The 62,809-nt window shown below is 52.8% G+C and overlaps 3 protein-coding genes across 10 annotated transcripts in view; 2 read left to right on the forward strand and 1 right to left on the reverse strand.

The window, feature by feature from the left end:
* Positions 1-20,524, forward strand: part of Col16a1 (collagen type XVI alpha 1 chain) — a 49,745-nt gene extending 29,221 nt beyond the window's left edge. For 4 of the 5 annotated variants that reach the window (XM_055611352.1, XM_055611354.1, XM_055611353.1 and 1 more), the window contains 27 exons: positions 1,089-1,205; positions 1,397-1,438; positions 1,535-1,612; positions 2,354-2,398; positions 3,238-3,282; positions 4,979-5,032; positions 5,543-5,596; positions 6,122-6,175; positions 7,026-7,070; positions 7,192-7,245; positions 7,437-7,472; positions 7,720-7,782; positions 9,939-10,010; positions 10,171-10,224; positions 10,594-10,638; positions 10,799-10,843; positions 11,141-11,194; positions 11,583-11,636; positions 13,928-13,978; positions 14,302-14,391; positions 15,775-15,810; positions 16,978-17,022; positions 17,762-17,950; positions 18,295-18,361; positions 19,013-19,189; positions 19,349-19,426; positions 20,138-20,524. In XM_055611352.1, the coding sequence (XP_055467327.1) occupies positions 1,089-1,205; positions 1,397-1,438; positions 1,535-1,612; positions 2,354-2,398; positions 3,238-3,282; positions 4,979-5,032; positions 5,543-5,596; positions 6,122-6,175; positions 7,026-7,070; positions 7,192-7,245; positions 7,437-7,472; positions 7,720-7,782; positions 9,939-10,010; positions 10,171-10,224; positions 10,594-10,638; positions 10,799-10,843; positions 11,141-11,194; positions 11,583-11,636; positions 13,928-13,978; positions 14,302-14,391; positions 15,775-15,810; positions 16,978-17,022; positions 17,762-17,950; positions 18,295-18,361; positions 19,013-19,189; positions 19,349-19,426; positions 20,138-20,340 (1,947 nt within the window). In that variant the 3' untranslated portion in view covers positions 20,341-20,524. The remainder of the gene's footprint in view (positions 1-1,088; positions 1,206-1,396; positions 1,439-1,534; positions 1,613-2,353; positions 2,399-3,237; positions 3,283-4,978; positions 5,033-5,542; positions 5,597-6,121; positions 6,176-7,025; positions 7,071-7,191; positions 7,246-7,436; positions 7,473-7,719; positions 7,783-9,938; positions 10,011-10,170; positions 10,225-10,593; positions 10,639-10,798; positions 10,844-11,140; positions 11,195-11,582; positions 11,637-13,927; positions 13,979-14,301; positions 14,392-15,774; positions 15,811-16,977; positions 17,023-17,761; positions 17,951-18,294; positions 18,362-19,012; positions 19,190-19,348; positions 19,427-20,137) is intronic. The other variant, XM_055611356.1, reaches the window with a different exon arrangement.
* A 10,183-nt stretch (positions 20,525-30,707) lies between these two features.
* Pef1 (penta-EF-hand domain containing 1) lies at positions 30,708-49,333 on the forward strand. The gene is made up of 5 exons (XM_055611509.1): positions 30,708-30,749; positions 41,891-42,155; positions 46,247-46,402; positions 46,859-47,002; positions 48,488-49,333. Exons 1-5 carry the CDS (start codon positions 30,726-30,728, stop codon positions 48,715-48,717), a joined length of 819 nt encoding a protein of 272 aa, XP_055467484.1. The 5' UTR covers positions 30,708-30,725; the 3' UTR covers positions 48,718-49,333.
* Positions 49,334-51,757: 2,424 nt separating this feature from the next.
* On the reverse strand, positions 51,758-60,704 carry Hcrtr1 (hypocretin receptor 1). Of its 4 annotated transcripts, XM_055611168.1 has the most exons (9): positions 60,363-60,704; positions 59,450-59,567; positions 58,947-59,184; positions 58,608-58,786; positions 57,139-57,382; positions 56,757-56,872; positions 55,062-55,288; positions 54,019-54,140; positions 52,292-52,529 (listed from the first exon to the last, which is right to left on the reverse strand). In XM_055611168.1, the coding sequence occupies exons 3-9, from the start codon at positions 59,143-59,145 to the stop codon at positions 52,366-52,368; spliced, it is 1,251 nt and encodes a 416-aa protein (XP_055467143.1). In that variant the 5' UTR covers positions 59,146-59,184; positions 59,450-59,567; positions 60,363-60,704; the 3' UTR covers positions 52,292-52,365. The 4 variants fall into 4 exon arrangements, with proteins under 4 accessions (XP_055467145.1, XP_055467143.1, XP_055467144.1 ...); XM_055611170.1 differs by having other exon boundaries at positions 51,758-52,434; positions 58,947-59,567; XM_055611169.1 differs by having other exon boundaries at positions 58,947-59,564.
* Between the last annotated feature and the right edge of the window lie 2,105 nt (positions 60,705-62,809).

Consider the following 62,809-nt stretch of genomic DNA (forward strand, 5'->3'; position numbering starts at 1 on the left):
CTACCCTCCAGGCAGTGATGGTGTGACTCCAACCCCAGAGGGGACGGAGGGGATGCACTTCTAACACCTCACATACTGGCTCTGTAATCAAGTGCTCCACAAGAGGTCTCATGCCTGTAACAGAGGTCAGATGGCAGCCAGGGGTCACCATGCCCACAGCCCAGAAAAATGCTGACTCCACACAGACAGGGACCAATCTGGGCTTACCTGGACAGATCACACCAACTCTTTTGAATATCAGTTTTCTTATCTCCGCCATGCTCATAACATGAGCAGCCTCGCTGTGCCCTGGGGACTGAATGTACCGAGGCCCATTAATTATAATCTGTGGCCTTGTGGGTACTGAGGAATTGGTCATTATCCTTAGGTGTTGCTGTGAATGGCGAAGGTGAGCATGGGGCTCCGAGAGGGGGTCCCATCTGTCATGCCTGGTGACAGGGAGGCTCCAGGCTCCCGAAGGCCCTAGAACAAGAGGCTAGTTTCACTAGTTCTGATGGAGAGAACCAATAGCTTCCATCAGTCTCTCAGGAGTCTGTGACCAAAGAAGGGCAAAGCCTGATCCAGGGGAAGCCTTTCCTGGAAGGACAGTTCAGACCCAGGGACTTGTGGAGCCTCTGACAGTTGGTGAGCTGCAGGCAGGCCTGCCCCAGGAGTGTCCAGAGAGGGCCTGCTCCTCCCGAGGCTGTCTCCTGGCATCCCCAGGCAGAGCTCCTGATGCTGGGAGTCAGCCTCTTTATCCTGGATCCTTGGGGCTTGTCCTCGCCATGGGTGCAGGTTGCAGTAACAGCCAGGACAGATGGTCCCTCTGCGGGCCCCTCCGCCTCCTCCCACATGCCTGTCTGGAAAGCGCTCTGGCTTGGCCCTACCTGAGCCTCTTCCTGGAGGAAATGCAGAGCCAATTGCTGGGATGGGGTCCCCTGAGGACAGAGCAAAGCTGCCACAGGGATGTGGTTGGGGAGGGAGAGGTGAGGGTGAAGGACTACTGGGCAGGGTGCCCGGGCCCTGGATTCTGTGAGGGCATCCCCTAGGAGGCTTTCCCTGCCCATCTCTGACCCGGCTCCCTCTGTCCTTCCTAATTCCCCTAACAGAGCATCTGTGGAGACTGTGCCCAGGGCCAGACAGCCCATTCAACCTTCCTCCCGGAGAAGGGAGAAAAGGGAGACCAGGGCACCCCTGGCGTGCCAGGCTTTGATGACTGTGCCAGGGTAGGAACTGGACAGAGGCGGGCTGGTACAGGAGGGTCCCCTGGTGTAGGAGGGCTCCCTGGTGCTGGTCCTGCCATCTCCATCTGGTGGAGACCAGGCCGGGGTAGCTGGCAAGCCTGGTGTGCTGCTATATACATGCCAGAGGCCTCCTGCCCAGCCTTACGTAACACAGCCTCTCTTGTCTACCCCAGTGCTTCACAGGAAGGGAGCGCCCACGAGCTGAGGAGGCCAGGGTGAGGAAACCCTTGCTTCCCTTCATCCACCCCTCCTGCCCTGACCCCTTTCCTCCCTCCACACTCACTCCCACTATGTCTCATCTCCCACCCCAGGGAGACAACAGTGACGACTGTCCTGAGAGCCTTGGCCTGCCTGGCCCTCCAGGGCTGCCAGGCCCAAGAGGACAAGAGGTAAGACCAAGGAGCAGGCCCTTATTCAGGTAGGGTCTCAAAGACCCAGGGGCCACGTGTGCCCGGCACCCCCTGCTCCTCAGGGTCTCTCTCCCCTGGTGTGGAGTGAGAGTCCCTCACCTCTCCGCCTCAGTCACCCTCTTCCTAGGCACTCTGGTTCCTGGCTGCTTCCTCTCCTGGCACCCCTCCCTTCTCCAGGCCTGCTTCCTCTCCCCAGCAATCAGGTCACGTGTTAGCTTTTCAGTGGGGCTTTCCCTTTCTAAAATGGAAGACACCCCCCCCCGCTGCTCCCCAGGCTTCTCCCCCATGTAACCCCCTCCCAAGCTCCTCTTTCGGTTTCCTTGTTTCATCACCGTCCAACATCCTGTGTATCTGCTTCCTTCAGGAACATTCCACAGGTATCGACTGAGCACCAACTACGTGCCAGCCGGGTTCTATTTGTTAGTGTTCACCTCGCCTCTAGGACCTAAGTGCCACGAAGCAGAGATTTTAATCTTTTGTTTATGGCTATGTTTCCAGCCCCTGGGCTTGTGCCCGGCACATAATAGCTGCTCAATAAATGTTTGTTGGATGACTGAATGAAGTGAATGAAAGGCCATTTTAGCATCAGCTAAGTGGTTCTGCCTTGACACCAGCAGCCCCCTCCTGTCTGCAGCTTCAGGGAGCTGGGGGAAGGCCCTGTAACACGGATTATTGCGGGGCCACGGCTTCTTCATCTACTCCCTTTGGTTTCTTCTGCAGGGTCCGCCTGGCATGAGGGGCATTCCAGGTCCTCCAGGCCCTATTGTAAGTATCTCTGGCATCCTGGTCTCTTTGAGCAGAGCTCAGAAAGTCCCAGCCCGCTCACCATTCTGCAGCCTGGCAGGAACGCCCACTGCCCTCCCTTTTTGACTCACCTTTTGCTCATGAGAGCATCTCTTGGGACTGTGGCTCTCCCCCACTTGGAATACCCTGAAACACTCTGCTCAGCCCTCCTGACTGTGGCCCCCCTTAGGGAAGGCCCTCGGGGCACGTATTTGGGTCCTCTCCTCTTCCCTGTGCGCCAGGGGACCCAGTTAGTCCCACAGCCAGCTCAGTGTACGGCTGCTCAGCCAGATCTCTTACTCACCTTAGCAGCACTTCCTACAAGGGCCCGGGATGGTGCCTTCCGTGGCTTTGTGGGGCCACCTCCAGGGAAGCCTACAGAGACCGCACCAGGGGTCTCTACCCAGAATCCTCAGGGATGTTGGTGAAGCAGGAAAGATGTGGCTAGAAAAATGGGAAATGCTGGGCTATGTGTTCTTTGGAGGAAAAAAAAAAATGGCCAGTGGAGGCCTTGGTAACACTCAACCTGAAGGACATTGGTGGTCAGGTGGTGGGGGAGATGAACAGGCTTTGTGCCAAAGTCAGAGTCGGGGGGGGGCGTGGGGAGGGTTTTCCGGATGGGGAGGCTTCCGGGATCTTATCTCTGCCTGTGAAGGGTCCCAACTCGTGGGGCAGTAGCCTCCTCTGCCAAGGCTCCTTTTCCGCGACCTTGAAAAACTCCAGGACCACCCCAAGCCCCATTCCCAACTGCAGACTATGCCTCCAGGCTACCCCAGGGTGACTGTTCTTGTGAGATGTGACCTGCCTGTTTCTCCCACCAGGGCCCCCCAGGTTTTCCTGGTGCTGTTGGCTCCCCCGGACTGCCTGTAAGAACCTAGCACCACTCCGTCTCCCCTCCCTGCCAGCCAGGTCTCTGTGGCTTCTGCCCATCACGCCCCTCCTGTCATGCCACCTCGCCTCCGCCTCCGTGTTCTGGTGTTCCGTTCGTTGTCCCCTGCAGGCATGGTAGCTAACGACACAGGTCCCCTTGAGTCCCAGCGGCTTGGAGACCATCCCAGTCTCTGACTTTTTTTTCCCCGTGCTCCCTCGGTCTCTCCTCCGGCATTCTTTCCCTCATCCTCTCACTTTCACCTCCCTCTATTTTCCTTTTCCTCTTCCCTCTGAGCCCACACACCAGTCCCCCAGGCTTCTTTTACCTTCTTACTGGAAGTTCAGTTGGTGCCTCTCTGAAGGAGCCCCTTTATCTCTCCCGTCTCCCACTCCTGCCTCCTGCTTCCCACCACCGCCGTGTGGACTGAAGATTTGCTGAAAGTAGTTCTTGGAGCCCTGCCAGGCGCCTGGCTCTGTGCCCGGCAGAGATGCCAAAGCTTTAGGGTTTCACACTGCAGGCTGGCACAGGTTGGCTGCCCTGCTGCCTGGTAGGACTGTCCAGAGGCACCCTGGGGACTTACAGGCAGCCCTGCGTGCACCCTTCCCCATGGCCTCCTCTTCTTCCCTCTTGTTTGGCTCCAGGCCCAGTCTGCTCCGGGGCTGGGCACATGACACCCAGCTAGTTGGGTTTCTGGTGCTAGGGCCCTGCCCCTCTGTGCCCAGGGCCTTGGGATGGTCCTTCCGCCAGGTGTCGTTAATTGCTCTGCCTTGTCGTTGTCCTTGTCACAGGCGTGTTTAAACTGTAGCACGCTCGCCCACCCTCGTCCCCATTGTTGCTCTCTCCCGAGTCATGGAAGCTAGACCCCTTGTTTGTCGGATCCATGTTCCCGGGGGCTGGTGGTGGAGGCCAAGGACCAGCGCCCCTCCTTGTCGCATTTCCATCTGTCCCCACGTCTTCATCCCTGGCTGGGTCACCATGTCTGTCCCTGCTTGCTTGGGTGAAGGGGCCATCTGTCTGTCTAGCCATCTGTCTTGTGTCATGGAGAGGTTCGGGTGCCATTTCTAGAGGGAGAAGGGGTCAGAAAAAAAAAAAAAAGATGTGTGCAATGGTGAGTTGGAGTTGTGGGGATCCAGTGAGAAACGAGGGGCTTTGGTTGAAACTGATGCCCCTCCCCGTGTTGCTCCGGGGTTGCTCATGGGGTTGCTCCGGAGACAGCCCTCTTGTGCCTGTGCCTTGTGCCCCTAAAGATGGTGATTCGGGGCTTGGGTGGGAAACTGGGACAGGTAAGTGCTGGGAGCTGGGTGACACTGCGTGAACATCGTTTGTGGGGGCACCTGTCCTGACAGGCGTCCCTCAGCAGCAGCGCGCATCCCAGACAGCAGGGCACATCCGTGACAGTCTCACCTGGAGGGGCCCTGTCAGTTGCTCAGTTGGAGGGGTGTGTCTCTGGTGCTGCCTGTCTGGAAGCTGTGTCCCTGAAAGGCACCCCTACATTTGGGTTTCCTCATTCGGCTCCCCACCCACCCACCCACTGAGAGCATGCCCACTACAGTCACTTTGCCATGGATACTGGGGGGGGGCCGCTTGTGACCTCTAACCAGAGCAGGAGGAGGCAGGCACTGGGCAGGGAAGAGTTCCGGCTAGGTAGGGGTTAGCCTCCTCTGCGGTTTCTCATGATTTCTCTCTCGAAGGGTCTTCAAGGACAGCGAGGCCTCACGGGCCCGACCGGAGACAAGGGAGAGCCGGTAAGAAGACAACTGAGGAGCTGGCTGAGGGGAAGATGGAGGGATGCCTTCTTTTGAAATCCTCAGCCACTCAGCCCTGACCTAGAAGGGCTGACAGCTTCAGAAGAAAGAGCGTCACTCCGCTCGGGTCGATGGAGCTGAGTGTCCATGTCCCCTTACACCCCGAGAGCACATAGAGCTCCGGCCGCCATACACCATTGCCAGGGGTCCCTCTCTTTCCCTCAGCCCTCGGCGCTTGCGTACCCTTTCTGTATGCCTGGTCCTCCCCACCTCACTCTGGGCCTCCTTTCCCCGCTCTGCTCCCAGGGCTCTGGTGAGCCTAGGGCTGGCTTGCATCTAGCCAGGAGACCCTGGGCCTGGGAAATGGTCCAGGGTAGTAGCTGTACCCTCATGGGTGGCCACTTGCTGAATCGTAGGGCCAGGCGCTCAGGCTCAGGTCACTCTGCTACACGGAAGAGGTAGCAGAAATGTTGAGGACTGATCCGTCATCGTGTCTGCCTTCCTTTGCAGGGTCCTCCAGGACAGCCTGGCTACCCAGGTGCCATGGGCCCCCCGGGACTGCCTGTAAGTAAGAGGACTCTGACTGTAGGGGTGCTCGGAGGTACAGGCCGCTGGTGAGAACAGGCCCAGGCAGGGTGTCCCTCCACTGGGTTCCTCCTTTTCCAGCATTCAGTCTCCGCCACGCCATCCACGTAGACTAGACCCCTTCTCCACCTTGACTCCCTGGGTAACGTGGCTCGCCCCCACCACTGCGATGGAGGGCAGGAAGGGGACGCTCTCAGAACCCACTCGGAGTCCCAGGCTCAGAAGGAACTGAGATTTGCTTCCCGAGGGGTTTTGGGAGAGTGAGGGAGGCACATGAGAGGTGCCAGCGATGGCCCGGGTGCCCTCAAGGGCGGGTGTCCCACTTTCCAGTGTGGGCCACAGTGGCGGGTGGGAGGCCCCGCTGGCTACTACTGCCTTTGCCCTCCTGTTTCCTACTTTGGTGCCCTCGGCCTTCAAGTGCCAGTCTGGGCGCCAGCCGCAGCCCCACGTCTTGCCTTAGCACCACAGGCAGGCCGCAGAGCTAATTCTGTTGTCGCTTGTCAGGGCATCAAGGGAGAGCGAGGCTACACAGGCCCTGCGGGAGAGAAGGGGGAGTCGGTAAGTGACAGTACGAATCTGGGGGGGAGGAAGGGCTCCAGACGGGGCGCCCCGCGCTCCACCACCTTCGCCAACAGTGCTGGAGATTTCCCTGCGAGGAGGAGCCTCTGACCCCTGCTGCCCCTGCCCCACAGAGTCACTCCAGCTGTGTCTCTGCACACGCACTGGTGGCTGCGGAGGCGGAGGAGGCAGAGGCAGTGAGGAGATCCCAGCAGGCTTCTTGCAGAGAAGGCAACTGAGGAGGGGAAGGACCCACTCAGCTGGCAGAATTCCCCTCTCCTGCCAAATCGGGGCCAGCAGCCTTTTTTTTTTTCTCCCCTATTGAGGCCACCTTCATGGGGAGCTATACCGTGTCCATACAGAGACAGAGGTCACAGTGGGGCCTGGCAGGGACAGGCCTAGCAGAGAGCTATACGCATCGGTTCCCTAAGGGTTCGGGAGACACTGAAGGGAGGATTGGTGGTGGGCATTCCAGATAGAGGGAATGAACAGCAGTCTTCACTAAGCAAAACACAGCAGAGAGAGCGGGGTGGGGGTGGGGGGGCGGGGAGCAGGAAAGGGTGGCTGGTGACAGATTACAGGATGCCTGCAAATCCAGCATGAGTGGAGTCGCCTCACTCATTAGACAGAGGGGAGCCATGGAAGGCTTTTGAGAGAGAGGGTGACATAGCTGCTCTTTCTGTGCCTAAGACACAGAGAGCAGCTGTTATTTGCTGGCCAGACTGGGCAGATTGACCAGGGGGCTAGCAGGATCTGTCAGCAGACTTGTTCCAGGTGGAGAGGACACTCCCTCCCCAGGCCTCATTCCTCATGTTTCTGAGTGACTGATTCTCCTCCTTTGAGTCCCCAGGGCCCACCAGGATCTGAAGGCCTCCCAGGTCCCCAAGGTCCAGCGGTGAGTGAGTGAGCCAGCAAGCGAATAGGGCACGGGGATGTAGAGGGGTGCCTCCTGGCCTCTCCCTGTGCCCTGAGAACAGGGAGACTGGTTTCAACTGCATTCTTTTCTGTGGTGACAGGGTCCCCGAGGAGAGAGAGGCCCCCAGGGGAGCTCCGGGGAGAAGGGTGACCAGGTGAGCGATGCCTGGGGGGGCTGAAGGGGCTGGTCGCTACCCGCCCTCCCCCCTCCTACCCAGATCCTCACCTACTGGCCATCTGGTTGGGTAGGTGGGAGAACAGAGCCTGTGAACCCGAGGCTAGCCCACCTGTTCCTCTTTCCACCTGAGTGGCCAGGCAGGGGTGAGCTCCTCACTTTTTCTCCTAGGGATTTCAAGGCCAGCCAGGCTTTCCAGGACCACCGGTGAGTAAAGACCCAGAAGACCCCTGTAATGTGGTCCCACTGGGAGGAGCAGGCCTGGCCAGGCCTGATGGAATGAAGTTGAGGTAGGAGAGACAGTCTAGGTGGCCATGATAGATTCTAGGAGCCAGACCTGAAGAGCAGGGCCCCATGGATAGCCACAGAGGGTCAGACAGATAGATGGAACACAAACGGAAGGAAGGGAGAAGGAGCCCTACTTTTATTCATGCCCTTTTCTTTGTTGATCCAGGGTCCCCCAGGATTCCCAGGCAAAGCTGGAGCCCCTGGCCCACCTGGCCCCCAAGCAGAAAAGGTGAGTAGAACCCCACATCTGCCAAAGCCCCAGATCTGAGCCATGCAGCTCTTGTGAGTCTGTCCAGGCCTTCGGGAAATCCATAGACAAGTCCATTGCTTTAAGGCTGGGCTGTCGAACTAGTGTCTCCATGGACGACCTGGCTCTCCTAACCCTCCCGGTACCCTCTGGAAGCCTCTGAGTAGCTTGGGCTCCCATTTGCCAGGAAGGGTGGCAAAAGAAAGGCACGGGAGTGATGGACATGGGTAACTGGACAGTGACAGGCCAGCTTCGGCCGGCCTCCTTTCCCAAGAGGAAGCAGAGCGGGCAAGGGGCCAAGGGAAAGGAGGAAACCAGGATCCCTTGAATGAGGGCACAGCTGGAGGAGGAGTGTGCCTCTCTCCACGGCTGTGTCCAAGGGCCCAGAAGACACAGGGGTCACCTGTAACTTTTAAGTCAGGGCTAGCAGCCTCGGAGCTCCACAGTGGCTGACTGGGAGTCTGCCTTCATAAGCTGGACACAGCTCTGCCGTGGTTTGGAGGTGATGTCCCTGTCTCAGAAGATGCTGGGGCTCTCTTGTGCTCTGGGTGGGAGGCGTCAGAGACCCGCTGAAGCTTGATTTCCAAGCTTTTGGATGGAGGAGCGGTCCATGGGGAGCTGTGATGATCTGTAGTGAGAAAAAAAAATAGTTGGGAGACCCAAAAAGGTAGAGAGCCACCCAGGGCTCAAAGAGTCTCAGCATCAGAGCTGAGTGTCCAACAGGGAGAGACAAGTCCCTCTGCTGCCCCACACACAGCCACACAGCCACACACAGCCACCACCCCCTTCCCCTGCTGAAGCTAGTACCCATCAGACATAGGTGGATCCATGGTGGCTGTCCGCTCCCTCTCATGCCTTCCCTATGAAGGATGGAAGTGGCAGGCAAGACCTGCTTAGGTTGATCATTGCAGAGAATCCCAAACTGCTGGGTGGAGGCGCGCCATTGCAACTCTCAGTGGGGCTCGCATTGGCTAGAACTGTGCTGACCCCTCCTGGCAGACAGTGGTATTGCAATACCCCGGCTCTGCCTTGTAGCTGTGTCCTCTCCCTTTCCTGCAGCTCCTGCTGCACTGATCCAGGGCGGTGCCTCTCCCCTGCCCAAGGAAAGCAGCAACCTTTCCTTAAACACATTAGCTTCCAATCCACAAGGACTGGAAGTTCTCATCACTGCCCTGCTTTGGGCTTTCAGTGGCTGCCGAGGGACTATGGCTGTGTTTGCAGGTCATTTTACAGTCCCCGAGCCTTTGATTAGACAAAAAGTTCATGTAAAACCTCTTATAAAACAGACATGTGGCCAGGCACGGTGGCACACGCCTGTGATCCCAGCACTCGGGGAGGCAGAGGCAGGAGGATCTCTGTGAGTTTAAGGCCAGCTTGGGCTACAAAGTGAGTCCAGGACAGCCAAGGCTACACAGAGAAACCCTGTTACAAACAAACAAATAAACAAGCCCTCAAAACAAAAAAGCCCTCAAATCAAAACAAACAAAACCAGATATATGTAAAGAGGCTCTGGATAAGACCTGGAAGAAGGTTCTGGAGTCCTCTCCTCTGGGCCAGAAGCCTACTTCATGCTTGGAGCTTCAAGGCTCTCCCCAGCAACTCCCGGGGCGCTTAGAAGCGACTTTGAAGCCACCGGTCTGTTTCTTAGCAAAGTGCAGAGTGTTCTTCAGGGCCCCTCCCAGTCACGGGCCATCTCCCCAGCCTCCTCTCCCAATCCATCTACCACAAGGGCCCTGACCCCCAGGTCAGGCGGGCGCGTGACCATTGCCAAGTCTTTCTCTAGCCTCCTCCTGCCACCACGGGCGTCCTTCGGAGTTCACCCTCTGGTGACACTCCTGGGACATTTTCCCCCGAGCTCTGGTCACCATGGGCCTCCAACCCCCTATCCTTGAGCTCCACAGCTCCATCCTTGAAGGACGGATGGAGCTGAGAAGGGTGTGGTCTAAGCAAGCTCTCGCTCCCCATAAAGCAGTGAGGAAAAAGCGACCTCGGAGGATAACGGCATCAGTTCTCAGAAAGACAGCACGTGGAATACATCAGTTAGGCCAGGACAGCATTGGGGCCAGAAACCAAATGTCCTGACTCGCAGGGGTCCCCAGCACCCTTGGCTCTGACTTCATTGGGCGTTCTGGTTTCAGGGTAGTGAAGGGATTCGAGGTCCGTCAGGCTTGCCTGGTTCCCCTGGGCCGCCGGGTCCCCCTGGGATTCAGGTGAGTGTGTGCCCCCTGGGCCTGCCGGGGATGGGGGATTTAGAGTACGCATGTGTGGTGTGAGCTGGGTAAGAGGTGGAGAGAGCCATGAGGCTGGGTCAGACTTCCCTCTTGCTAAGCCGCAGCGTAACATTCAGAACTGCCCCCCTCCTGTGTGCAGGGGCCCGCCGGGCTGGACGGACTGGATGGGAAGGACGGCAAGCCCGGCCTGAGGGTAAGCTGGGGCTGGGGTGGGAGGCAGGAGCTCCCTCCTGATGAACGAGCTGAGTTGCCCTTTCGTCAGGCATCCAAGTCTCCCCTTGCGGGGATCTTCTTCTCTTCCAGCATCAAGACTCCCCCAGTCTCTCACTCCTCCTAAATAGACTTAGCCAGGTTCAATTCCTATCCTTAACCAGAAGAAAGAAGACCAAGGCCCACAGGGGGACCCATTCACAGTCCCCAGCGGCCAAACCAGTCTGAGATTTTTTTTTTTTCTTCTGCCTTACATGATGTACATGGGAGACTCTGAGAGGGAGAGAAGGTAGGGGATGAATTGGGACAAGGCTGAACCAAACTGACTCAATGTTCTCATCTCTCTCCCTAGGGAGACCCAGGTCCTGCTGGCCCTCCCGGACTCATGGGACCCCCGGTAAGTTGAGCTGCAGGAAGGAGCTGGGAATTCTGGGCCTCCTCCAGTAATCCTTATGGCTTCCATGACCTCACCTTATGACTGCAATAGACTCCATTGATTTAGCCTGAGCAGGAAGGTGGAGGTAAGAGGAAGATCAACTCCCTGCTTTTCCTTCCAGGGTTTCAAGGGGAAAACAGGGCATCCCGGCCTCCCTGGGCCTAAGGTAAGGGAGACTTCCTGTCAAACAGGCTTCCCTATTCTCTTCAGTCCCAATGCCAGGGAGACATGGCAGCCCAGCCTGGGTTTAAGGTGCCTCGCGACCCCTGGCTGAGATGTTACCCCAGTATCCTAGCTTCCTGAGGCCACTTAGGGCCTGGCAGGCGGGGTCAAGACTCTGCTACCTACCACCTGAAGTATGCCAGAGGCCCTGTGGCCAAAGCCAGGGCAAGGTGGCAGAGCGCCCTTGATCTGGGGTCAACATGGGTATCTACCTAGTGCCTCTGTTCCCTCCTCCTTTTAGGGTGACTGTGGGAAACCAGGTCCCCCTGGCAGCAGTGGCCGGCCAGGTGCAGAGGTAAGGACTGGGGTTCTTCGCTTGATGCTGTGACACAGCCTCGGACTCCACTAAGTTCAGGAACATTGCCTCTTCCTTTCTCTTGGGGACAAAGCGGCTGCCCTCTCTCCTTTGGCCTTCTGATGTGAAATCTCACCCCACACTGCCCGTCTTGACCCTTCTCCATCTTGACAGTTATAACTGGTCCCCTCTCTTCCTAGAGAGGCACACAACCACCCAAAAGGCAGGTCTGGAAGACTAGAGTCTAAAATTCAGAGCTCTGTCCAGCCCTCTGTCCCATGGCTCCGCGCCACTACCCACAGCTCTGCTCAGCCCTCTCCCTCACAGTGGCACACACGTGCAGGTCGGTCAGTTTCTGGGATACCTTTTTCTTTCTCTGCTCCTGCAGGGTGAGCCCGGCGCCATGGGACCCCAGGGACGACCAGGACCCCCAGGGCATATTGTGAGTTTAAACTGCTTTTGTTCCTGCTTCTGTGGGTGCCACTGGGGGGATGGGATGAGCTGGTCGGTGGCCACAGGAGCTTCCCTACCCATACAGCGATGTGGGGGGGCTTTCCACTCCTCTAATCGAGTGGTTTTTTGCTTTTCACCACTTCTTGAGTTCTCTGGGCACATTCAAGTTTTGCTTACCAGCCAGGCACAAGTCATTCAGTTAGTCAATAAGTAACTATTGACCATCTGCTCCAAATCAGGGCCACAGCACGGAGCCAGATAGTCGAGGGCCCTTATCTCACAGGACCTCCCGGCAGGCACGGCAGACAAGCCAATAAAAGGTCCAAGGGATGAGGTGGTGTTACAGGAAAGAACTGGGAGCGAGCTTTAAGGGCAGAGGTTCTCAACCTGTGGGTCATGACCCCTTTGTGGGAGTCAAATATCAGCCATCCTGTCTATCAGATATTTACATTACAATTCACGACAGTAACAAAATTACAGTTATGAAGTAGCAACGAAAATAATTTTATGGCGGGGGTCAACGAAGCATGAGGAACTTGCAATAAAGGGCGGCAGTATCAGGCAGGTTGAGAGAACCACTGCCTCAGGGCAGCCCTTGCCGGAGAAATGACTGAGCCTGAATGAAGGGAGGAGCCAGCTGCTGAATAGCCTAGGAGAAGAGTCCCACGGCCAAAGGGACACCAGTGCATTGAACCGAAAGCAGGCAGGAGCTTGGCGTGTCTGAGGGACCTCAAAAAGACTGGGCATGAGGGGTAGCTTGAGAGGTGCTTGAAGGACCAGAAAAACTGAACTTCGAAAAAGATGGCTCAGGGCAGTTAGGAGCCTGGAGCAGGCATGCCTGGGAAGATCTGTCAGGGCAGGTAGGTGGGTGGATGGTGGGAAGGGAGAGGGAACAGAGGGCTCGGGGGATCTGGGACGTACTTAGTGGTGGACTGCTTGCTCCCTTGGTCTGAAGTGAGAGAGGGCTGAGTGATAGGAAGAGAGGATCCAGGAAGTTGGGCTGGGCAACTGGGTGGGCAGTTGCTGTTTTCACTGCAACTGAAAACAGCTTTCAGTTGTTTTCATAAGCTGAATTGGGTGAATTCAGGGTGAATAAGGGTGAATTGGAGAGAGAGTTTATTAAGCAATTATCGCATTTCCCCACCCACTTTTCTCATCGGTGACACAAACGACTACCAGTTGGTGCCTTGATCGGTGTGACGGCACCAAGCTGATAGGGCTCCAGAGAAAGCGAATCTACTTGTGTACTATAATAGCACGGCTGTATTACTTTCAGGAGGCATTTGGGGGACATTAAAAGTAGTTCATGACACAATAGGGGGGAACTCTCTGGTCCCCAGTTTTATGTATCTCAAGGAGTTCAGAGGCCCTGTTCTGGGAACCCCAGATCTCTCCTCCCCACATCCCCTTCACAGTAAGTATGAAAGAGTCACACACCGAATGATGGCCTCAGTAGAGACTCGTGGGGGACTGTGGGTGAGGACCTCCTGGGCTCCTCCTGTCACTGCCCTGTCCAGCCCAGACCCGCTGCTATGTACTGGTCCCACTGATGAACATTCCCACCCCAGGAGTCTTACATGAATAGGAACCACGGACCAGAACGTTCTGGGCAGGGGTATGCTCTGCGAAATAGCTGAGTGCTCTTGGTTTCAGAGAAGGAGGAGGGAGGTGACCTCTGGACGGTGGGCATTTCACATACAGCCCCAGGAAGGGATATCAGTGGGGGTTACTGTGTCGTTGCTCTCCGGGGTCAGGAGCCACAGAGCTTTTCCCATGTGGACGTCCGCCGCAAAGATCTCACCGCTCTGTGATATGGCAAAGGACTTTAGAGGTGGCGAGAGTCCTTTCTGTGGCTGTGGGAAGTGGGGGACATGGTCTATGGTCTCTGGTCTCTGGTACATATGACTCCTGCTGTGCAGACCTCCCTGCCCCCGCCCCTAGGGCAGTAGGACGCTGGGCTGCCTTTAGGAAGCATGGGTCTCGGCAGATAGCCAGGCTAGTGGTTCGTTCTCGCCTGCCTCTGGCCTCTGCCTCTCACAAGCCTGGGAAGCACCACTCAGCGAGCACTGGGCACACGGTCCTGTGTGTTCAGTCCCTCCCCACCTCTGCTCTGAACCCAGAGCTCCTGGTAGAAGTTCAAGTGTAGGGTCAGAAAGGAAGGACGGATTTCAGGAAGAGAACAAGGCCAGTGCAGTGTAGAAATACTCCTGGCGCCTATACCACCTCCAGCCTGGGTTTCTTCTTAAAGACCTTTTCTTGGCTTGACTCTCCTCTCCTTAGGGGCCACAAGGGTCTCCAGGACAGCCAGGTCCACCTGGGATCTCCACTGTGGTGAGTGACATTTTCCTACTTACTTCCTCAAGGAATATTTATTGCTCCTTCCCTCCCCCTGGGCAACGCCAAAGGGATGGAGAATGACTTGTTTTTGTCCCCCTCCTTTTCGGCCATCAGCCTCTCATCTCTCCTAAGTATTTCCCTTCTGGGATGAGGCAAAGGGCTTAAGAGGTAGCTCAAGGCCATCCTAGGGCCTACACCACAGGCACAGGCCATCTGCCCCTGTGGGGCCTGGCCCCTGGAACACGGTGAGGGGCCTGCCTCTGGCTTTGTGGGTCTGGCTCCTCCTCCTCTGTGCTGATCTTCATCCTGTTGTTTAGGGCCTGAAAGGAGATCGAGGATCCCCTGGAGAAAGGGGCTTGGCTGGCGTCCCAGGCCAGCCTGGCACACCCGGACACCCTGGCCCCCCGGTAAGACTCCAGCCCGGGGGAAAGGTTCATTTGGCTCTGCACAGCACACCTGGGGTCTGTAGAGAAGGCGAGGGTGTTAGCATGGCAGGGGAGCGGCCGGAGGCCCACTTCTGTGGATTGTATTATATCAGAAAGAACAAGCCCTACAAGCCAGCTCTGAGCCAGCCTGCACACAAGGTCACAGCCTCTGAGGACACACGATCAACCTCAGGCAGATCCCTTAACGAGGTGTCAGAAAGAGAAGCCTTAATCCATGTGTTGCCCCTGCCCCTGGCCCCAGACTAGTAGAGCTTCTCAGTAACTAAAGTCTTTGAAAAAACAGCAGGAACCAGAAATGCAGTGCTATTAGTGTAACTTTCTGAGCTCCTCAGAAGCCAGACTTGATCTCAGCCCGTTTAGCATTCAGAGCGGTGCTATATTGGTCACCGACTGTGCCAGAGTGAGCCTTAGCTTAGGCTGGGTGTGTGTTTTGTCTTAATGTGTTCTGCAACACTATTTGAAGGTGCAATTGTCTCTGGGCTTTCAGTTGAGGAAATGAGGGTTCGGTGTGGCTGAGCTGATTGCTCTGAGTCACACAGCTAGTATATGGAAGAGCTGCGACCTGATCCCCAGCCTGCTCCACTGCAAATTCTGCAACCCCGTAGGCAACCTGTAAAGCTTCCCTGTCTACTCTCCAGAGCTCTAGACAGGCAAATGGCATGAAGTGGAGCTGATTGCTTGTCTCGGGGATGTAAAGTTTCTGGGAAGCCAAGGGAAGGGGGCTCAGGTCCCCATGACAGGGGATTTCCAACCAGCCAGACTTTCTTCCAGGGCACAGTAGCAAACTAGGGCTGGTAGTCCCCGATGAGATGGATGGTTCCAGTCATGTAGGCATGGTCACTGGGCCATTTCCCAGGGGGTCAGGGAACGCTGCCCACTGTCCCTAAGGACATCCTCCCTTCCAAGCTCCCTCCCTACCCACAGACTCAGGAGCTGGCAGGGCCCTGGATGTGTCTACCCGTTGTCCTGCTATCACAGATTTTCCTTCGGCAGCAGCCCACCAGAAGGGCCTGGGCCGGGGCCCAGGGCTGGCCAGCTTCTGCTGTGGTGTCATGGGGAAAGAAGGAGGTTACCTTGTCCTAGCCATTCTCGCTGAGGACAAGAGGCTCACAGTTCACGTGGGTCCTTCAGCGAGCACTGAATGTATTCTCAGAGCCAGGGAATGCATACAGTTCTCAAGAAAAGGCACCTTGCTCTAGCTCAGGCAGGCGGTGGGGTTGGGGTTGGGGGTGGCAGGATCAGGGCTCCTCCATGGGATGGTGGGAAAGAGAGTCGAGCCTGGTAGGGTGTGAGGCCGGTGAGGCTGTGTTGGGTGACCACTCACTATGTTTCCAATGCTCTCAGGGTGAACCTGGTTCAGATGGTGCTGCTGGCAAAGAGGTATCGCTGTGCTCCTTCTCCTTGATTCTTGATTCTTGGCATTCCTACTCGATCCTCATCCTGTTCTATTCCTCAGTCCCTCTAAAATAAACACCACCCCCATGGGCTATCTCCTACAGAAACTATACCCATACAGTTTCCATCTAGAAACTCAATTGGCCGGGCATGGTGGGGCACGCCCTTATAATCCCAGCACTCAGGGAGGCAGAAGCAGGCGGATCACTGTGAGTTCGAGACCAGCCTGGTCTACATTGTGAGTCCAGGTCAGCTAAGGCTACACAGAGAAATTGTGTCTTGAAAAACCAAACAAAAACAAACAAACAAAAAAGCTCTGGTTGGTTGAAAATATTAAGGGAAAAATTGCAGGTGTACTGAGTATATACAGGCTTTTAAAATTTATTTTGAGACTTTGTACCCAGGCTGGCCTGGAACTGTATAGCTTAAACTGGCCCCAAACTTATGATCCTGCTACTTCAGCCTCCCTAGCTCGTAGGTGCGCACCGCCCCTCTTGGCTCACTTTTTTTTTTTTTTTTTTTTTAAATCATTATTCCCTAAGCAGTACAGTATGACAAGTCTTTGCAGCATTTACCCAGTGGTAGCTATTGTTAAGTAATTTAGAGATGCTGGCGAGCACGCAGACAGGCTATAGCCAAGTGTCACACCATTTTACAAATGGGGCTTGAGACACACTTGGGGATCCCGGAACCAGTCCCTACAGCTACCAAGTGCCATTTACATGCAAGAAGCTGGTATCTCTGGTTGGCCTAATGGAATTAGGGGACCCTGCTTCTAAGTCAGAAAGAGATCATAAAGATAACAAACTCCAAACAAAGGCTCCCTGGGGCCCAGCTCCTGCCAGGCCCTCTGCTATTTCAGACTGGCCTTCCCATTCTGACTTCTTGTCACATCTGTTCATCTCTGGTGAGGGACCAGGCCAACGCTTATCAAACAAGGCCATGCCCCAGGGGATAGCATCGTCCCTCCCAGCTGTCAGCCCCCTGCTCAGCAGGGAAGCTGTCATCCTTTCTCTCACAGCCCAGCTGGACACAACCAGGATCTTAGGGTGGGTGGGAGGAGGGTTTTCCCACTGCGCATGGCCCCTCCCCGCCCCGGGGAGCCCTGGTGAAGCTGCCTAGACTTGACCCCGAACTTCTGCTTTCTTATAGGGACCTCCTGGAAAGCAGGGGCTGTATGGACCTCCAGGCCCAAAGGTCAGCAGGCACTGGCTGGGTTTGGGAAGAAGAACTCCAAGCTGTGACTGTAGCCACGCAGGAAGCCTATGGTGGCCAATGGGTGGGAAGAGGAGATGTGACCCCACCTGGGACTGTCCCATCTATGGCGCAGGGAGTGGGAGTCTCTTGAATCCCTTAATCATTGCCTGCTCTGGCTCACCCCAGGGCCTCTGGTTGGTCTGGGGAAAACGGGAGTCACTGAACAATGATGTTCCCTGTGCCTAGTCACACTGACACTGGAGTTCGGCGAGTTAGAAAGAAGACAGTGCGGTGGGACCCCGGCAGGGGCTCCTGCCTCTAACTGGAGGCCAGGAAGGAAGGCTTCGTAAAGGGCAGGAGTACTCCAGCAGCCGAGAGTAGAGGGGTACGCGTTAGGGTGCTGAGGCTGGGGAGGGTGTTCAGGCGGCACACACCCTCAACCAGAGGGCAACAGGCAGCTAGAGCTGGCAAGATGAGGCTGAGGACAGTGAATGGTACTGGGCAGGGAAGGAGCCCTTCCTCCCAAGGGCATGTGGGAGCCATGAGCACTTCCCAGCTAAGAGTGATGCAAGCACTGCCTTCTGGAAGCATTGCCCTGGGAGGTGGTGAAGCAGGAGGAGGTCCTCCACAGCCCAGCGGAAGACACTGGGCACCCGTGGAAGACGCAGGCTGTTAACACATCATGACATGGACTTAGAAACAGCTGGTAATGCTGTACTGTGACTTCTTGTCCTCCTAGGGTGACCCAGGACCTGCAGGACAGAAGGGCCAAGCAGGAGAGAAGGGAAGATCCGGCATGCCTGGGGGTCCCGGCAAGAGCGGTTCCATGGGACCTGTTGGGCCACCAGGTCCTGCAGGAGAGAGAGGCCACCCTGGGTCCCCAGGGCCTGCAGGGAGCCCTGGGTTGCCTGGGTTGCCAGGCTCCATGGTGAGCGGAAGCCAGCAGACACAGACGGGCACCATCCCATGGGGCAGGGTCATGGTCACTTTAGAAACTCCTGCTGACAGGCTGCAGGAAAGAGCTTGACAGGTCAGCCCCCAGTTCTTCATGGGGAGGGGGAGCTACAGGTGTGTCCCCCCGACAGACCGCACTTCAGCGCAAGATGTGTTGCATCATTTCAGGGGGGCAGCACTTTCCATTAAGACTCCTCGGGAGGCTCCCAGGGCCTTTGCCCTCCTCCCCATCCTTTATTTCTGGAAATCAAGTCTATTCACTGGGCAAGTGCCAAGTTTGGACATGTAATTGAGGCCAGGTTTCTTTTCTTCCCTCAGGGAGACATGGTGAATTATGATGACATCAAGAGGTTCATCAGACAAGAGATCATTAAAATGTTTGATGGTAATTGGCAGCCGGCTGGGTGGCAGTGGGCAAGGCTTGCCCTTCCCAGCCACTTCTTCACCCGGCCCTGCCTGCCTTTTCCTTAAAGCTTCAGGGTCCTCCCCCTCCCACTTACAGACAGCAGGGTGACGGGCATATGCTCACCTATCCATCAGACCTTCCTTGTCACCTGCTCTGCTCTGAGATAAATCGCTTCTCTTCTGCCCTCCTGATCCCCCACTTGAGCAAAGGAGGCTAAGAGCCCACGTGGAGGGCGCTCTGAGGAGAGGGCGCAGCCGGTAGAAGGTGCTGCTGTGGCGTATCTGAAGTCTTCTTTCCTGTCTGTGTGCTCTGGCCTGGGCAGAGCATGGATGCTGAGCATCCCGCTTGGGAAGGAGACCTGTCTGGACCATATTCCCAAGCTGGTGGTGAAGCAGGGGGTGGTGGTTAGGGAAAAGAGATGCCAAGGTCAGATCTGTGCTTCTGAAAGATGTGCATGGGCAGGCACACGGAGGCCATAGTACCAGACCTCCTTCGGGAGACCAGCCAGTACCCCCCATCCTGATACCCCACCAAAGGCTGGCCGGCCCGTGCTGGTGGCGTGCCTGCTGTAGCTGCGGCCACTCCCAGTGCCTGGCCACCCAGTGACCTGGCCTTCGTCTTTGCTTGCAGAGAGGATGGCTTACTACACCTCCAGGATGCAGTTTCCCATGGAGGTGGCAGCGGCTCCAGGCCGGCCAGGGCCTCCTGGGAAGGATGGCGCTCCAGGCCGGCCAGGTGCTCCAGGGTCACCTGGGCTCCCTGGTCAGATTGGTCGAGAAGGACGCCAGGGTTTGCCGGGAATGAGAGGTAGCTGACCTTGTGGGTTCTCCAGGGTGCCGGTCATATGCGCCTCTCTGAGGCTCATTGTTGTGGATGTGGTGTGCTGTGGTGCGTGTGTGCGGTCATCCACTCAGCTGTCATTTTTCTGTTTTAGGACAGGACTTAACTTCATCTCTTTTGTCTCAGGGTTGCCTGGTACCAAAGGTGAAAAGGGAGACGTTGGTGTTGGCATTGCAGGAGAAAATGGTCTCCCCGGACCCCCGGGTAGGAGAACCCAGTCCTTGAGACCATGAATTCAGAACAGCAGAGCCCACACCCCAGCACCCACATTTCCTTATGACAACATAATCGAATATAACCCCAAACGATGCCGGCCTAATTACTCCTTACTGAAATGCTCCCAATTCAAGATATGTGCTGGGGCTGAAAGGGAAGAGTGGAGAGAGAGGCTGAGTCTCCACTCTGTCCTAAGCCAGGCTTGCATGATACCGTGTGGTAGAGATTGCATGCATAGGGACCTGAACCCCAAATCCAAGGCCTGTTTGGCATCCTTCTGGCCCTGTGATGTTGATGAGGTCCCTTAATCCCTCAGAGTCATTCTCCAAGATGGTCAGAAAGTTGAGAGTGGCTAACACCTGATGGCCTAGCTCTGAGGCCCAGCTTGCTTACTGCATGGATATTACCCACGTGACTTTCTGAGCCTGTACCATTTCCCCAGAACAGTTCTGTGGATACAACGATGAATGTATGAATTAAGTACTCTCGACTTTTTCCTGGTACCCAGATGTTCCCAAAGAACACTAGGCCAGAGGTGTGGTGTCCTTGTGACATCAACGCGAGGAGCAGGCAGGTCTCACGAAAGCACACTTCATCCTGGCAAATATGCATGAAATGAAGGCGTCACTTGTCGCAACCATTGTCTCTTCTCGTCATCTGGGTCTCCTGATTTCTCTTCTGTGGCTCTTCTCTCTTTAGGTCCTCAAGGACCTCCAGGTTATGGCAAGATGGGAGCAACTGGGCCAATGGGCCAGCAAGGCATTCCTGGCATTCCCGGACCCCCAGGTCCCATGGGCCAGCCAGGGAAGGCTGGCCACTGCAACCCCTCAGACTGCTTTGGGGCCATGCCAATGGAGCAGCAGTATCCACCCATGAAGAACATGAAGGGGCCTTTTGGCTGAAACCACTACCTGTGCTGGGATGAAGGACTCCATTAGGAATAAACAGCCAAAGCGTACGGGACTTGGATGGGTTGTGAATGTTTGTACTATTCTTGTGTTTGTTGTTGTTGCTGCTGTTAATATTTTTTTTAACAATAAAGAAACAAAACTATTTGTAACCCCACTTCCATGGGGTTCCCCTGGTGCTGCAGCTGCATCTTCTCTATCATTTGGTTCCAGGATTCTGAAAGGGTGTGTCTCTCAAGGCCTTGGCCAGCCTGCAGGTTTGTGTTGTGCTACTCCACACAGGCTGCTCACGTGCCCTGCTCCCTCTCCAGGCACCCCCAGGGCACACTTGACTTGTTAGTGAAGAGGAACTAGCTCAGCCTCTGAAGTGAACCAAAAACAGGTTTGGAGCCCCCCAGTGTCCTGCTCAGAAAGGCTGCTCCCTATTTGCTTCCCAAATGAACCCAGTATTTGCAGTATTGGGTACACCATTCTCCTCTGAGTGACCCTAAGCTGAACCAGCGTGCACCTGGGGGGGTGGCACCCAGAGCTGGGGTGTCATCCACCTGGACACGGCGCCACTCGTGCAGGCACTTCTCAGTGCTCCAGTAATTTCATGACTAGAAAACCCGCACAGACAGGCGGGAAGATAGCTTCCGCCCCTGCCTTGGCAACCAGAGGGTGGTCCTCTGGGAAATGAGATGGAACCTCCAGCCTGTGCCCACGCCGAGCTCTGTCACCAACTTTCCAGCTTCAGGCAGAGACTTTTTTTAAGACTTCAAATAGTGCCTTTTGTTACTCAGAGGTGTGTGGTGTACGTCTCGGGCTGGGCCTTCAGAAATAGCTGGGGTTAGAGCATTGAGAAGGGGTCCCAGGCAAGCCTTGATTAGATCTGAGCTTGTGACCCACCAAGTCCACTGGGGGCTCTCCATCTGCTGTGCCTTCCATATGTAAAAGGGACAGGAAGAAAAGAAGAAGACAATGAATTGAATATTATAGGAACGAGCTGTCTCCAGCGTCTTTCTTCTCTGCTCCTCAGATCACGGTTCCTGAAGGGCTGGCTGCCCTGGGAGGAAGCAACAGGGCAAATCCAGGGGGACTTCCAAAGAAAGCTTATTTCACTGGCCCTGGCTTTCTGGAGGGTTTATTCAAGTTGGATAAACTTCAAAGGGATCACAGAGCAGGCTCAGAAATGTACTCAAAGTCTCGATGTTTATCCAAACTGCCTGAAGCCTTCAAGCTGGCTGTCACATCTCTCCAGAGCTGGCACATTTTTGAACATTCGCTTTTCTGCTTGGGTACCAGCCTATGGATGGCTCTTCAGAACCTTTGCCCTATTTTTTTTTCCTGCCTGAGACAGAGGTGTGCCCATGGCCAGACTATGCTCTCAAGCTGGACAAGCGCCTCCTTTTTAGATACAGAAGGAGAGTCGATTCTCTTTTCATCTCTCACCAGCAATTCTCAGTCAACTCTGTTTCTAACAGAAAACATTAAAGAGCAAATACTCAACATTGCCCCGAAGGAGCTGCCAGGTTTTTGACAGTGGATGAGGACAGATGTTAAAGTGTTCCCACTGGAAGGGCAGCTTCTACTCAGCCCAGCTTGTGAGGCAAACTGGTGATGGGGCACTGTGACCAGGTGCCTTTTGGCACAAGTAGAAAGAGAAGCAAGGACCAGCCATTGAACTGAGCAGGATGGCTCTGAGGGCCAGAGCAGGAGACTGGCATAGGAGACATCAAACTCTCATCCTTTGAGGGTCACTGGGGAATCAATCCTTAGAAATGGTACTTCCTTCAGAATTTTTCTTCCCGAGTCAAATTCGTGCTGCTCTTTGGGGGGATCCTGTGACAGACTAGGTTGAAGCTTTCATGATTTGAGTGCTTGCCTCCCTGGAGTTTGAAATTGCTGTATTTTCTTGGACCATGAAAAGCCAGATGGGAAGTTGGGTTTTATAGTCTCTTCTTCTGTGGTCAGCAGAAAAAAAATCTGTGCATCCTGCTCATCAGCTCAGGAGCTGGGGAAGCTGCAGGGAAAAGGAGGAGGGGTCCCGTCCATGCTCCTCAGGCAGCCTTTCCACATCCCTACCCCATTCTTCTGTCTCCACTCCTCAGTCTGCTCCAGACTTTCAAGGCAACACAGGGATCATTCAGATAGACAAAGTCTAACGTAAGGAGTCCATTACCTCTTCCTGCTTTGTGCCAGGAACTGTACTAGGCTCTGGAGATCCTGAAACAAACTTAACAGAAGTGGACCCAGCCCCCACAATGACAATAGAGACGGCAGTTCATTAAAGCGATTACAACAAAGTGGAATGGTGGGACAGTTCCAGGTGGCGGGGGAGGGGCATCGCTGCGGGACCTAACTGTCTAGACAGGAGTTGATCCAGGCACAGGGACCAGCATGTGCCAAGGTCCAGAGATGATTGAGCACAGCAGGTTGAGAGAGGGGGACACAGGCAGTGGGGCTGCAGGGCTGAGCATGAGTTCTGGTCACACAGTGGGTAGCCACTGGTGAGTTTTAAACAAAAGTTTGCCTAATGGGGAGTTTGCCAATTGCAGTGTGAAGAATGGTCTGGAGAGCCCTTAATGTGAGACGCTCAAGGCTATTGCATATTTATTCTGCAAAGAAAAAAGAAATGCCATGTTGGATGCCTTGGGAGCTGAAATCTTCCCTTTTGTCATAATATTTTCCTTCCACCACACGTCAACACAGTTCATTCGCATTCTTGATTCACGTGAAGTCATTTAGCCCCTCACAAGAGCGGCTCTTTCCTGCCGTACTGTTCCTAGGGTGTCATAATGTAAGGGGTCAGGGGTCAGACACTTATATGTGCTGCTCTCACTTTACAGTGGGTTCTACTGAAATGCTTGAACCTCCCTCCAGTCCACAAAATGCAAAAGGAATCCAAACTTCAAACCTAAATCTAGCTGGAATCAAAGAAACTTCCATAATGAGGTGGGTGTTGGTGCTCCTTCCCAGAATGCCACATGGGAGCTTGGGGCCTAGCCAGGTGACATGGGGGAGGGGGAGTGTCTTCCTCTAGGGGAGGAAGGATTTTCCAGTGGCGAGGCCCTCCATTACCAAGCTCTGCATCACCTCTGATGGTCAGGCACATACCTTCCATGACCTCCTGAAAGCGCTCACGTCCCTAAGGCCGAAAGCCAAGCTTTCTCTCCCCTTCCAGCAGAAACAATAACAGGAACACCCCACCCACTTCTGTCTGCCTCAGGTGGCTAAGATTTGGAAAGGAGCTGGTTGTTTTTCAGTCTTTGAAAGATCTCTCTTTCATCTGCCCCTCCAAAATAAACACACCTGCCCACCCGCCACCCCCACTGGCTTTGGTTGGTGTCTGGCTGCTTGAGAGAAGTCTTGGATGTACCCTTCTGATCCCCACCCCCAATAATGCAGACCTCCAACTGTGAGTTCTCCTGGGCCTTTTACTGGAATAAAAGAATGCGAAGAATTTTCATGAGGTGGGTGAGATGGCTCAGTGGTTGCTGGCAGCGATGGTTGATGACTTGATTCCACCCCTGGGCCCCACGTGGTGGAGCGAGGGAACTGAGCTGCCTCAAGTTATCCTAAGACCTCCACACATTAGATCAGACATACAGATGCGCGCGCGCGCGCGCGCACACACACACACACACACACACACACACTCAAAAGGATTACCATAGGTGGTGAATCCTTAACATCTAAGGAACTCAGACTAAGGTGCCTGTGGAGCAAGCGAGGGTATGTACATGACCCCACTTTTGCAGGCTAGGTGTCACTGTGCTTTCTGGGTAAATATTCTTGACCTTCAGCCCCCATACCTTAGAAGCTCTTCCTTTTTAAGATTTCACAGTTCAGTCCCACCAACAGCTTTTGGAAGACACTATTGCTTGAGAGGCTGTATTTGCTGACAGCATCAGCTCTTCACCGGGGCCTGCTGGGTGACTAAAAGTGGGATAAAAGCCTGGTGTCTTCACCTTTATTTTACATGCCTCCTTTTGCTCCTTCAAACTTTGGGTCTGGATCTGGGATGGCTCCACAAGGAGACACACCTGCTGCCAAGGCCAATGACCTGAACTGATCTTTCCAGCACCACATGATGAATGGAAAGAACAGATATTAAAAAGGTGTCCTCTGACCGCCACACATGTATGACAATGGCACGCACGTGAGTGAACTCATGCGCACCACAAAACGAATAAAATGTAATAAAAACCTTTGAGTCAAATTCCTGCTCATCTCTGCGCGTAGGCATGTTAATCATTGAAGGAATGTTCTGTCAAACTGCTAATCTTCCGCCTTTCAAGACCAAAGACAGCAAGGTTAAGAGTGACTGAGCTATCTTCAAGATTTGCAAGAGATGCCAATTGTTGTAGGAGTCCAGGAGTTAGGGAATTGGGAGAAGAGGCACATACTCCAAGAGGCAGCTTAAACCATCAAAGGAGGAAATTTCAGCCAGTAATCTTCTGCTTGTAATACTTAAAACTGCACCAGAAGAGCACCTTAAACTTTAAATTGGCCACAAAGCTACAAAGTAAACTGATAACAATAAATCGGATTAGTTGTCTCTTCCTGGACCCGACTAATGGAAGAGAAGCTCACGGCCACAGGTGCAGTTAGCTATTGCCTGTCCCAAGCACCCATCCTGAATTTTAGGCTGCACAGACCTGTGAATGGTGTCTTTCACTGACTGCAAAATTCAAGCAACTGTAATAGAATGTGGCTGTTTCTTCCTCCATTGGCCAGAAGAGACAGAACACATGCTTTGAATCTGAGGCTCATCTCATCCTGGGGCACTCACATTTACACAAGGGCTTGAAGAGACCAGTTCTTTTCCCAGTTCGTCTGATATTTTATTTTATTCATATGGGTGTTTTGCCTGTATGCCTATGCACCACATGGATTCAGTGCCTGCGGAGGCTGTAAGAGGGCCCTGGATCCAGTCAAACTAGAGTCACAGACAATGGTGAGCTACTGTGTGGGTGTTGGGAACTGAACCCCGCTCCTCTCTTCCAGAGCCACTCCATGCCAGACCCCTTCCTGTACGTTCTCCACCCTTCCCTTGTGCTCTGCTTTCACCAGACTCCCCAACCTCCCTTCATCTCTGAGTCTTTGTCTGGAAATGTGCACTAGAGAAAATGTCCCTAACTTGAGGCTGTCTAAGCCAAGAACTAGGGTGGTCTTCCAGTTGTCCAGTAGACTTCCAACTGCTGTTTGTCTGTTTGTTTGTTTTTAGGCAATCTCACTAGGTCTCCCAGGATGGCTTCAAACTTGAGATCTTCCTGGAACAGTGTTAAACATCTATAACCTCAGCACCTGGAAAGTGGAGGCAGGAGACTCAGGAAGTCAACATCAGTCTTGATGACATAGCAAGCTCTAAGCCAGCTTGGGATACATGAGCCTCGGTGGGGGGGGGGGGGGGGGGGGGGGGAAGAAGAAAAGACTAAAGCATCCTCTTACCTCATCCTCCCAAATGCTGGCGGATGAGACTCCTTTTAAAAAAAATAGTATTTGTTTGTTTTTCGAGAATGGGTTTCTTTGTGTAGTTCTGGCTGTCCTGGAAATAGCTCTGTAGAGCAGTCTGGCCAAAACTCAGAGATCTGCCTGCCTCTGCCTTCCCAGTGCTAGGATTAAAGGTGTGCACAACCACTGCTCTTGCAGTGTCCTGTTCCAGAGCACAAGAGCAGTGCCTGGAAATCGCTAATCATTGTCTTATCGAGGCAGATGCTGAGACTCATAGCCAAACTTTGGACAGAGTGCAGGAAATCTTATGAAAGAAGTGGGAGATAGTAAGACCTGGAGAGGACAGGACCTCCACAAGGACAGCAACAGATCCAAAAAGTCTGGGCACAGGGGTCTTTTCTGAGACTGATACTCCAGCCAAGGACCACTCATGGAGATGGCCTGGAAGCCCTGCACAGAGGTAGCCTATGGCAGTTCAGTATCCAAGTGGGTTCCATAGTAATGAGGACAGGGACTTTCTCTGACATGAACTGATTGGCCTGTTCTTTGATCATCTCCCCCTGAGGGGGGAGCAGCCTTACCAGGCCACAGAAAAAGACAATGCAGCCACTCCTGATGAGACCTGATAGACTTGGATCAGAGGGAAGGGGAGGAGGACCTCCCTTATCAGTGGACTAGGAGAGGGACACAGGTGGGGAAGAGGGAGGATGGGATTGGGAGGGGAGGAAGGAGGGAGGTACAGGGGGATACAAAGTGAATAAACTGTATTAATAAAAATAAAAAAAATAATAAAAGACTGAAGGGACCAATTACTGATCTGACTCCACCTTGTCTTCCTGACTTATCCTGAGTCATATTCTCTTGCAGTTATGCTGGATTCCAGGAATTACAGGTCTGATTGGTAAACACTGTGTGCTACAGTCTAAACTGTGCCTCAAACAGCTGCAACTTTGCCTCCACCCAGAAGGTTCTCTCTACGTCACTCTGAGATAACGATTACCCAGACCATGGCTGGAGCTGTTGGTGGTATTTTTCCTGCCACCAGCTTTTGTTTGCTCCTTATATAAACTCAGAGCTCTTGTTAGCTCCATGAAGCCAGGATGGGCGATGCTGGTTCCCGTTCCTTGCCATGATGGCTGGACAGATTCAACTTCTTTCCTGTGTTAACCCCTTTTTTTCTGTTTTGTCTTTTGGGATGAGTGGCCTGGCATGGTTTCTTGAGTCCCTCACACCCAAGCCAGATTCCTGGCCTATAACTTGACATGACATTAATAATAGCATTGCATTGTTAAAATAGTCTGAGCTTGGCCTGAAATCCCAGCTTCTCCATCAATATTTTTTTAGATTTATTTATTTTATGTGTATGACTGTTTTGCTGGCACCTATGCAAGTGTGCTACATGTGTGCATAAGGCCCTCAGAGGTCAGAAGAAAGCAACTGATCCCCCTGGAACTAAGTTATGGATGGTAGTGAGCAACCTAACTGAGTCCTCTGCAAGAGGAACAAATGCTGTTGAGCCATCTCTCCAAAATGGGTGGAGGAAGACATGATGCTGTGCAGCCCAGGCTAGCATTGAACTAGTGATCCTCCTGCCTCAGCCTCCCACATACTGAGATTGCAGGCGTGCACCCCCATGCTCCAGCTGGCCATTTATCTTTTTTTATATCAGAGATGTCATTTAGCATCTCTAGTCCTCTGCTCCTCTATAACTAGGTAATAACAATTATCTTAAAAGACTGTGCTGGTAATCGAACAATATTCAGGCCACAATATCTCATAGCAAGTAAACATTCAATGCATGGTGATGATAATATCAACCATTAATACTTACTAAATTCATACAGGCTCTATTCTAGGCAGTGAGTACAAACTCCAATTGGAGTTACGCAGGTAAGAGAATTTGCTACCTTTCCAGAGGACCCAGGTTCAGATCCCAGCACCTAGGTAGGCTGGCTCACAACTGCCTGAAACTCCATCTCCAGGGGATCTGATGCCCTCTTCTGGCCTCCACAGGTACCTGCATTCACATGCACATACCCACACAGAGACACATACAAGTATGTTGGTGTAATGTTCTTTTGGAATGTATACACTTTACCCTTGTTCATTCAAATGCTGATTTCTCTCCCCCACTCTCTGGTTTCAATCCAGACACTGCATTGTGAGATTTATTCTAAGCATCACCTGTCTCAACTTTCTGTAAACATGCCAAAATAAAGCAACTAGCCACAATGTTGAGCAAGGGAAAGGAAGCAGGAAGAGAGGGAGGAGCCAGAGGACAAGAAGGTGGGAGGCAGAGGAGGGAGAAGGGAGATAGCTGGGAGAAACAGAGACAGGAGAGAGATCTTGAAATGATGTGGGGAGATGGACTGGACGTAATATATCACTTAAAGCAAGTATAATGTGGGAAATCTAAATATTAAGAAACTATGAGGGCTTGGAGGTTTTGGATGAAGTAACTATTGCCCAGCATTGTGTTCTAGGTTAATTAAATAAATCCCAGTCTCTGTGTGGTGATTTGGGTATACAGCTGTTTAGGATTAACCACAGCTTTAATAAAAGATAAACCAATAGCAAATATTAATAGTCTCATACAACACAAGTACATGTAACTATAAATGCATCTTTACAAAAGAACAGGATAATCCTGCAATACACATGTATACCTTATGATGTGCATGCAAATCCTAAAAGGGGACAATTCAATATAGCACATTCTATGACAAAATGAGATACAGTGACAGACATGTGCTTGAGAGACAAGATATCTTAGATGTGGTATCAAGGATGCCACTCATCCACAAAGTAGTATTTCAACTGCGACCTGGATGACAAGAAAAGAAAAGTGGAAAGTTAAGGGGAGAACCCTCTAAACAAAGAGGAGAGAATCCAAAGATCCTGTGACGGAATGAGCTTGGTTTGTTTTGGGGAGGGGTGGTGACCAGGCCAGCATGGCTGGAGGGAACGGATGACAGCGATGGCATCAGTGAGGCTGGTGTCACAGGCAGGGTCTAGGTCCTGTAGGACCATAGAGTCATAGGATGACCTTAGATTTTATTGTTTAAAGGCGACGGGAAACCCTCAGAGGAGTCTGGAGAATGACAATATCTAAGCCACATTTTAAGGCGTCTCCTCTGGTTCTCTGGCTTCTCAGTGGAGAAAGGAGTATTGGAGCTGTGTAAGAAGACACTGGTGGGGAGGCCAGACGACAGAGGGCTCCAGGAGCAGAGTGATAGTTGTAACGTGGAGCAAAAACTGATGGGATATACTTTTGAACAAGAGCAAGTGGAGGTTGGGGAGTATGTGGAGAAAACAGACACGTGAGAATGATCCTGGGTCTTTGGCATGAGCGAGTGTGCCAATTTTCTGAGCCAGGAGGGATGAGTTTTGTGGAAATCATCAGAAAATTCTGATTTGGGCTAGACCTAGAGCAGCAGGACTAGGTGCAAAGTGAGACTGTGGGACTGGCCAGTGAGCTGGGAACCATGAGGGAGGTTAAATGGAGGGTGGCTGTGAAGGACTGAGTGCCAGACGGCCACCGGTCTCTCTATGAGTGGTGTGGCCCTAAGCCTGAGTCTGAGAGGCTCTAATAAGTTCATTTTCAAGTTAACATTGTTTCAACTGACAGGAGAGAACCATGACTCAGAGAAGTAACACAGCACTCACAAGATCACATAGCTAGAAACTGATTTTACAAAAGGAAAGGAACAAGATCTGCTCACCAAAGCAAGTGTTGAAGAGGGAGACTGAGCACAGAAATAGAGTGGGACACAGACTGGGTAAGGCTAGGCCAGATCATGAAGGGCCTGGGAGCATATTTGTCTTCCTTTGCAGGTGTGGATGAGGAATGTGCAGTGTGGGCTGTCCTGTGGACATGATTAACACTCAGGGTTTTGGAAAGTGCCTGGCTAGATGGTAAACTGGCCTGGCTGGTTGACAGCTCATAAATCTTTTTCATTTATTTAAAAAGTATAGTGTTGGCACTGTAGATACGGGGTAAACAATTACAAGCAAACCGGACACAATTCTTGTCCACATGGGAGGTTTTTTTGTTGTTTTTTGAGACAGGGCCTCACTAGGCAGCCTTGGCTGGCCTGGAACTCTCTATGTAGATAGGCTTGCTTCTGCCTGCTGAGTGCTGAGACTAAAGGCATGTGCCACCATGCCAGGCCACATGGGACTTTAACTAATCAAATAAGCATGCAAACAAGTATAGAACCTAAACCCCAAGAGATAAGTACATGATGTTGGTTACTTAGGAACTGGAATTTGACCTACAAAGGGGACAAGAGCTCCTTGTTGAGACCTAACACTAACACTAACCATCCACTAACACTAATCCTAGGCCGCACTTTGTTGTGAACTCACTGTGAATTTAGGCAAATAACTCATTGCCTTTCTGGACCTCAGTTTCCTCATTTATGAAGAAAGAAACACCAGGTCGTCTTAATTTTCCTTCTACTCTGGAGGCTTCACCTTTCTCCACTGTCTAAAGACCTGTTTAGCACCCAAGTACTATATGGCACCTGCATTCCAGCTCCCAGTTGCCATGGCAACCGCCTGGGTGTCAAAATAAAATGATCAGAGAACGTGATGTAACTGACAAGTGTCCGATCTGCCGGGTTCTAATATGGCCACCACAGAAACAACCGACCCGGTCTACCCAACAGATACCTGGTCAGCTCCAGGTCACACAAAAAAAATAAAACAAGCGTTCCACTACCGCCACCAACACTTCCGGACACTCCTATCCGACCCCTCTTGCTCCTCCAGTCCCTCTGCTAGGTAGCCGCCCATCGCCCTAAGTAGCACTTCCGTTTGTTGGCCGGAAGATTGACAGCCTTACCGGCCAGTCACAAGTGGGCCCGCCCCCAAGCCCAACGAGAGAGGCGTTGGCGGGCAGGAAGCCCTGCCTCCCACCACCGTATGACGTCATAATCGCCATGGCCAGCTATCCCTACGGGCAGGTGAGTTGTAGCGGCTGCATCAATGTCTGGACTTTGTCTAGAGGCCCGGGACCACTCTCCATCCTCGGTTCTTTCTCCTCGCTCTATCTGCTCCCTCTCCACGCAGAGGTTCACCTCAGAAAGGCCTTGCGTGAGCGGGAAACAAAGGCGGCCGGTCTGTCGCGCTCGTCACACGTCACCTAGGACCACTCGAGAGGTTGTGTCGCGTCCCCTCTGACGTCGCTCAAGCCAGAGTTTGGGGGCTTTGGATAGGTAGATTCGGGCTGGGCCGGATCAAGGCTCACCTTTCAAGTCTCCGATGGGGCAGGGTCCTCTGTGCTGGCAAAGCTCTGGTCCCCTGGTTTCTTTCTGGGCGTGGGATAAAAACAGGTTTCCCGACTCACCCAGCTCGTACTGCGACAAAATAATCAGGACAGTCAGTGGGAGGAGGTGCCAGAAGTGAGATGCGTACACCATTCACGGTAGTCCCGCGTCATTTCACAGGTAGAAAAAGTGAAACACAGAGAAGACAGGGTTTATCTGAAGTCACCAGGTAGTTAGGCGGCAGACCCAAGAACCTGAATTGTCTGCAAGGTGCGTCTTCCTCCCTTGCTAGAGCCTGCCTCACACCAGCCGGGAACGTGATAGCGATGTTTTAATCAGCCAGGCGACAAGAGTGGGGAGGCCGTTAAATGCAGTCTTGAGTCAAAAGTAGAATCATGTCTCGGCCACACTAGTTTTAAGTCGTTTTTCTGAGTTAGTTACCTTTCATAAAACGGGTCACATAGTGGTCCTCGCCTCACAGAGTTATTAGGAGGAACTGTGTGATTCTTGTAGAGGATATGCTATACAGTTAAGTGTAATATTACTCTGTAGGAGTTTTCAAAGCTGCCCCCTCCCTTCACACTGGACAAAATAATTGTCCTGATAACAGAGTAATTTAAGAGATTAATTTCATGCAAGAAAAGTAGAAAACGGAACCAAATGGGTTATTAGCAAGCCTTGATTGACCATAGTCACAAGCCAAAAGATGGATAGTCCTATCCAGTTACTACAGCATTTCTTACATTTGCTTTGTGTGTGTATGGGGGCCAGGGGCGGAAACTAGAGTTCTGCCCATGCACAGGAATTCCTGAGGTTCAAACTCCTTGGACCTGGCATCAAGCACCGTTAGCCACTGAGTCATCGTGCTGGCCCCTGCACAGCAGTTGGACCCCCTCCACTATGCTGGTACGAAGACCCTGTAGGCATCCAAGGCTTGCTGTTTTGACGTACGGCTGAGGAGCAAGCCCTGAGAGGCTTAAAGGTCACACATAGCAAGTGAGGGTGAGGCCATTAGAGCTTTGAACTTCCTTTTATGGCAGACTTAGCAGAAGGGAGTAGAGGGGCCAGTGTGGGCTGAGACGGAGTATGACGGCAGTGTTTCCCAGACTTCCTTCCCCGTGCCGGGTTTCGTGAGATGTTAACGGGTGCTGTTAATAGAGGAGGACTCTGTGGTTAAGCAAATTTGGGAAATGCTCTGTTAAATACAGCTTGGTAATGATCACTGTAAACCTGTCAGAAAGACAGAATGTGCAATATTTCCGAAAAAAAAAAAAAATTACTTAACCAGGGAACACCCTACCCCATCTGTTTTGCATTATGTCTGGTGTGTGTGTGTGTGTGTGTGTGTGTGTGTGTGTGTGTGTGTGCATGTGATAATTTGGTGTTCCAGAGGAGCTCAAGTTGGAAAAGCATCGCCTAGTACATTTTTTAAAAGAACTTTTTAAAATATATCTATTTTTTTTTAAATTTCATGTGCATTGGTGTTTTGCACATGTGTGTCTGTGTGAGGCTGTTGGATCCCCTGGTACTGAAGTTACAGACAGTTGTGAGCTGCCATGTAGATGCTGGGACTTGAACCCGGGTCCTTTGGAAGAGTAGCCAGTGCTCTTAACCAACCCACCATAGTACTTTGTGTGTGTGTGTGTGTGTGTGTGTGGCTGGTTGGTATCAGAATTGCCTGAGAGCTCGTTTAAAGGACAGATTTGGGTCCCACCTAAGACCTGGTCCGAGCTTAGAATGGCACAGATCACACCTCCCAATCATGAGGGCTGTGTGTGTGTGAGCATCTAGAAGCCAAAGGGTGCCAATGAGTAGCTGCCCCAGTCACTCTCAAGTGGGGACTCACTGAGCTGGGTTATCTGGCCAGGGACTGCAGGGGTCCTCACTGGCTCGGCCTCCCGGTCACGCTTTGCCACACCTGGCTGTTTCGCTTAGGTGCTGAGGACCCATGCAGGCAGGTTGTCTTTGTCCTCCTGGCCCCAGAATCCGTGTCCTAATAAACGGTGGGGATGCCGTGTACACACTCCAGAAGCAGTGACACACAGAGCTGGCCAAGAATCCGACTCTTCCCACTTGATAAGTGCTACGCACTCGGGTGGATCCTTTAAGGGTTCTGAGCCTTCATTTCCTTACCTACAGAAGGGGGGAACAGCACCTGTGAAAAGGATGGACTATACAGTAACGCATCCAGGGAGCTCTGCACTTGCTGGCGCATAGGCTATGGCAGTGTATGGGCCGTTACCGCCCTGAGGGTTGCTTTGCCGCACTGCCTGGGCTTATGCTCAGGGCAGAACACTGAAAAGGAGAAAGTGTCAGGAATAGAGAAGTGGTGCTTTCATCCCCACCTTACAGTTGTCTGCCTCCTCATCCCAGCTGTTCTAAGAAAGGAAAAGCGGTTGTTTGAAGTCAAGTCGTGCAAAGGCTCAGCAATTCTGCCTGCCTTCTACCCTCTGCATGGCTCTGGAGGATTACAGCCATCGGTGGGAGTCCCAGTTCCCGTAATTTTCCATTGCCTCCGGCCCAGGGTGCCCAAATGCTATCTGGGTGTTGGAGTAGTAAAAGACAAGCACCCTCTGGCGCAGTAAGAGCTTAAGAGATTGGTTTTCACATCCCTGCTCTGCCACGTGCTTACAGAAATTTGTCATAAAGACCCAAAGCTCAGTTTCCCCTTCTTCAGAGTGGGACCGTGGCAGTACAGATATGTAGATTCTAAGTGTTGGGTGGGAGTGGGTATAAGGTATTAGGATAGTGTAGGAGGGCCATTCCAGCGTGGGTGGGGCCGGGAAGAATCACCAGCAGATGTGGGAAGGGGCGGGGGAATGTATGGGAGCTAAGGAAATGACTTCGCAGAGACCAGGAAGCAAATAAGAAAGTACATGCCATAGTACGTTTTTCTTAGTGTAGGTTTGTATCAGAATTACATGAGAGCTTGTGTAGAGAATACGAAAGTCCAGTATCTGGGGGCAGTTTTAAGATTAGTCTGGTTTTAATGATGACGGGCCAGGAGGCAGGAAAACAAGACCAGAACCATAAGCAAGATCCCAGAAGGTCCCATATGTCATTTTGAACTGTCTGAGTATTGAGGGAGGGGAGATGGCGAAAGGGCTTGTTGCATTTGTCCGGCAGAGCTCTAACTATGGGACCTTGAAAGAAGAGATTGACGTGGGAGAGGCTGAGGCGAGGCGGCCAGTTTCCAAGCTCTTGCAGTCCTCTCCACTAAATAGGACGGTGGCCTGTTAAGAACTGGGTGACAGGCTGTTGGGAGGAAGAGTTGAAGGAACGTGCTGTTTATTTGGGGTGACAGGGGAAGGAAGGGAGGCACGAAGGCGTTGATTTGGATGAGTGTGTGGCGGGAGGCGCTAGAGATGAGGACAGAGAGAGATGCACAAGGTGGGAGGGAAGGTCAGGAGGCTGTTGGGTATGTGGGTCTGCAGCTCAGAGGGGATGAAGCTGGAAAGAGATTTTGGCGTGTCAGCGCAGAAGTGGTAATTAAAGTCTTGGGACAGTTCCTGGCTCCTTGTTCATTGGTTGCATGTTTCTGACCTTTAAATATTTCAGAAGGCGCTGCTGGTGATTGCCCAGCCCATTCCTTCTGTCTTCTTGTGGCTGTTTAACCCCTTCGCTTAGGCTCCTGTCTCTTCCATCAGGCACTTGAAAGGTAGCTCTGAGCAGGCTTGCCTTTGCAATGTGGTCTCCGCCCCTTCCTCATCAGGAGTCAGTAGAGATCCACTTTGATACCTCTGAGTCTCTCAGGGACTCGGAGGAAGAAAAATGAGCCCTTGGAGCTAAAAGGGAACACAAGAATATCTGAATTGGGAGGGGCTGAGCTCTCTGTCGCCTGCAGGAGTGCAAACAGAGACTCTGCTGGCAAGTTGAACTGAACTGCCTTGGGGGTCTAGGTGCTACCCTGAAAAAAGAATGCAATGTGAGGTTCTCTGTTCTGGGTGCTGAAAGCTCACCTCCAGCCTTTCCCACTATCCATGTCCACCGTGGAAAGATGTCTTACTTGACAGGTGTTTTTAGCACAGCAACCTGGCACAGGCATATGCTAGGCCCTCATATATGCAGGTACTATTTTGAATCCATTTCTCATTTTAACCACTTGAGTTAAAATATATTAAACTTTGGGCATTTGTTTTCTCATCTCTAAAATGGGGATGAGCGTTTAGCTCTCAGGTTCAAGGAACCAGTGAGAGCGGATTGAACTTAAAGCACCTCCCAAGCCTCACTAATTGTGTCCCCCGGCCCTGAAAACTGTCAGATAGAACTTATTTCCATCAGCCAGAACCTAGAGATACTTTTCTGTTATGCTCTAGAAACCACGGCTACTGAACTCTTGTGTTTTGCCCTCCGCCCCAAGTCTCGTGTTTATGGGTCTGAAATACTGCTAGGAAATGTCTGGAAAGGGTTGGCAGTGGAACATGGAGTCCGAGATCTCTCTGGAGATCTCTCATTTCTGGTTCAGACCTTAACTTGCAATTCAGTGACGCTGGGTGCAGCCCAAAGCCTTACACACTCTTCCTCCCCAGCCTGTTCTGCCTTAGTCGGTAGCTCTGCCTTCTTCCTTATGTGGAAGCTAAAAACCTGAGTCATTCCAAACACTTTGCTCTCTTCATTCCCCCTCCATCTCTTGCCTAATCCAATTACTTGCCAAGTCATGTCTAGTCTATCTCTGAAATAGCTTCAGAATTCACCCCGATCTTCCCATCCGTGCGCCTGCTGTCTGGTTCATGCTCTGCCTGCCCAGCACCTGGGCTACTGCCCCCCTCCCACACCCCCAAGCTCATCCTCCAAACCCACACTGGCTATTTCTCCAAACAAGGCTCAGAGCACATTCCTTCTCCATCAGAAACGCTTCCGTGGTGCTCTTTTTTCTCCAGCATAAATTCCTAACTCTGCAAAGCGGTGCTTATCTGTTCACATATTTATAGAGGCTTACAGGTACCAGGCACTGTGCTGGGCCTGGGGGATGGAGATGATGATGATGACGAAGAAAGGAACTCTGTGTCGGTCCCTAGAGAACTTATTGTTGGGTGAGGGAGACTTTGGACAGGCACAGATAACTCACCCTCCAACTGAAAAACAGCAAGAGAGGTGCTTGGTTAAGGAGGTTGTTGAAGGGCCTTCCATTCTGGGGTCACATCATGCTCTTGCCATTCCCTGACCACACCATGCTTATTCCTAAGTCTGTGCTTTTGTCTGTTTTCTTGTGTCTACAGTGTTCCCTTGCCTCCTTTTGGTGGGGAATACCTGTACATCCTTCAAAGACCAACATGGCACTACTAGCTTTGATCAAAGCAATTTTGGGGGAAGAGGGATAGATAAGTACATAAAAAGAAACAAATAATGCATATGTTTGTTTGTTCTGTGCTCTGCCAAACCCTTATAGGGATGGGAAATGGAACACTGGGCCTCCAAGGCCACGAGCTAGTAGTGCACAGAGGTGGACAAGAGAGGGGATGTAAAAGCTATAGGTCTCTTCTGGTTTCTGGACCTGGCTCCGCACAGTTTAAGTGCAACTTCTCTGAACTCGAGTTTCCTCCTCTCTAGAGGAGCACTGTCATTAATAGTTACTGCATGTCAAGTTCTTGTCCCATCAGGCTGCGTGTGACGAGCCTCATTTCATTCACATAGCAGGCAGGGTGAGGCAGGCGCTGTATCTAAGGATCCAGAGACTTAGTGAAGCTGAATCATTCAGTCAGTGTGCTGATACATTTTCCTGAAAATACCTCCTTCATTCAGAGACTGAACTTTTTCCAGACTAGCAGCGAAGAGATCACCTGCCACCCGAGTGCGTACTCAGTCTGCCGCCCAACTGCATGCTCAGCCTGTGTAAAGTTTAACCTGCTGTTAAGAGAACAGTGTAACCACCCATTACCTGCCTTGGATTCCCCATGCAGTCAACTTTTACCACCCAAGCTAAATGCAGAGCTTTATTTTTAAGTTATATACGTTCCCATGTCTCTGACCTAGATGTGGTGGTCATTTTCTGGAAACAGCCAACACCTGTGAGCAGTTTTGAGCACTGTTCTGGGCCAGTGAAGTAAAACTTTGTAAAACCATGCTAAAACCCTCTATAGAAAAGTATCTCTTAAGAGCTGAGTGGTGGCACCATGCCTTTAATCCCAACACTTGGGAGGCAAAGACAGGAGGATCCCCAACTTTGAGGCCAGCCTGGTCTACAGAGGGAGTTCTAGGACATCCAGTTCTTCATTATACAGAGAAACCCCCTTCCCCCAAAAAAAATCAAAGAAAGGAAAAAGGAAGGAAGGAAGTGCCCTTCATTCTCTTCATATGCCATTTTCTCTGCTGTTCAATAAATAGTTTTGTTAAAATCCAACAGAAGACATGGGGAGAAGTGGAGAAATCACATTTTGCCTGGCTTTTGTCAAGTCACTGCAACAGGAATTGCTTCATTTTCGTTCCTTATTATGTGAGTTTTTGTTGCTGGTGTTGTTCTGTTTCTTCATTTGTTTTGAGGCAAGGTTTTTCTATATATCCCTGGCTGTCCTAGAAATCGCTCTGTAGACCAGGCTGGCCTCAAACTCACAGAGATCCCACCTACCACTGCCTCCTGAGTGCTGGGATTAAAGGTGTGCACCACCACTGCCTGGCACAGAAAAAGAGGTTTTTAATTTTGGGCATCATGGTTACTAAAAGAGACCGAGAGCAACAGGAATCTCCCCCAAAGCTCCTTCCTTTCCCACCGTGCAGGGTGGAGACATCCCGAAGTCAAGGGAGATCAGGATGTCTCAGAGTGGCTAAATTAGTAAGCAGATCTTAGGAGCAGGGGATGCATACACACCCATGCTTACCTTTTTTTTTCCTTTATCTATCAAGCCCAGTTTGCTTCCACTTCTCAATCAGTCACAAGGAGCAAGTGGGCTTTCCCAAAAGCCTGGTGCCTCTACCTTCTCAATTTGCTCTTACTGTGGGGAACTCTGTCTCCTGAAACTCAAGCACATGCAGAGCAACCGAGAACTACTTAAAGGGATTTAAGCTAAAATGTCATTAAGACGAATTTATCAACTATTGACTGTTATTAAGGTATATTGTCTCAGGTATCCTAACCATAGGACACTTGATTCAGCAGTCTTGGGAAAGAATTGGTGACCAATTGCATTGCTGTACAGCCAGTTCAACCAAAACATTTAATCCTCTGGAACCAAGTTGGTTAGCCATATAGCCTTTCCCGAAGAAAAAGAGGTGTCCCGGGAATGTCTCCTACTGAGTTTCATGCACTTCCTCTTTCTAATTCTCTGGCAACTCGTAACCTAGTAAAGTATCCCCGTCCATAAAGTAGCCTGCTGACCGCATTTCCAGTCATTAGAGTAGGACCAAACCCCACCCATGAAGGGCCCCATTCACCACATACAAAGATCTCACAAAACATGTTGCAGAGGATGAGGTTCAAACCATTTTACCAGAGGAATCATGTTATTGCAAATACATGAAATAATACTTTTGGCTGGCAAGTCCTTATAAAAGTTTTTACCACTGTTCAATAATGGCTCTGGGAATGGATAGACAAATGCCTGTCCATTGCTGCTCGCAACCAAAGGTAGCACCCCCACCACCACCACCCAAGACGTTACTTATGATCAATTAATCAGATGAGGAAACTTTGAAACCCAGGCTCAGCAGCTTGGCAGCCCTTAGCTACTACAATGGCTGGGATCAAAGTTCCTGGCCCTGATACTCTCTCGGGGTCCTTTTCTACCATCAGACAAAAGTCTACAGAGTCCTTGATGGGCTTTGTTGGCAGTCCACACAGGAAGCTATTGAAAGACAGATAATAAAGAAGTTGCTGTCACCTTACCTTTCATTAGCTCACAAAAATGAAAATTCTGACTGAAAAAAACAACAAAACAAAAATCTTCTTTGCCTGACAGTGGTGGGCCTTTTAATCCCAGTGCCCAGGAGGCAGGTGGATCTCTGTGAGTTTGAGGCCAGAATAGTCTATAAAGCTAGTTCTAGGACAACCAGGGCTACACAAAGAAACCCTGTTTTCAAAACAAAACAAAAACCCTTCTTTATTCTGTAATTGCTAATCCTTTTCATACTATGCTGATGTGATAGAAGCCTGCCAAAGCGTTAACACAGAGTAGCTGCGGGCTCAGAATCCGGCAGCAGCCTTGTGGCCCGCTGTGTGTTTCAAACGTGGAAAAAGAGGCCATTCCAAAAACAATGTAAACAAAACTTGCCAACAAACTTCAGTATGGCAAAACCCTTTCTTAAATCTGCTGTGAATGTAAAAATGGTTTCACTTGGCCAGTCAGTGTACATCTAGAGTTGATAATGAAGGTGATCCAGTTTGGGGGAGCAAGAATGAATGCCAAGAGTGGCGAACCCCCATCTGTTTCCAGCTTGTGGTCCCAGTGCCCTGCTGCTGTGCTGCCTCTGTTGGGGCGCAGGCTGGACTCACACCTTGTGGTGCCTCTGCTGAACGACAGCCAGTTCCGCCCCAAACCTAAAACATTGAGAGGTTTGATTGTCAAAAGTAATTCTAGATTTATCTAGGGTTAAAGATACAAATTAGGTGTATTAGGAGAGGGAAAGGGGCCCCCACAGATGTGTGGAAACCCCTCCCAACAAAGGTTTTGACTTGATTTTAGGTAAGTTCCACTGGACTGTAAAAGGGGGTTGCCTACCCAGATCTCTTTCCTCCAGATGTCATTGATTCAGATCACACTGTTCAGATTCATATTTTAGTTTATTTCCAGTTGCTCCAAGAAATTCCAACTCCCACTCAATTGACAACATTGATTATTATTCCTTATCCAACCCCACTCACCCTTGATAATGGTTATGAAGCCAAGAACTTGCTTCCAAAGAGCACGCTGGACTCAGTTGGTGTTTTCTGTCAGCTAAATTCCCACGAAGGACATTAGGGACACAGCAGCTGGTGTTTCTGTTATAGATAAATAACACTAGCCTTCTAATTGGCACATTCAATCCCCAGTTGTAGACATTTGAGGAGTTGGTGACAAAAGTATTTCCCTACTTTTGTAAGTACAAAAACCTTATGTGTAGTTTTCCAAAATTGAACTGCCATTTTTCCACCCTTTATTTTACCTTTCCCTTTAACCCATTATCTCAATGGGGTTATGTAAGCCCTGTACCTGAATTGTCCTCCGGGCCATGAGTAATACCAACCCAAACTTTCTTGGATAGAAGGCCCCCCCCCCCCCCGATGGGGAGCTCACTGGCCAATTAATGGGAGCAAATTTAGCTATGTCAGCTAATCCAAGAACAACCTCAGGCAGACCATACAGAACCATTCATTATTCGGTGCCTGGAAAAATCCTGTCTTTATTTCCCCCCAAGTCTTGTAAATGGAGGCATTTACATGATCTCTGTGCTGCTAATCTTGTCTTCATCCCCTAGAGCCATACAACCTAGAGTTCCTTCATCGCTACTATGTAACCATTACTGATGGAAAATAACAGCCTTCTGTACTATTCCATTATACCCTGATGACTGAGAATTGCTTTGGTTTGATTACAATAGTTTGTCTCCCCCCCCCAAAAAAAAAAATAATGTTAAATCCTTTTTATTAGCTCTTGAGCAGTATCAGTTTGATTTGGCCTTTTTTGGGAATTCCCAGAATGGCTCTTTCTCAAGTTTTTTTGCCTCTCATACAGGACTTGAACTCACCTCCATAGTAATTCCTTTTGCATTACAACAATTAACAGCTGGTGGCTAGAGCCCTGAAACAAAGACAGCTTTCGAGAAGAGGCTTAGATTTACCCGGCTCTGTCTATCTTGAACACGCCTCTTTCCCTTGCAGCCATGAACTCTCTCTTTAGACAACAATGGTGTCTCTTCTCAACACACCTTTCCCCCATCCCAAACCAACAGAGAAATGATTCATATTCAACAGGACAGACCAGAGCTATCCAACTTACTGGACAAGCCCCTGATATTTTCAATCTATATCTGAAAATAATTTCAACTTCCTTTCACAAACCTCAGAAGAATGGCAAATAGCTTTTGCTAGTTTAGGGGACAAAACTCCTTTCATTCCCTCCTATAAAGACTCTATAGAATTCCATTACTTCCATACAGGGCTTTTCTCCAAGAAGTACACATCCTGTTTCTAACGCACTAACTGTTCTTTGTTTGGGTCAGACAAAAGGCAGAGGGAGAGGAATGGAAGATTCATATTTGGGCTGGATCTTGTTCAAACTACTCTGAAGAGGAAGTTGCTTCATTCTCCTTCCTTAATGCAATATTGACGTGTGTTAGTGGGTGACAAAGCTGAACTGTAGTGTCTGGCCACTGTCCCTACCGCCCTAGGGATGGGCTCCCCACCTGCCTCAGAGTCATGAGAATGGGGAATATCCATGTGTGGTCAGCTAACGAAGACAGAGAAGAGCTGCTGTGGAGGGTCCACGCTGTGGGCATGTCACTGGTGGCTGGTGAGGGCCAGGGCTGTGTGGCAGAGACTGCACTTGTGCTGTGAGTTCTACAGGTGAAGGCGGAGCAGCTGAGCATTCCTCCTGGTTCACTTGCCTGGTCATATAAGTACTTACACATCCATTACACACTGGAGGCTGGGGTAAAGCTGCAAGCTAGGCATGATCCCAGACGCTTTGTAGGGCCTTTGATGTGCAGGAAAGAGGAGTCAGGAGGACAAGATTCCTGCCTGAACTTGTACGTGACCTTGGGTAACTGGTAGTTTCCTTGGAAACCTCAGGACCACCTGTGCAAAGCGCTGTAAGTCCAGCCTCACCTGTAGAAACCGTCATAAGGATGGCAGGGCAGGTGCTTGGTGACTGTAGAGTGCTGGGCTGTGGCTTCTTCCATCACCCTGCTCATGCCTGTTCCTTCCACAGAGTTGCCCAGGAGCTGCAGGACAGGCACCTGGAGCACCCCCGGGTGGCTACTACCCTGGACCTGGGGCCCAGTATGGGAGTGGACTCCCCCCTGGTGGTGGTTACGGAGGTCCTGCCCCCGGAGGACCCTATGGATACCCCAGTGCTGGAGGACTCCCCTCTGGAACGCCGAGTGGACCATATGGGGGTATGCCTCCAGGGGGCCCCTACGGTCAGCCTCCTCCAAGTTCCTATGGTGCCCAGCAGCCTGGACCTTATGGACAGGGTAAGTGGACTCTTCAGCTCCCAATCTAGAACCCAATCTAGAACCTCTGGCTGGTCTAAGCTATCCATGTCCCATCCTGTTGCTTCCTGTGGATGTGCAAGCACCCCGGTCTCTAGCCCACCAGTCCCTCACTCCCTGCTTTGCCTGTACTGGCAGGATGAGGGGTCCATCAGTTAGCTTTTCTGGGCTAATGTTTCCAAAGTCCTCTTGGCTTTCAACAAGCATTCCTATCACTTGCTCACTCCCGCTTGGGTGTTAGCAGCTACAGGCTAGTAGCTGAGTTTCTGCTCCACATGTCTTTTCATTCTGAGATCACTGCTGAAGGAACATCCTCTTTGGGGGACATGTTGTCCTTAGGGTGGAGAAGAAGAATAAGAAGCTAGCAGGGCTGGGCGGTATCTCTTAAGGTTCTTCTCTGGAGGATTGATGGCTCATCTATGTATGGTCTTTTAGCTGAAGCATATCCCGCTGTCGAGCCTGACTCCAGCAGGAGATGGTGTGCCTGTCATAGGGAGCTTCTTACTCTACCAGGCCATAGGTGAGGGCGGACAGTGCTTGTCCTGGGAAGGGAGATCTGCAGATAACTGGCGACAGCAATGTAGTCCATGAGAGAAGAAACTCCGTTCCTGTAAGAGGGTGACTGACGTCATCTGTAGAAAGACAAGATGGTATGATTAGTGAAAGCTTAGCTTGAAAGGTCAGCCTCTTACTGACCTGACCAGACTACCTCTTCAAGGCTCAGTGTCCACCTCTGTCAAATAGGGACAGTGCCTCAGCCTCACAGGCTGGATTAAATGTGAAGCTGCAGTTTAACACTGGGCTCAGCACGTGGACTTAATGCCAGACAGCATTCTGTAAGAGGACTGGTTATAGGGCTGAGCAGTGCTGGCATTTGATGTGAGGGCCGCTTTGACAAACAAGATGATGGAGGAGAAGGGGAAAGAAAGATGCGGGCTGGAAGGGAGATGTTGGACAAGACGAGGGCAGAGATTGGAGAGTTGGGGTCTCTTAGCAGAGGGTTGGGGAAAGTGGTTGTCAGTCCTTGCTTTTCCCAGACTAACTTCTGTCAGCTCCTTTCCAGAGTGACTATTCTCGGGAGGCCGAGCACCAGTTAGGCAGCCTGGAACAGCCCTGGTCCATGAGAAGGGCCTCCAGGGAATGCTGTGCTTAGGAAGCAAGCAGCAGCTGAGTGGATGTGCCCAGGCAGGTGGCCCTAGGGGAGAAGCCCAAACCTCTGGGGTTCTGAGCGCTGCCAGCCAGTGGTATTTATCTTCTCAGAGCCCAAGCATCTGGCTGTTGGCTTCCGGCTCAGCAGCTCTGCAGTGGATTTCCATATCCTCCAAAACCTTGTGTCTGACCTCATAGAAAGTCCTTGGGGAAAGGAGGCCCTGACTCAGAGGCCTGGCCCCCAGGGCCTGACAGTAATCTCTAGGGCAGGGGAAGGAAGGAGGGGCATGCCTCCCATGCTCAGCCTCCCTCTGCTGCTTCCTCTCACTGGCTGCATTGCCCCGCCCCAGCGTGGCTAGCAACACCTAGGAGCAGTACCGCATACATCCGTCACCACTTGCCACAGAGTCCTGGAGAGTCCAACCTCGGGGCTTGAGAACCACTCCTGTAAAAGACAGAGCTGACCATCAGAGGTGCTCCTCTGCTGCAAGAAGATCCCAAAGGGCCCTTCTGGCTACCCCACTTGCCAGCAGCCCCTGCCTGCCATCCAGCAGAGGGTGCCCAGAGTGCTGTAACGGCATCCTGAGCCCTGCCGCCTACCCCTCCTCACAGCTCCTCATTCCTTCAAAAACAGCTGAAACACCCCTTCTCTGAAAACGTCTCACCATCCCCATCCCAGCCTTTGCCGAGGACTTTGTTTTGCTGCCATCTCATGTAATTCATTCCAACTCCTCCTTGGAAGTGGTTCATGTTACAAATATGGAAGTTGGCATTCAGAGAGGTTACTCCTTTCACCTGAAGTTACACAACTAGGAAAAAGCAATCAGGACTTGAATCCAGATCTGCCTTGAATCTAAAGCTAAACTCTGTATGAAAGCACAAAGCTACACTTGTCACAGAAAGCTTCTGCCAGTGGTGGTGGCTCTCCTTCCCCAGTGACCCTGCTTGTTCTGGTTGGTTTCCGTTGTGATGAACACCATGCTCAGAAGTGACTTAGAGGAAGAAGGGGTTATTTGGTTTACAGGTTATATGTAGTCCATCACTGAGGGAAGCCAAGGCAGGAAGCTTCAAGCAGAAACCAAGGAGTGCTGCTTGCTGCTTTGATCTCTTGCTTACTCCAAAGCTCATGCTCAGCTAGCTCTTCTGTTCAGCACAGGCCCACCTGCATAGGGAGGGGCACTGCCCACCGTGGGCTTCTATGTCAACTAGCAATAAGACGATGTCTCAGAGACGTGCCCATGGGAAATCTTTTTTTGTTTTTTGAGACAGGGTTTCTCTGTTGTAGCCTTGCTTGTCCTGGACTCACTTTGTCCAGGCTGACCAGGCTGACCTCAAACTCACAGAAATCTGCCTGCCTCTGCCTCCTGTGTGCTGGGATTAAAGATGTATACCACGACTGCCCAGCTCCACAGGCCAATCTTTTTTTTTTTTTAAGATTTATTTATTATGTACACAATGTTCTGTCTGCATGTACACCTGTAGGCCAGTAGAGGGCACCAAATCTCACTATAGGTGGTTGTAAGCCACCATGTGGTTGCTGGGAATTGAACTCAGGACTTCTGGAAGAGCAAACAGTGCTCTTAACCTCTGAGCCATCTCTCCAGCCCCCACAGGCCAATCTTAAAGGAAACTCCCCATCTCCATAAAATGGACCCAAGGTTTCAAGAAACCTGCTGCCCATGGAATTCCAGAAAGCTAGCCCTGGACTCTAGGCCTCAGAAAAAGCAGCCCGACTTCTTTCCTACCCTGCAGTTTCAAAAAAGTTTATCTAGAAAAAAACAAACAAACCAACAACAATGAAACCCTCCTGTCCCTACTCCTCACTGCAAAAGTTGATTCTTAGACCCTTTTTGGCAGGCATGTTTTCCTGGACTGTCAGATGGCGAGCTGCAGGGTTTGGAGCTACCTGCCTCTCAGGCCAGTCAATGTGCAAGGTCCTCTCTTGCCACTTGCAAGTCACATTAAGTATCCTTTTATTTTCCTCCACTGACCCTTAGAGCTTTGATCTGGCAGTCCTCTGGTGAGGCTCCTTTACCCTGGGGACTCCAGTGAACACTAACCAGTGCACTGTTGTTTAAGGTGGGCAAACATGCTGGGTTTCCTATACTAGGCCTTCAGTCAGGTGAACCTTTTTCCTCCTGCCTGTCCTCTGTTCCAAACGCCCTCCATACTGTGCACGTCCGTTTCTGATACTTCTCGTGTGAAGAATCCTCTTTTGTGGCCAGTTAACTCTGCTTCACTAAGATTGACCCTGTTTCTCCACCTTCATCACTCGCTCCCTCAGGCCATTCAAAGAGATGTCTTGCTGTATTGGGGGAGGGGTATAAAATCAAGTAGAGTTATTGGGACACTGCACGCAAGCTTTGCAGGACTCTGCGGTAGAAATCAACTGCAAGCCTCCCTCAGAGCAGGGCATGGGCGTGGTGGAGGATGTAGGCAGACCTGAGGCTTTGTGGATAAGGGTTCTCGTCTTTCTGTTCCTGTGGTAGAACTCTGATAAGGGGTCTTAGGGCAGGAAGGGGTTTACTTCATCTTATAGGGTGTAGTCCATCACTGAGAGAAGTCAGGACAAGAACTCAGAAGCAGGAACTATGGAGGGACACTGTTTGCTGGCTCCCTTGCAGCTTTATTCTTCCTTAGTTTCCTTAAACAACCCAGGACCACCTACCCAGGGAATGTTGCCACCCACAGATTGGACCCTCCTACATCAGTTTACAATCAGCAGTCCCCCACAGGCCAGTCTCATCTGGGCAGTCCAGTCCTTCAAGAGGACTTCTTTCTCATGATTCCAGGCCATGTCAAATTGGCAGATAAAGACAGCTAGAACAGAAGGGAAAACCTGTGACCAGGGAGGTACCCAGAGTGGCTCCCTGGCATTTCTTTGGCCTGGGTCTGACTACCATGGTTCCCACCTCTACCTCCAGGTGGTGTCCCCCCGAATGTGGATCCTGAGGCCTACTCCTGGTTCCAGTCAGTGGATGCTGATCACAGTGGCTACATCTCCCTCAAGGAGCTGAAGCAGGCCCTAGTCAACTCCAACTGGTCCTCGTTCAATGATGAGACATGCCTTATGATGATAAGTGAGTTCTGCCCTTCCAAGAGCATGCAGGCTTGAGCTGGGTCCAAGCTCCCTGACAGTTGACAGAAGTGGGCAAGCAGTCAGCCTGCAGAGAACTACAGCCAGGGAGGGAGCTGGGTTCAGATGCGATCTCCTTTATCTGGCATCATCGTCAAGTTCTAGTTCAATAAATTACAGGCTGGTCCAGTTTCCCATTCTGCAGGCAGACACTCCCTTCCCTAGTAAGAAACTACAGGCAGGGGCTCAGCATGGACCCAAGTCTTGGAGCTAAGCCATCAGCCCTGCAGAATCTGGATGGGACAGGGCTGACAGTGGCCAGTGGGGAGGGCAGGTGCTGCTGGTGGTGCCATGTCTCAGGCACAGGGCTTTGCTTCAGCCTGGGAGAAGGGCTGCCTCAGTGCTGCCCTTGGCCCGCAGTCTTGAAGCTTTCCTCCCTCCTTCCCCTCCTCCTACTCAGACATGTTTGACAAGACCAAGTCTGGCCGCATCGATGTTGTTGGCTTCTCAGCCCTGTGGAAATTCCTGCAGCAGTGGAAGAGCCTCTTCCAGCAGTATGACCGGGACCACTCTGGATCCATTAGCTCCACAGAGCTGCAGCAAGGTAAGGGCCCGGTGGGCACAGTGGGCATGGCGCAGCTAGTCTGCTTTTCATGCCTTTAAAACACATCAAGGGGTTTTGCTCTCACTGCCCAGTGCCTCCCTGTACCACTCATTCCACCAGTTCTGCACCCTGGATGGAATCTGAGCCAAGATCCAGGGCCAGGCAACACTGCGTCTAAATCAGTGCTGGGCTCCGTGGTGACAGGACTCCAGACAGTGCCGAGTAGGACAGCCCCTCTGAGAGATGGGAACTTGGGAGGGCAGTGCAGTTCCTTCTTGTGGTCCCAGCATGCATCATGGAAAGAGCCCTGCTTCAGGGCTCAGTTCTGTCACCACCTAGCCAGAGGCCTTTCCTCTTCAACTCTGAGACCCAGGGCCTTCTCAGAGTCCAGAGTAGGTAAGAGGACCTGGTGCCACAGTGTCACATCTGGCTCCAGTCAGACTCTGAGGTCAGGCCTGCAGCCTGGGCTCAGGCTGGTAGGTTACAAGGACAAATGGCTAATGTGGCTCATGTTCTCAGAATAATGATAATGTTCTCCTAGAGCCCGGTGGGGAGTTTCATCACCTCAGAGAGGAAAGGGCTGCCCACAGGGTCCAGGTTCTGTGTCCAGGCCATGCATTTCACTCAGAAGTTCTGTGGATGGGGATGAGTATGCCGTGTCTGCGCCTGCCAAGAGGGAGGGGTGATCAGCACTGAGCACTGCCTTGCAGGCTCCTTCCGTGGATGTTGATAGCAATAACAAAATTAGCATCAGTGTTTGCCATGCCCCAGGCACTGTAATAAGCATTGGAGTAGGTTCCTGAAATTCATCTTCCTGTTTGCCATTCCACACAGATCGGCGAAGGATCCCTCTGGTCTCCCTTTTACAAGTGACAAAACTGAAGCTTAGTTTCTTGCTCAGGGGCTCACAGAGCAGGGAGCTCAGATTGCTCCTGGGCAGGCGAGGAATGCTGAATAGGCAGGAGTCATCTCAGCGGCCTGCAGGCTGTGGCCTGATACCCCAGGATATGGCCTTTATCTAAAACAGGACACTGCATGTGCTGGAGGCCTCTGTGGCCACCTTTAATCCTTATTAGAAGCACAGGTTAACTCTCACCCCTGCATGAGTGGCAACAAGAGGGGCTGGTGAGGTTTGGCAGGGCGAGCAAGAACTGCCTGCCTGGTGGCCCATGTGCTATCCTCCTGTCTCTGACGTCTGCCTCGCCAGGGTGCTTAGTGGCTCAAGCGTCCTTCTGTATCACAGATGGCCACTGGCCTCTCTGGGATCTCATGAACCTTGTCAGTGAGGAGATGGGTGGGGGAGGCACCTCCAAAGAGAGCTCCTTCTGTGCTCCTGACATCTGACTGGCTCCCCAGGACTTCTCTGTCTTCGTGCTTCTGAGCTGCTGCCCCACCCCAAGCCCCCTGATCTGCTGTGTGCCAGTGCTGCAGTTCCTAGTGAGGTGCTCACAGCAGGCCTCTGTTCTCCGTGTCCTTCCTCTGCAGCTCTGTCCCAGATGGGCTACAACCTGAGCCCTCAGTTCACCCAGCTCCTGGTTTCCCGCTATTGCTCGCGCTCTGCCACTCCCGCCATGCAGCTCGACTGCTTCATCAAGGTGTGTACCCAGCTGCAGGTGTTGACTGAGGCCTTCCGGGAGAAGGATACCGCTGTACAGGGCAACATTCGGCTCAGCTTTGAGGACTTCGTCACCATGACGGCTTCGAGGATGTTATGACTCAACCTGCCTAAGGGAGTGGAGCACACCAAGGGCTGTGGGCCTCTCCTCTTTTCCTCCTCCCCTAGCCGGAGCTAGGCAGACAGAAGCTTGACTGTCCTGGCTATGGAATGGCACAGCCTTGGGGGCACTGGTGGTGGCGGCGGTGGAGTAAGTGACTGCTCAGCTCTGGCTTTCCCCTCTACTCCCTGATGCCAGTGCTAAGTGCTCATCGGCTGGCCTCTTTCTGGTACTCCCTGTCATCCTGGCACCGAGGCCACCATGTCAGTGAGCCCAGTTTCTGCAAAGTGGAATCAGACTGAGCATGAGGGAGATTTGCTGGGACCAGTGCCAGGGATTCCTCGACTCCCACATTTCCTGGTATGTTAGCGTTAGTTTACCTGAGACCTTGCCTGCTAAGAAGCTTGGACAGTCTGCCATCTCGGCCATATCTGATGAGGCCCATGACCTCCAAACCTTGGCCTGCCATGTTCCACTCGGCTTCACTCCCCAGGAGACAGTTGTCACATCCTACGCCAATGTTGTTTTTAATTTGCTTTTTTTTTTTTTTTTTTTTTCCCAGTTGGGGCCAAAAGTCCAGGAAACTAAGCTTCAATAAAAGACTGTAGTCCCATGTTTCCCCTGTGACTTCTCTGCTCTGTGTCTGTATTCATCCATTCATTCACTCGTTTGAGTACGGAAGCATCTGCTGCTTTCCAAGGCATGCAAAAGAAGCTGACCTAGGGGTCCTGGTGGCCCTGGTGATCATCTTGTTTGCCAGGGTGAAGTTGGGGCCCTGCCAAGTTCCTCTGTGTCTGGGATCTGCCCAAAGGCTGTGTTTCTTAACGTTTTAGGGCTGCCATTCTGGGCTGGAAGCAGCCACCCCAGACCTCTAACTGTGGGTCTTTTTATTATCTTAGGCCTGAGTTTTATCTCCCAGACAAACTCCATTTATAAAGTCATAACTCTCCCCCTGCTTTTATTAAGCACAGACACCAGTACCTGCCAGTTGCTTTTCTAGATCAGCGTGATACCCCCCGTCTGCACTGTGTCTGTAATGAGCTGACAGAATTTCAATCAAAAGCTGAAGACACCAGACATTCTAGTTGGCTGGGAGGTGGTGGTGGGGGTTATCACAGATAATGGTGTGATTATCCTCCGGCTTTGGGAGATGAAGATAAGAGCTCTGAGGCTCAGAGGCCTTCAGCAGGACTGTCCTCCCAGCAGGGTTGGGGTAGAGAGTGGCTGTGACTGTTTTCCAGGTCACAGAGACCAGCAGGCCTATGTGGCTCGGCCAGTTCAGCTCCTCAGGCTGCTGTGGCTCTGCGGTCCTAGAATCAAGAGGCCAGATCCAAGAGGCCAGCCCCATCCATTCCTGGAGTTCTCTTAAGCGACTCTAAGGAGTCCAGCCTCTATCTACCAACCTCCAGGAACCAAAAGAAAGGGGGAATGGGACTTTCCGGGTTGCCTCTTTTTATCTTCAGGCGCCAGAAGTCTTCCTGTTCTAACTTACAGCTTTGGAAACACATCCACTGGCCCTAGTTTTCTCTCTTGGGCTAGCCAGAGCACAATCCCCTCCTTTCTGCATGCCATTCTTCTGGACAGTTGAGCCTACCACATCTCCCCCAGCGCACCCTAACTGCTCTCATAGACTAATGGGCTTACCCGGCATTCCCCAGCCCGGGTTCTCTTGTACACTAGGCGGCCCTGCATTTACCCTCCATTCCCCAGCCCAGGTTCTCTTTTAGACCCGGTAGCCCTGGGCTTAGCAGATGCCCCTCACTGAGCAGCACTCCTCTTGGTCTCTTAGCTGTCCCCCCATCCCAGCATGTGCTTCCCAGTGGGTATCAGAGCTCCCCAGGCAGATGTGTAAAGGCCCACCATGGTGCTGGCTTTTACCAGCAGAGTAAGGTAGTGCTGCGCCCCTGCAGGAAGCTCCCACGTCCCTGCTCCTGCCAAGCCGTGTCCACTAGAAGACATTTTTGTTTTTCTATGTGGTGCCGGAGATGGAACCCAGCGCCTCACGTGTTAAACAAGGACTCTACCACCTAGCTACACCTCTAGCCCCCACAACCATCTTTAGAGTGGTGTCAATCATAATCTACTTTATCCTGGGAGGGGGTGTTGAGAGGTCAAGACGGGGGATCCAGCCCTCACACCTCATCCCAAGTACACTGTACCCCTGGACTTGCCTATATGCTTGATTTGGATTGCAAGGCCAGTGGGAGCACAGAATGGTCAAGACTGCTCACCCCTGCTGGCCAGCCATGGCTGCTGGGCTAATGAGTCCATAGAGCATGTACACCTGACCTGAGCAAAATGGCATGCCATGCCATACAAGGAGCCATGATGCCTAGGTGCTCCTGGACTGGCCTCCAAGACATTGTTCCACTTACTGACCGGTGAGGTCAAGGAAGCCTGTAGATCCATTAAACACCTGCTGGTGTTTAATGAAATGAAATGAAAGCGGCAGCCCTTGTAGGCGGCAGTCAGGGGGCTGTGCCGGTACCTCAGACTTCATCCCCCAAAGCAATGGGAGAAGAGGAACAGCACAACACTGTCACCCCCAGTGGCCTCAGCCAGATGTCCCCTGCTCCTCATAGCAGAGTGGCACTCCAGAAGGTGCTCTCCTTCTGCTCTGGCAACAAGAGGCCTTTTTGGCAGCCGTGTAATCAGCTCATTGGCAGCCGGAGCATGGCTGGCCAAATCTAGGGCCCTCTGTATTCTGCGAGTTCACAGAAAATAAAACGAAGCCCTGATTTCCAAGGAACGGTAAATCTGTCAACCCACTCTGGGCCCACCCACCTCCTTACCTTCCAGTCCAGAGGCCATCGGTCAAGGAACAGAAAGTGTGTCAGAGAGCAGCGCCCTGGGCACCGGCGGCTGGGTACTGCCCAGAGGCAGCCTGGGCCTGCAGTCAGTCCATCTGGGGTGGGGGTGGGGTCTTGCAGATCGTAGCATTCCAGAGCTTTCTCTTGCCGTCCCCCCAGCTACCCCACCTTCCACTACTAACCTGAGCGGCACAGATTTTGTGTAATGACAAGGAAAGGGAACATTCGGTGCCAGGCTTTTAATTACAGTTGCTTCGGGCTGCTGGCATGCTGAATGGCCACATGGAGGGTGCTTAAGCACTCCGAGATGCCGACAAGATCCAGCCCGTGGTGCGTGCAGTCCACACCTGGAGAGGGTGGACTGCTTCAGAGCCCTCCGAGAAGGGCTGAACCCAAATTACTTCACAAGGACATCAGGGCAGCTGGCCATATGCGGCCTGGGCTTCGGGTGGCCTTCAGACCTCTAGAGCAGACTTCAGCCAGGGGGAAGTCCTATAATTGAGTAGGAGACAGGTCTCTGGGAGGCAGGCCAAGCTCTGAAAGGGTGGGGTGGCATTGTAGGGTATAGCCACATGAGACAGGTAGCACAGTAGCCACGTCCGCAGGAGTAGACGGCTTGCAATGCTCTCCGCTTCCTCGAGCACGCTTAAGCCGCCTATCAGCCCAGCTTAGGGGACACAACCTCAGAGAGGGAATGACTCTGGCCGAGTCACCCAAGCAGAAAGCCAGGACCGGAGCCACAGCTACTCTCTGAGCAGCAGCAGTCTTTGCATGAGTGCAGGGGCGGATCCCAGGCAAAGGATCAGGCTGTGCCTCCCAGAGCTGGGGCCAGCCCCACTCAGGACAGCACTGTGGTGACGCTGGTCAGCACGACGTGTTCGGAGACTTTGGAGACGGAACACCGGCTCTGCAAGGACAAGGACTTGTGTCTGGCCGAGGAGCGGGGACCCAGACCAGGCAGACAGCAGGAGAAGGCGGCCTTAAACTGCTCCCGAAATTTGCCTTGGTTGGGAGACAAAAGACACAGCCATAAGGGGACAAATGCAGCAGGCACGGGCTTGAGCTCAAGAAACACCTGCATAGCTCCAGTCAAAGCTGCCTGGTGGGCAGAGAGGGAGGGGTAGAACCAGGGACAGAGAGCCCAAGGCTACCTCAGCCCTGCCAGCCAGAGAGGAGGAGAGGGCCCCAGCGGGTTCCTGGAGCAAAATGCAATTGTCTTGATCCCTTGACTGCACTCTGGCGAGGAGCCTGGCTCAAGACGTGGCGTCTGGCTCAGAGGCCTCAGGTCACCTGTGCCACCATGACATGTGTGTCGAGGGAGCTCAGGGTTCACACTGTTGCTAGCCTCCCCCAGCTCTGCCCAACAGGGTTGAAATGAAAGCGGCAGCCCTTGTAGGTGGCAGTCAGGGGGCTGTGCCAGTACCTCAGACTTCATCCCCCAAAGCAATGGGAGAAGAGGAACAGCACAACACTGTCAGCTCATGTGTATGTGCTGGGGGGACAGAGGTTCTCCTGAAACCAAACCCTCCGCAGTTGTGCCATCAGCCTCCCATTCTCTAGGATCCAGCTTAGGGCAGGGCACACAGGAGGTACTCAGGAAACACAGGCCAGAGCAAGGCATGTGCGTCTGGGTAGCTGCTTGTTCCTTCCTCTTCTGTAAAGTTCCACTCCTCTGCCCTGTCCTCTGAGCTGGGAAGTAGCCAGGCAGCTTTGGCTGAGTAACTCTTTTGATTCCCAGCCAGAGCTACGCTAGTGACCTCTGACCTCTGACCCCTTGTCAAACATCTTCACTATTTTTGAGAGATCTGCATCCAAGCTCGGGCAGTCATCTTGACGGCTCCCCTGAAGCCTTGTCACAAATCTGCAGTCTGATGAGTCACTTCTGCTGAGCCCAAAGGTAAGGGGCCCACTGAGACCGAGGAGGAAGGTAGAGGACACAGGTGGGAATACAGGACAACATGGTGGGAACGGGGCCAGGGGGCCTGTACTCCCAGAAGAGAGAGTGGAAGTTTGCTTTGAGGCTCATGGATCCAGGGATAGCCAAGATTCTGGCCACCCTACCCTGTGTCTGGCTGTCTCTGCTGATGACTACCCTTGTCCCTCAGCTAGACTATACACTCTCCCCTCAGCCAGGCCCTTCTGGGTGCTCCAGGCCTGGCTCCCTCTAGGAACACAGATTGCTCTGTCTGTACCAGCCAGAGAGGAACTAATAGAAAATCTTACTGTGTGTGCTCCCTGGATGGGGGACAGAGGCCCAAGCCCTGTCCTTCCTCTTAGGCACTGGTCTGTGGGTATGTCAGACTCCATCCTGGGTATTCTCTACCGTCCAGAGCTCAGCTCACAGCTCATGGGAAGAGCATTGGATTCGAGTCTCCCCTATGAGTGAAGGGTTCCCAGGGAGAGCTGGAGAGCCATGCACCCTCCCCTTCCAGGCTGAGATGGACCCTAGGGACTGTGCCACCCTCAGCCACTGCATGCACGGTCCACTTACCACTCAGGAAGTTGTAGATGATGGGGTTGGCAGCGCTGTTGGCGTACACCAGCCAGTGGGAGAAGGTGAAGCAGGCATAGATGGCTTCCCGGTCACTGGCTTGCCGGAACATCCCAAACACTCTAGTGCCAACGAGAAGGATGGTGAGAGATAGGAGGTGGACAGGGGCGGAGGGACCCACAGAACTCTAGCTAGAAGGTGTCCCCACTGTTCACTACCATCTCCTTGGGGCACTCAGCCTGAGATCTTGACCCCAACTTTGGGTACCCAAGCATGGATGATGACCAGAATGGGACAGGGACCAATATGATCTGCCCTGACTCCGACTATCAGATCCTCCATCTACCTCCTTATCCATCCCAACAGAAACAGCATGTCATGGACAGCATCCATTCTTCAGTTAAACAAGCTGAGGCTTAGAGAAGCCCAAGCCCAAGATCATACAAATCAAGACAGGGCCAAACCCAGGCTGTCCCTTGTCCAATACTCCATGACCTCCCACTGACAGCCCCTCATCTGCTGTGTCCCTGTGTCCTTCTGCCTAACCTGCTGTCCTCCAGACCCCTGATGCTTGCTCCTGGCTTTGAACTCATGATCCTCTTGCCTTGGCATACTGAGTGCGAAGATTCCAGACACTCACCTCCCAGCTTCTTAGAGAAGCCCTACCGCTACAACATATCTGAGACAAAGCCAAACCCACCAGGCCCCATCATCACTCTGTCCTCAGTCTGTATTTTATTTTCTTTAAGGTCCTCACTGCCTGATACACTGATTTCTCTATTGATTTTTCTTCTTTCATAGACTGCAGCCTCTGTGAAGACAGGGCTGTTGTCTGTCATTTGTATCCAGTCACCCTTGATAGCCAAGTGCATGGAGGAACAGGTTTTTCTTATTGCCCTTGGCGTCGGGTATCCCCGAGCAACACTAGAGGAAATGGAAACAAGGCAGAGCAGTCGCCTGCCCCGGGTTGGAGAGGAGTGGAGTGAATGGCAGCCTTGCCAGGCCCCAAAGCTCCTCCCCACTTGCTCCCCGTGTGTCCTCACCTCTTAAGGACATTGAGGACACTGATGGGCAGATAGCAGAGTGCAAAAACCAGCAGAACCACCATCAGCATCTTAGCCGTCTTCCTCCGAGCGCGCATCTGCTTCACCTCAGCCAGGAAGGCTCGGGCCCGGGGCTGGGGCTCTGTACACAGGCCCTCGTGCTGAGCCTCCAGTTGCTCTGAGGGTCGCTTCCAGTTCCGCACCAAGGCCGATGTGGTACCAGGGATCTATCCAACACACACACACAAGTGCCTTTGACTAGGGCCTGGTGAGCAAGGCGGGGACATAGAAGGAAACGGCCACACTGTAGGGTCTGAATGCCTTCGTAACTGCTCTCCCAGCCTCCTGAGATCTGTAGATCCATCACTGGGGATGGGGTTAAGAGCTGAATCATGAAGAGATGTTCATGCCACACTGTCGGGAGGCTTCAGTGAGGGCCTAGGTACCAGGACTTAGCTCTCCACCTAGGTGAATACCCAGAAGCCTGAGTAGTTCTGGGCTCCCAAAGCAAGCACACACTGGAAGTCTCGCCTACCACTGGAAACTCCTCCCATCACTGGAAGCCCCTCCCACCACCGGAAGCTCCTCATACCACGGACATTGCAATCACGCTACAACTCCGAGGCAGAGGCATGGCACCAGAAGGCAAGAAGCTAGAGTTCAGAGACTGTTCACACGCTCACAGGCTGTGTGAAGTCCCTAAACCTTTGTTTCCTTAAGGTAGACCACTCAGGAGAGCTCTAACAGGGCGTGCCCACAAGGCAGGTCCTGGGTTTAACCCGCTCCTCTCCCAACCCTTTGTCCTGTGTGGCCTAGGCATGGGTTAGCATTGTTCAGATTGTACGGGACATCCCTGAAGGTTGGTGTCACTGAGGTCAGTCCAGGTCCTCTCACTGCCTAGATACTGACCCAGACTTACTGCCACTAGCGCAAATGGCTCTTAGCACCCATTTTCCCGAGAGCACAGCCCCAGGAAATCCATGATGGGTCTGTGCAATGAGGGCAAAGTCAGGCCTGGAGCCAGCTGGCCTCACTGGCCTTGCCCGTCACACTCTGCAGTGGGCAAAAGTGCCTCTTTCCTTAGCTGTAAGACACTGGTGTGAAGCTGAGCTGGGCAAGCCACCCAGAATGACAATGGTTAACACTTGGATACTAAGCTGAGCACTGGAGCCTCAGGCTTGGGTTTTAAACACCCCCCCCCCAATTTTCTACTCACTAGCAGAGTGCTTTGGGGGACCTTGTCTTGCTTCCTCTGGGTCTGCTTTCTCCCATGTTTAGGGAGAAAGGCAAGAGATACGGTGATTAAAGCTAGCTCTGTAATCCTAGCTACTAAAGAGGCTGAGGCGGGAGAATTGCCAGTTCACGCTAGTCAGGTCAATTTAGCAAGACCCTGCCTCAACGTTTAAAAAAAGGAAGGAGGGAACAGGGGCTGGGGAGAAAGTCCTGGGGATATTCTTCAGTGGCAGAACACTTGTCTAGCATATGTCAAGGCCCTGGACCTGCTGTACCAAGAGCTAATTGATTAATTAAGAAAGGCTGCAATTCACGTTGGGGCCTCCAGCTCTTCACATCCCTGGGCCTGGCCTCTGTACTCGCAGTAGAGACAACACGTTCTAATGTCAGGGACCATCTACTCCCATCAGAACAACAGCTGCACCTTCCCAGCCCCGACGGTGACAGCAGAGCGAGCCTCACCTGTCGGCCCCAGAGCTTGCGGAAGATCTGGAAGTAGGCCATGGCCATGAGGCCCAGCGGGGCCAGGTAGGTGACAATGAAGAAGCAGCTGTGGTAGATCTTGGGGTAGAGTTCATCTGTAGGGGTTGTGAGATGCAAGCGTCAGGTCAATCCTGGGAGTTCCAGTCCGCCTCAGCAATGCCACCTTATCCCAAAAGGACCAAAAGAAGACCTGAGGACAACTGAATTTCACCATGGCAGGGAGAGAGCCTAGAATTGCCAGGTCTAGTGGTATCATTCTGGAAGGATTCCTAGCTGATGTCCACATTAGGGAGGTACCTGCCCTGGGTGTATCCACCCTGAAAGTCCCCTATACGCAGTCCCCAGAGGTGCCCATCATTACCTGCCCAGTGCTCATCACAGACAGAGAAGAGCCGGGTACGATTGGCTAGCTCAGGCAGCACACTGCTACACTCCATGACAGCAGCCTGGGGCACCATGACAGCCAGTGACACAGCCCAGATGCCCAGGATGGAGCCTCGGGCACGGCGAGCTGTGCTCTTGAACAACAGGGGGTGGCAGATGGCATACCAGCGGTCCAGGGCGATGAAGCTGAGAGTCAGCACTGCCACCGACACCGACACGGCCTGCCCCACGGGGACACAACGTCAGAGGTGTGGAGGGGGGCAGTTCCCAGCTCAGCGCTGCCAGTGCAGCAAATTCTGACTCCAACCCTTTCTGCTGTGTGAATCTGGGCAAGTCACTCACCCTCTCTGAGCCTCATCTGCGGAATGGGAATATGACATCTATCTGGCAGAATGCTGGTAAGAGTAAATGAAGCCATGTATGGAAAATGTCCCGTTGGAGGCCTGACAAACACTAGGCACTGCTCTTCTGTAAACGATGACACTTCTCTCCCTAATTTTTCTAAATAATTTATTTAAATCTTTTTTTTAATGTACATTGGTGTTTCGCCTGCATGTACATCTATCTGTATGAGGGTGTCAGATCCCCTGGAACAGGAGTGACAGACAGTTGTGAGCTGCCATGTGGGTTCATGGGATTTGAACCCGGGTCCTCTGAAAGAGCAGCCAGTGCTCGTAACGGCTGAGCCATCTCTCCAGCCCTTCTTTCCCTATTTTTACAATCCGTGAGGTGGGTGTTGTGTTACAGGTGAGAAGATAAGATACGTGACTCCCCCTCACATTTAATCTCAACAGAGTGAATCAGTTGAGCAGAAGACCTCGAAGCAGAGAGAAATCCAGGAGGCGTCTCTGTCTCCCCGGAAGGTCACCCCTTCCTTCCCTGTGCTGTTGGGAAAGCCCTCTTATTCTGAGAGGCGTAGCTGAGTCGGCTAGTAGAATAGGTGACAGTGCCTCAATACTGTGCCTCATGGTGTTCAGGTTTCCCAGGGTTCAGGAAGAGGACTGAGGGCGACTGAGAGGCCATGGTGGCCTCTGGCCAGCCCTCCTCCCATTCCACTGATACCATCTGGGCATCCTGGTGCCCGGTATTGGAAAAGGAGACTAGAGAGGAGAGAGTTCCATTTAACCCTCTGGGTCCCCGCTGGGGTCAGGGAGCAGACCCAGTGAGTGTTTGGGTCTGTCACTGTGGGCCTCTGTCTGCTCTCTGCGTATTCCTGGACGTAACTGTGTGTGTACACATGACCGGGTTTGTACCTGTCACCAGGGGATGTCTATGTGAGTGTGTGGGCTGTGTCTGTGTTCTCGAGTGTCCAGCCTGGTGGTCTGGATGAGGCCCGAGCCACCGTGACTCGCCTGAAAGGCAAGCCTTAAGGTTACCGAGCCCCACCAGGGTGGTAGGTTTTAGACAGGTGTGGTAGAGGCTGCTGAGGTGCGTGGGAGAGCTAACCTGTAGGTAGGGGATGACCTTGCACAGGGCAGGGCCGAAGAGCCACGATTCAGTGATGTCCACCAGCAGGCTGGCAGGCAGGCAGATGGCAGTCACCAGCACATCTGCCAGGGACAGGTTGACAATGAAGTAGTTGGTGACTGTCCTCATGTGGTGGTTCCGCCACACAGCCAGGCAAACTGCAGAGAGCATCAGGGTGAGGCGAAGCCGGCAGCAGAGCACAGCATGTCCCATTCTGCTGGGAAACCCAGCCCTCACACAGCCACCTCCGCAGCAGGAAGGGGTATGAAGGCCAGGCCCGGGACTCCCTCCAGTCCTCAGAAGGAGACAGACACCTACCCAGGGTGTTGCCCACCAAGGCAATGAGGAACACGGCCACGTAGGCCGCGATGAGAACCCACTCGTACTGCTTCGGGTAGAGATAGTCCCGCCACAGGTAGCGGAGGAACTCATCCTCATAGTCTGGAGGTAGGCGGAAGGATTCCCCGCTACTAGTGGCGGCTGCGGCCTGGGCCCCGGGAGTGGCCGAGGGTTCCATGGGCTCGGGAGCCGCTTCAGCTGAGGAACATCCTGGGCTCTGTGGAGGAAGAGGAACTCCCACAAGCCCTCAGCCCACTTCCTTCAGGGGACCCTGATCTTGCACTCAGATCTTTGGGGTCCCAGCCCAAAACTTCCTGAAGGAGGGAAGAGGGGAGGGAAGTGGGGGAAGAAGGGGAAAAGGGAACATCAGGGGCATTACCTACCTTCCCTCTCTTTTATTCTTAGTCATGAGTTGGGATGCCTCCCTCATTCAGTCTGTTTCCCCATCCAACGGAGTCCAACGAAGTGTTAAAGATACCTACCTCCCAGGGCCACGATGAGGGCTATTGAACTCTAAGGCTTGGGCACCACTTCACCCAGAGCCTGGTACGCCCAGAAGCCGGCCTTCCAGTCAGTGTCTGGTATCATTAGCGAGCACTGCTGTGCGGGTGAAGAGATGGGAAGCTGAGAGGCTGAACCCCTTCAAGGTCACAAAGCCAATCCAGGTCTGTCTGCGTCCTCCAGCCATCTCCGATTCAGAAAGGGAACCCATTCCCAATGGCAAATACTGAGTCAGTTCTCAAGCCTTGATTAGGGGTTGAGACGCAGGTTCAGGGAGATATTGAAGACCTAGGGGCCCCCCGCTAGACCGTCAGCTCTTCCTCAGTGCGTGCACACGCGCGGGCGCGCACACACCCTCGAGGAAGAGTGCGGGAAGGGACTGACCACCTTCCTAGGTGAGAGGATGCGGTCCCTCTCCCAGAAACTGGGCTCTCAAGACCCCCTTGCCAGGTCTCCTGGAGTCCCCGGGGCCGCTATGCTCCCCGACGGCCGCCAGGGGTCGCTGAGCCGGCGCGCAGGCCGCTCTCCATTCATAAATCCGGCCTGGCTCAGGTCGCTCCCTCCTCCCTGGCTCAGACCCCTCCTCCCCCTGGCTGGGGAGGGCCGACCCCAGACTGGTGTGGGAGGGTGGAAGGTCCCCCCGGAGAGCCCTAGAGGAAAGGTCAAGGACGCTGGCCCACCGATTTCCCAGCGGGACCTTCCTGGTCCTTAGGGGGTCGGGGAGGATTCCCAGAAGGGGCAGCAAGTGCGCTAAAGGGTTCCGCGGGAGCCGCCCGGAGGTGAGCCGAGTGGGTGATGGCGAGGCCTCCCAGCACCCTGGCCATCCCCCAGGCTCCCTCCGCTGCTCCTCTTGAACCCCCAAGCCAGTCCCGGAGGGTCCCCCGCGCCCTGCACCTGTTGGCTTCCGGCGCCGGGCATCCTCGGTTGCTGCTACCTGGATCTCGCTCGCGGGACTTGGCCTTGGTGCGGGGCTGGGGACGGTGGCGGCATAGCCCCTCCTAAGGCGGCTCTGTCCGCCCGGTGGCTGCGCGGTCCGGGCTCTGGCGCCCGCGGTAGCTCGGGAGGGCTCAAGAGGGCTGCGCGCCGCGGGGAGGGGAGCGGGGCGGGAGACTGGGTAGGGAGGGGAAGGAGCCCCGGCCCCGTCGGCACTCGAGGTCGCCCAGCCGGAGCCCCGCCTTGCACTTCACGCTTCCATCCACGTCCATTCACGCGTCCACCGGCTCATTCATACCGCGAGCATCCTTTCCACACTTAGCTCCCGCCACCCCGCGTTCAGCGCTCAGCTAAGGGGTGTGTGGGGGCGGCGTCGGGGGGGGGGCGGCTCAGGGGTGGCCCCCATCTCTGCTTGCGGCCTCACCTGACTGATGAGGGGGGTGGCACAGGTGGGTGGCACGGGGGCGAGAGGATGCCAGGGCCGTTTCCAGGCAAGCCTAGGACGCGCTGGAGCAGCTACAGTCCGGAAACGTTAGAAAGCCCTGCCCTCTCCCGGGTCTCTGCCCCCAGTCCTTGTTTGTACCTATTTTCCCCAGCCTCAAGCACGGGCGTGAGGTGGAGACGGAAGAGGGGAAGCTGGGGGCGTCCATTAATTCAATAAACATTTGCCAAGCTTTGTGGTAAGCAAGGACCCCACAATACAGCCGCCATTTCCAGAGGGTACCCGATACTCGTTTCATCCCCGCGTCAGCCTGGTGAGGTGGTCGTTACTGACCCCATTTCACAGATAGGTGAAATGGATACACACGGCTCAGGGTTTTGTCCAAGGTCGGAGGCAGAGCTGACGTTCAAATCTATGTTCCATTCAGAACCACCAGCCCTGTCTCCTCTCTCCCCCTGTCCTGCAAAGGACCTTCGCCTCTCAAGGAGCAAGACATTTCCCTAAGGCGTCCACAAAGCTGGGAGAGATCCCCCGGTGGGGGGAGGGGAGGGGACTAAGGGCAGAAGAGCTTGCCCAGGGCTTCCTAGAGCAAGAACACCTGCTCTGACCCTTGACGACAGAGTGGCCCGCGGGCAAAGGTGGAGAGCGTGGGAAGAGGTCTTTAAGGTCGACAGCAGCAGGTGCAAGTGATGAGCCCTAGCAGGGCAATGGCGACCTCCCAGGCTTTCACCCAGTTCACCTCTTGCCTCCGGACAGGGTGGTCCAAGCAAGGAAGTCTCCTTTCACTCACATCCCTCCCCTCCTGGAAATGTAACCTTCTCTTGGTGGCCAGAACCCTCTTCCAAGGTGCTAGAGGTGCGAACAGGGAGTCTGTGAGCAGAGGACCGGGGCAGCACGCTCCTGGGTCTGGAGTGGACTAGGCAGAACTCTGTCCTTGGGTAGCTGTGGCATTCGTCTGCAAGATGGTGGGCAGGGGGTAGGTGAGGGACTGTAGGTGTGTTCGTGTGTGTGTGTGTGTGTGTGTGTGTGTGTGTGTGTGTGTTAGGGCATTCACAGAAGGGTTGCCTAAAGAATCCAGACTCATGGGGCTGGAAAGATGACCCAGTGGTTGGGAACGCTTGCTACTCTTCCAAAAGGACCCAAGTTCAATTCCCAGCACCCACATGGCAGCTCACAACTGTCTATAACTCCAGTTCCAGGTGGCCTGACACCTTCACACCAATGCACATAAAATTAAAAATTATATAAATATTAAAAAAAGAAGGCAGACTCTAGCCATGTGTATTCATATCTGTACAAGAGCAGGCTCTTGGGTGATGACTGGGTTCCCCCTGGGTAAGATATGTCTGTATGGGTCTTGATTATTCCCTGTGTTTAGGTGTTTGTGTCTAAGGACTGTGTGTGTGTGTGTTGGGGGTGTGTGTGTCTGTCTGTCTATGTGGGTCTCAATGTGCATCTGTGGTTTTGACCAGCCCTGGCCTCGCACAGGGTCTCCCTGCGAGTTTGGGAATGTGCGTGTAGGCATGCCCTTTGTGTCACCAGCTCTGCAAGTGCGCGAGTGTGGAACTCGGCAGTCTGCTCCCGTGGTGATGACTCACCCTTCTACATTCCCCCCCCAACCCCCATCACCACCAATCTGGAGCTGCGACCGTTTGCCAGGTCGTGGTCCCAGAGGAGGCTACAGCATGTGGAGGGATGGGAGGCAGATCGTGCAAGAATGCTCTCAAGTAAAAAAAAAAAAAAAAAAAAAAAAAAACAGCTGCTGCAGGCAAGGTGCAGCCGGGGATGCGGAGAGATAGATCCCTGCGTGGGCGGTGGGCAGCCCAGGCTCTGGACTGACTCTACAGCTCGGAGCTGTGCGCTGCAGGCCCCCTGGGCTGGAGTGAGCGAAGAGCCTCCACAGTCAGTGTACACTGGAAGAGTGTGTGTGTGTGTGTGTGTGTGTGTGTGTGTGTGTGTGTGTGTG

Source organism: Psammomys obesus, unplaced genomic scaffold, assembly GCF_907164565.1.
Source record: "Psammomys obesus unplaced genomic scaffold, mPsaObe1.curated_primary_1811, whole genome shotgun sequence".
NCBI classification, from domain to species: Eukaryota; Metazoa; Chordata; class Mammalia; order Rodentia; family Muridae; genus Psammomys; species Psammomys obesus.

Excerpts from the sequence above, each read along its gene's own strand:
- Pef1 (XM_055611509.1), top strand. The coding sequence starts at position 30,726 with ATGGCCAGCTATCCCTACGGGCAG. Across the intron at positions 30,750-41,890 it reads CCAGCTATCCCTACGGGCAG|AGTTGCCCAGGAGCTGCAGG; the intron begins GTGAGTTGTAGC and ends TTCCTTCCACAG. Across the intron at positions 42,156-46,246 it reads GCCTGGACCTTATGGACAGG|GTGGTGTCCCCCCGAATGTG; the intron begins GTAAGTGGACTC and ends CTCTACCTCCAG.
- Hcrtr1 (XM_055611170.1), bottom strand. The coding sequence starts at position 59,145 with ATGGAACCCTCGGCCACTCCCGGGGCCCAGGCCGCAGCCGCCACTAGT. Across the intron at positions 58,787-58,946 it reads CTTGGTGGGCAACACCCTGG|TTTGCCTGGCTGTGTGGCGG; the intron begins GTAGGTGTCTGT and ends TGCTCTCTGCAG. Across the intron at positions 55,289-56,756 it reads GCAAGCTCTGGGGCCGACAG|ATCCCTGGTACCACATCGGC; the intron begins GTGAGGCTCGCT and ends TGTGTTGGATAG.